Source organism: Eptesicus fuscus, chromosome 7 (genome assembly GCF_027574615.1).
Source record: "Eptesicus fuscus isolate TK198812 chromosome 7, DD_ASM_mEF_20220401, whole genome shotgun sequence".
In the NCBI taxonomy this organism is placed as follows: domain Eukaryota; kingdom Metazoa; phylum Chordata; class Mammalia; order Chiroptera; family Vespertilionidae; genus Eptesicus; species Eptesicus fuscus.
The window spans coordinates 8,486,541-8,558,629 of NC_072479.1; the positions used below are offsets into that span (position 1 = coordinate 8,486,541).

General features: G+C 43.4%; 1 protein-coding gene across 4 annotated transcripts; it reads left to right on the forward strand.

The window, feature by feature from the left end:
* Positions 1–27,928: 27,928 nt before the first annotated feature.
* On the forward strand, positions 27,929–32,714 carry HMGB1 (high mobility group box 1). 4 transcript variants are annotated; one of them, XM_008159456.3, is made up of 5 exons: positions 27,929–28,077; positions 29,901–30,064; positions 30,242–30,387; positions 30,875–31,049; positions 32,082–32,714. In XM_008159456.3, exons 2-5 carry the CDS (start codon positions 29,915–29,917, stop codon positions 32,256–32,258), a joined length of 648 nt encoding a protein of 215 aa, XP_008157678.1. In that variant the 5' UTR covers positions 27,929–28,077; positions 29,901–29,914; the 3' UTR covers positions 32,259–32,714. The 4 variants fall into 4 exon arrangements, with proteins under 4 accessions (XP_008157678.1, XP_054574702.1, XP_054574703.1 ...); XM_054718727.1 differs by lacking the exon at positions 27,929–28,077 and adding an exon at positions 28,099–28,161; XM_054718728.1 differs by lacking the exon at positions 27,929–28,077 and adding an exon at positions 28,217–28,330.
* The last annotated feature ends 39,375 nt before the right edge of the window (positions 32,715–72,089 follow it).

Below are 72,089 nucleotides of genomic sequence, written 5' to 3' on the forward strand. Positions count from 1 at the left end.
AAAAGAAAAAAAATAATAAAAATAAAAAAATAAAATAAAAGCCTAGTGAAGTGCACCGGGCCTCTAGTTATAGTATATAGACACACACATACAGTATGTGCATTATGTCTCAATAAATCTATTTTTAAAATACTATACTATAAGGTATTCTATGTAAGTAAACAGAAGAGTTTTGGAAGAAAATACATTAAACTGTCAACAGTGATTATTGTAAGGGGAGAACTGAGATGTATGTGGCAAGTATTCATGAGGATCACTGAGTTTTTATTCTATACTAGAGGCCCGGTGCACGAAATTTGTGCACAGGAGGAGGAGGGTCCCCTCAGCCCAGCCTGCACCCTCTTCAATCCGGGACCCTTTGGGGGATGTCCGACTGCCGGTTTAGGCCCAGGGTTTGGGCCTAAACCGGCAGTCAGACATCCCTCTCACAATCTTGGACCGCTGGCTCCTAACTGCTCACCTGCCTGCCTGCGTGATTGCCCCTCACTGCCCACCCCTGCCAGCCTGGCTGCCCCTAACTGCCCCCCTCTGCCAGCCTGGTCACTCCTAACTGCCCCCCCCTGCCGGTCTGGTCGCCCCCAGCTACACCCCCGGCCGGCTTGGTTGCCCAGGCAGCCTGTTTGGTTGTCCGTTTGGTTGTTTTGGTTGCGACAGCCGCTTAGGCTTTTATATATATACTAGAGGCCTGTTTGCATGAAGAGATTCATACAATAGGCCTTCCTTCCCTTGGCTTCCAGCACCGGTTTTCCTCTGGCACCCGGGACCCAGGCCTTCGCTCCGGCCAGAGTCTGCCTTCTTTGTCTTTGCTGCAGGCTCCGGCCAGAGTCTGCCACTTTCATCTTTGCTGCAGACTCCGGCCAGAGTCTGCCATCTTCGTCTTCGCTGCAGACTCTGGCCGGAGTCTATCTTCGTCTTCGCTGCTTCGCTGCAGATTCTGGCTGGAGTCTGCCGTCTTTGTCTTTGCTACAGACCCCAGCTGGAATCTGCAGTCTTTGTCTTCGCTGCAGCTGGAGTGCTGCTCCTGTAGATCCCTTCACCCCCTCCCCTCCTCTCATAGCAGGCGTCCTGCCCCACCCGGCCACTTCGCGCCTGGAGCAGCTGGGCGGCCGCCATCTTTGTCCTTCTGATTTGCATATGCCCTCCTGATTGGCTGGTGGGCATAGCGGAGTGATGGTCAATTTGCATGTTTCTCTTTTATTAGTGTAGATAGATGCGTCTGTAGCTGACTGCTTTACAATGAGCAAGATTGTTGTATTATTGTATATTTTTGGTCTGTTTTATTCACTACTGTAACTCTGACACCTAGTTCAGTGCCTACATATAACACAGATTCAGTAAATATTTGTTAAATGAATGGATAAATAAGTTACATTTTAAATGTAACAAAACAAATAGTGAGTACAATAAGTTGGTAAGTTTGTGTATGGCACTCTCAAACTTGCTAATTTTTCAAATCCATTTATTTCCAAAATCAATTTATGGAATAGATGATTTTCAGCAATTAGAGAACTATTCTTGGAATCTTCTGAATGGGTCTTGGCTTTAAAAATTCAGGCTCTGGAGTTGATTTTTGGCTACAAATTTGGTTACGAAAGGAGTTTCCACAGCATTTCTTTTATTCAGTTTGTTATAAGCATATAGAATAATTTATTTTTCTTACTAATATAAGAAAATGAGATGCTCTAACTGAGGAACTGTGTTAAATGGTAATCTACTTAATATTTTGTATTGCCTTAAAATTACCTGATTGAAGTCTTTTGAAAAAGTAGTGGAAGTAAGTCTATTGGTAGATTTCAATCTAGGTTAAAGTCTGTGTTTGAACTTCCCCCGCCCTAATAAGCTTGTTTTATTTATATTAACTTATTTATTTAAATTGAATTTTTAGAGAGAGAGGAAGAGAGAGAGAAACATCAATGTGAGAGAGAAGCATCAATAGGTTGTCTCTGGTATGCACCCTAACTGGGGATTGAGCCCACAACCTTGTGCCCTGACCGGGAATTGAACCCAAGACCTTCTGGTGCACAGGACAATGCTCCAACCAACTGAGCCACACCAGCCAGGGCTATATTAGTGTTTAAACATGCTTACTAATCCTGTTACAACTATTTACAATATTGGACATTACTTATCTTGCTGTTTGCTGAAATGGAAGTTACTTGTAATTTTTATTTAATGCATTCATAAATATATAAAATAATAATATCTCGATTTTAATCTCATCTTTCCTCTAAAATAGTAGTTCTTACTAGTAAACCTTTTGGCCATAAACCCCTTAAGGATTTGATGAAAGTGATGAATCGTTGCACTAGAAAAACATATACATTTGCAGATGATCCCAAACCTCGAGTAAATAACTCTTGTTCCAGATTATTAAGATACATGAAGATGTCCATAGATATGCTCACACCCATAGTTTACTAGGTGTACCAGTTAATAATGCGGATTTTTTTCAATGGATGGAGTTACACATGTGTTGATATATATGTAATTTGATATGTATGCTATTTTGTTGTATTGACAGCAAGCTTCAAAACTTCATATGTCAAATTTGCTGAAGTTGTTGATATTGTAGATATTTTAAATGTTGAATTTTGTGCCCAAAAAAAGAGCATTTGCAGGAAGTTTTAATTCATTACTTTATTTTGAAGAAAAAGTTATCGTATACTTTGGGAAGCTTATGGTGAACATGCTCCATCTCAAGATACTTGTGAACACTGGTTTACATGCTTTAAAAGTGATGATTTCAATGTGAAAGACAAAGAATGTTCAAATCAACCAAAAAAGTTTGAAGACCAACAATTACAAGGATTATTGGATGAAGAAGCGTGTCAGATTCAAAAACAACTTTCAGAAAGATTAAACGTTGCTCAGCAAACAATTTCTGATCATTTACAAGCAATGGGAAAGACTTTAAAGGAAGGAAAATGAACTGAACGAAAGACATCAACTGAACGAAAGACAAATGGAAAACTGAAAAGTCATCAGCAAAATGTTGCTTCAACGGCATGAAAGAAAGTCTTTTTTGCATCAAATTGTGACTGGTGATGAAAAGTGGATTTATTTTGAGAATCCCAAACGCACAAAATCATGGGATGATCCAGGTCAACCATCAACATCGACTGCAAGGCCAAATCGCTTCTGAAAGAAGACAATGCTCTGCATTTGGTGGGATCAGGAAGGTGTGGTGTATTATGAGCTTCTAAAACCAGGTGAAACCATTAACCCTTTGCACTTGCTTGCTTTTTTCTCGATTCCTTTATTCTAACGCTAACCGTGTCGAGTCACACTCGACATCCGAGTGCCAAAGGTTAATACTGATGGCTACCGACAACAAACAATCAATTTGAACCATGCTTTGATTGTGAAACGACCAGAATGTGCCAGAAGACACAGCAAAGTAATTTTGCTTCATGATAATGCACCATCACACACTTCAAAACCAGTTAAAGACACATTAAAAGATCTTGCCTGGGAAGTATTAACCCACCCACTGTATTCACCAGACCTTGCTCCTTCAGATTACCACTTGTTCCAATGGATGGCACACACACTTTCTGAGCAGCACTTCAAAACATACGAAGAAGTGGAAAATTGGGTCTCTGAATGGTTTGCCTCAAAACAAGAAAAATTCTATTGGGACAGTATCCACAAATTACCTGAAAGATGGGAAAATGTGTAGCTAGGGATGGAAATTACTTTGAATAAAGCACTTTTGATGTTTCTCTAGAAATTATCATGTTTTCTTTGATTACAAACCCACATTATTAGCCTGTACAACTAATACATATATCTACACTAATAAAAGAGAAATATGCAAATTAACCATACCTCTGTGACACCCATCAGCCAATCAGGAGTGAGAGAACTGCTTATCAAAGTTCGCATTGTTGATCAGTTGTTAGAATTCGACCACCATTGTTTGGACTTAATGAACAATGGCATTTTTTGGGATTGGCAACGACGAAAACATTTTGTAACTGTCTCTCAGATGACACACATCGTACTGCATGCTAGTAAGCTAGTTAAACAAGTGATGTCATTACAAATCAGCTATTCAGATAATTTAGGTAAGTAATTTATTTATTTATTTCATAAATACATAAATTTTCTTGAATTTAGCAGACAGTACTCGTATTATTTATATTTTATAGTGGCGGCAAAATGTCTAGTGCCGGCCTTGAAAGTGACACTTATGACTTACGTTACGGCAAATTCATGACCTTTTAAACAATGACAGCAATCTACTAAAAAAAAATTCACTCAAATGAGAAATATGCCAAAGAATAAAATAATACTATACATAATTTTTTATTTATTATATTTGTAAATTGTACTTATGTTGAAATTTAAAAAAATATATTACAATACTATTTTTGCGTTCTATGAAAATTTTTGTTGCTCCATACAGACCAAATTTTTAATCAAGAAACCCCCGTCCCCCCCCTCCCCCCATGCCCTGGTCAATGGTGTCCCGCTTTACCAATGTTAAAATCTGGTCACCTTACACATAAAGTCATCTTTCAAGGCACCAGGATCACTGGCCATGCTTTCCTGGCATTGGATTAGTTGTGTGAGCTTTCTTTTATCTCTAGAATCCAAGAAAAGCAAATGCTTTACAGAAAATGGATTTAACTACCCTCTGAGAATAGTGCCCATCCCACCTCATAGAGGTTCAAGAAATACTTTTTGTTACCATAAAGTTTCTCTCTCTTATTTCCTGACATTTATCTAGATATAATGACCAAAGGAAAGAAGGAAACAGGTCTAGAAGATTGTTTATTATAAACAAGAATTTTGAGAGCACTTCTGAAGACATAATAGTAGAAGAGACTAAATCTGAAAATAAATTTTAGTGGATTACAATAGAACCTCGGTTCTCAAACTTAATTCCTTCTGGAAGGCTGTTCAAGAAGCAATTTGCTGCCCTAGCCAGTTTGGCTCAGTGGATAGAGCGTTGGCCTGCGGATTGAAGGTTCCCGGGTTCGATTCTAGTCAAGGCACATGCCCTGGTTGCGGGCTCAATCCCCAATATGGGGTGTGCAGGAGGCAGCCAATCAATGATTCTCTCTCATTACTGATGTTTCTTCCTCTCTGAAATCAATTTTTTAAAAATTTAAAAAGAAATGATATACTTGAAAACCTAATCATTTTTCCGCATTAGAAATAATATAAATTGAATTAATCCATTCCAGACCCGTTCTAACCTTTCTTATATACAGTACATGTTTAGTGCACTGTTTAATCTACAAATAAACACTTTAAAAATAAAAAGGAAATAATATGTAAATGAAAATAAAAACAGAAATGAAATATATAGTAAAAAATGAAAATTTACACACACACTAGAACTTACCTTTAATGTTGAGAGCTATTGATGACTGAATACAGAGAAGAGGAATGGAGGAATGTTACTCTTTGGAAGGGGAGTCCCCTTCCATGAAAATGTCAGGAAGCTGTTCTTCTGGGCTTCTTTCTCTCTTTTCTCCACTAGAACTTGCTTCAGGCTCACTGGGCCTCTATCTCATTAAAACCTATCCAATGATGTTTGTTTTGCCTGTGTTTTAACACTTGCCTGAAGTGAAATACTGCATTGTCATTGAACAAGTTTATGGTATGGTTTGCTATTTCTTTGTCGGGGTGATAGTTCTTTTTTTAAATATATACTTTTATTGATTTCAGAGAAGGAGAGATAGAAACATCAGTAAGGAGAGAGAATCATTGATTGGCTGCCTTCTGCACATCCCACACTGGGGATGGAGCCTGCAACCCAGGCAAGTGCCCTGACTGGGGATCCAACTGTGACCTCCTGTTTCATAGGTCAAGACTCAACCACTGAGCCACACTGGCCAGGGAGGGTGATATCCTATATAATAAAAGCTTAGTATGCAAATTGTCCCCTTGACCAAGAGTTCGACCAGGGGGCGGGGCTGGTTGGGGGATTCGAGGGAGGCCCCGGCCAGCAGGCAGTGGTGGCGGCAGTGGCAGGTGGCTGGGGGAAGGGAGGGAGTACCCAGCCGGCAGCTGGCAGCCACTAGGGACCTTACCAGTGTACGAATTTCGTGCACTGGGCCTCTAGTTTCTTAATAAAACTTTGCATTTCTCCCCATTTCCCAATTAGTGAAGTAGAAATATCCTCCCTTTCCTCCTCTTCCTCTGAAGAGAGCTCCTCAGCTGCCATCTGTTGCTGCTCCCTCTGAAGGTCTTGAAGCTAGGTCCTCAGTGGTCAGCTCAGGGCTGTGGTCCTCCAACAACTCCCCCACATCATCATTGTCATCATCACCCACCTCCAAGCCCATGGACTTTCCCAGAGACACAATATCCTCCACAACAGAACAGACTCATCCTCAAAGCCCTCAAAGTCTCTTTCAGCAACAGACTCAGGCCACAATTTCTTCCAGGCTAATGGCATGGTCCTGGAAGACACTTCCCCCCATGCTTTGTCTATGAGCCTCAAGCAAGTGAGGATATTAACATGTTCCTTCCAGAACTCCTTGAGGGTTAAATTAGTTTCAGAGGTCACCTCAAAACACCTTTGAAACAGTGCCTTTGTTTCTTAAAATTAGAAATGACCTGCTGGTCCATGGGCTGGGTGAGAGGAGTTGTGTTAGATGGCAAGAACTTAACAATGATAAAGATGTACTCTATATATATACATATGTATGTATTTTATTGATTTCAGAGAGGGAAGGAGAGGGAGAGACAGAAACATCAATGATGAGCCCTAACCGGTTTGGCTCAGTGGATAGAGCGTTGGCCTGCAGACTCAAGGGTCCCAGGTTTGATTCCGGTCAAGGGCATGTACCTTGGTTGCGGGCACATACCCAGTGGGGAGTGTGCAGGAGGCAGCTGATTGATGTTTCTCTCTCATGGATGTTTCTAACTCTCTATCTCTCTCCCTTCCTCCCTATAAAAAAATAATAATAAAACAATATATTAAAAAAAAAGAAGAAAGAAAGAAAGAAAGAAAGAGAGAGAGAGAGAGAGAGAGAGAGAGAGAGAGAGAGAGAGAGAAAGAAAGAAAGAAAGAAAGAAAGAAAGAAAGAAAGAAAGAAAGAAAGAAAGAAAGAAACATCAGTGATGAGAGAAAATCATTGATCGGCTGCCCCCAGCCCGGGCATGTGCCCTTGACCGGAATAGAACCTGGGACCCTTCAGTCCGCAGGCCAACGCTTTATCTACTGAGCCAAACCAGCTAGGGTTAAAGTCGTACTCTTTCACGAACTCGGCCTCCACGCCTGGAGGGTGGGAAGAATCATTGTCCATTACAAGAAGTGCCCTGAGTGGCAATTGTTTTTCCCAGAGCTATTTCTTCACACTTGGGGCAAGCACTTCACTAATCCACTCAATAAAAAATTGCCTGGTTACCCAAGCTTTGCTATTAGCTTTCCACATCACATTCAACTTGTTTTTCGTGATGTTACTTTCTTGAAAATCATGGGTTTTCAGACTGGTAGATGAGTAAAAGCTTTGATTTAAAGTCTCTGCTCATAATCCCACACAACCATAACATCAGCCTATCATTCACTGACTTGTGTCCTGGCAATGACTTCTGTGTAATGTAGGTTCTCATTGGCATTTTCTTCTAGAAGAGGCCTGTCTCATCACAATTGAACACTTGTTGGGGAAAAAAATCACTTGGCCTGTACGTATTCTTGAAATTCTGTCATGAAATTATCACAGCTACTTTGTTAGAACTGGCAGCCTCCCATGCCTCACTACACTATGAATGCCATGTCTTTTCTAAAATTTATTGAACCACCCCCTTATAGCTTTAAGTAAATCACTTTCAGTACTAGTTCCAGGGTTGTCTTTCATCTTTGCTTTTTTACATATCATTGCCTCCAAAATGCTATCACTGGCTAACTGCTTTTCGTTTATCCAAATCAACAACAAATGTTCTACCTTTTCAATCGTCTGTGATTGTTGTTTTGTGACCATTTTTACACCCTTAGCAACATCAGCACTCTTGGTGGACTCTTTATGTATTAAAATTGTGCTAATCGTCAATTTTGCCATGTCATACTTGGTAGCCAAATCAGACACGCGAACACCATCATACTTTGCAATTGTTTTTTAAAATATATTTTTATTGATTTTAGAGAGGAAGGGAGAGGGAGATGGAAACATCAATGATGAGAGAAAATCATTGATCAGCTGCCTCCTGCACACCCCACAGTGGGGATTGAGCCCAAAATCCAGGCATGTGCCCTGACCAGGAATCAAACCATGACCTCCTGGTTCATAGGTTGACACTCAACCACTGACCCATGCCAGCTGGGCTGCAATTATTTCTTTTTTAAGCTCTATTGTTGTTCTCACAACTTTCCTTTTCACTTTGCTGCTATCATTAACCTGCTTAGGACCCCTGGTGACTTAGTTTATGCATTTAGTAATAATAAGCAGCAACAAAAGCAAAAAACACACACAAAAATATTGACAGAAAAATTTCCCGAGATGTTAGCAACACTAACATCCTCTCCTTTCAGATAGGAAGGGAGAGGGAGAGAGAGAGAGAAATATCAATGATGAGAGAGATTCACCATTGATCGGCTGCCTCCAGCATGCCCCCTACTAGGGATTGAGCCCACAACCTGGGCATGTGCCCTGACTGGGAATCAAACCATGACCTCTTGGTTCATAGGTCAATGCTCAACCACTAAGCCATGCCAGCCAGCCTCTCATCGATGTTTCTATCTCTCTATCCCTCTCTCTTCCCCTCTCTCTCAAATCAATAAAAACATATTAAAAAGAATAATAAAGTTTACCAGTAGTAGGATATACTTCTGTTTTGGACACAATTGAGTATATAAACAAAGTTTGTACAACCACCTGGTATAGTCGGTCAGGTCCAAAGGTTACACAACAATTCTATAACTCCCTAAAGACTTTGGCAAAATGTTTCCCCCCTCAGTTTTAAATCATTATTTTGTCAGTAAAATTTCATTAGAAAAAATGTTTCTTTTCTAACTGCAGGCCCAGCCATTGAGCCAATAAAGAATTTGTTTGAAAACAATTCCCAGCTCTTAGAACTACTAAGAGAATACATTTTTCCCCTTTAATTAGTATCTCAGAATTTTTTTAACCAATGCCAAATGCAATGTGAGCTCAAGTTTTTTAGTTCAGTTCTAAACTTAGAACTGTGATTTTCAAGTGGATTCTAAATTTGGCAAAAATGTCTTCTCCCTGCCATAGTAGCTGGTGTTTTCCCATTCTTAACAGTTCTTACATCTTATTTTCTAAGCAAGAGGTACTATTTTTCTGCACTTTTTAATACATTTTTCCATTTCCCTTTATGGAATACCAAATGCAACATTTTTTACACTGTAAAATAAAATAGATATGGCAGCTCTTAGAAAGATAAAGGGGGAAAATAGTAAGGGGAAAAAGCCATTTAGCTTCATTCCTACAATGAAAAAATAAATACTGTGTGTCTTAGATACTGAGTTACACAAAGTTTATATATAGGTTAGTAGAAATCACCAAGTCAGAATTCAGTTCAAATGCTTATTTTTTCTGCAGATTTCTATATAAACTCACATGAGTCCTGGTCCCTTCCTGAGGAGAACGTGTGAAAAGGTTTCTTACAGGTCACCACTTAAAGATCTGTGTCCAACAAAGCCATCTCCTGTGGTCTGCGTTTATCCCCTTCCTTGAAGATGAAAACATCAAAGCAAAGTGCTAAATGCAAAACTCAGGCCTCTGCGCAGCACAGGTGATTAGTGTTAAGAGGTTGTAGGTAGTTGGAAACAGCCACTTCCTCGTTCTGCAGGGTGTTGGAGGGAAGGACACCAAGATTGCTCCCAGAAACAGGCGCTCGCACGCCTCTCGCTCACCTGCGTTGATCTTGCCTTTCAGGTCCAAGCTCAGATTACTCAGATCTCTCACTGTCATATTCCTTATACCCCTTTTTTTTTTTCTCCCATAGAACCATCTTTTCATTAAAATGAGCCAGGGGAAAGAAGGCAAGCATGAAGAAAAGGTAATATGGGGCTTTTTTCCCTCCTGGGACAAGTTTTGGAATCTGATCCCTGTGCTGCACACCTCTATAGCAGAATACTTGTTTGAGCAGCTTCCTTTTCTTCCCATGATTGTGTTGTTTAGGTATTTACATACGTCACCGGAGCCCAGAAGGACAGAGCTCAAGCTTGCTCCCTCACACAGCATTCCCCAGCACTTCCCTCGAGATCTTGGCAAATAGGCATCCTGTTTGCTCAGGTCTTTGGTCCTTGCCCTCCTCTGCTAGGAAGGAAGAACCATCAGGCAGCTTCTAGCAGGGGGAGGTCTCAACAACAAGAGAGCAGTCTGGACGGTCTTGTTCAACAGGTTCCCCTGCTTTATTTTCTCTTGCTTCTGCAGCGCCAAAAGGGGAGGACTAGAATACTTAAGATATTTCCCTTTCCCAGTCTCCCTAGGTAGCAAGCATTTTGATTACCAGACTCGCAGCAGAAGCAGCAGTAGAACTTTCTGGGGGTGGATAGCCCTCCCATCCTCCATACCACTTCCATTGGCAGCTGTCTCCCCTCCCCCCATGCCAATGTTGGTAGGATTCCATTGATCTCAATATTCCAAGGATGCCTGGAATTGGCTTGGACATCCAACCTTGAAGGGAGTGCGGCAAAGTGAACCAGCCTATACTCTGCCATGTAGACAGTATGGGTCATTCATTCGAGTTCAGGAACTAGGTGCGCTAAGTGAGAAACTCAAATCAATTTAGATCAGCAGATCATCCAGACAGTCTCCTGCCTCTGACAGTGGCACTAAGGATGATTTTGTGAGAAAACATTGTTCCTCTCTACAATGTTGGCATCAAATTTTAGGGTTATTCCACACAACATTCTGCTTTCCTTAACAATACCTTATTCATCTGGCCTTGTATCTAGCTTCTCTATTTGGAGCTTCAATCATCTGTCACAGTGTATTTATATTGAATAATCTAAAGGAAAGAACATTGGTTAGGCTAGGAGTCAGGAGTCATGGCTTTAGTCTGTAGCTCTGCCATAAGGTGATGTATGACCTTGGGCAAGACACAGGCCTACTTCCTTCCTCTAAAACTTTGGGGTGGGGAGAAGAGTTTGGTAACTGTTTTAAAATTCCATAAATCTTCTCTAATAGTAAATAGAAAATAGCATTTAAAATACTATTGTAGGATAGTATTTTCCCCACAGTTGTCCCTAAATTACTTTGGTCACACTTTAAGGAGTAATGCAATTTCTAGGCTTGTAGGTTCACCCTATCAGTGCTTTATATGACTGAATTAACTTCATATTCCCTCTTTTTCTTGAGCTTTACTGATTGCAGATCTACTGTCCTTTATTTTCTTTATATATATACTTTTATTTACATAGTCTCTAATTGCTCTTATTTTATTATCCTTCTCTTTTAATCCCCTTCTCAGGACCCCAGCTCTGAAGAAAATAGCGTGTACTTAAGTCAGGGTTAGGGTGTTTTCTGTGCTTCCTCACCATCCCCCACAGTGTGGTGGCTTCGTGATGGCAGCAGCCCACTGCATTGCCTTTTGTCTCCAAGATGCCTTTCCTGTGATGTAAGTAGGAGTTCAGAGTCCATCATCTTATAAGTCCATTTGAAGTCTTTTCTCCCAAATACTTGACTCTTTGCCACATGAATACCTGTCTCCCACTTTTTGCATGTTCACACAACTTTGAGAGAATTTTTGGGTGTGTATCCCCCTGGCTGTTTATCACCTGGAACAAGAGTCATCTACAGAATTAAATATTACACTGTGTATTTCCACTCCCATGTCATTTTTTAAAATGTTGGAAAACAAAGACAGAACAACTTTCATGCTCATCCTGATCGCTGGGAGAGGGTAGCAGTTGGTGTGGGATGGTGAGTGAGGAGCAAGGTGAAGATCCTCTTCGAAGAATATGGAAACTCAGCATTTAGTTTTACTGTGAATTTCAGCATCAAGTTGGTGGCAGAGTCATGATTAGACTCACACCTCTTCATTACTTTCCCAATTTATCGTACTTAAGCATTTACTCATGGATTGAGTAGCTTCTATAGGCCAGGCACTCGGCTAGATGTTGAGAAAAATGGTGACTAAACACTTGAGGGGTTGCAAACTAGAACGCTACAGACTCAGGCAGTTGCAGGCCTGAGTGAGAATGCCAAGAGAGGACTCAGAATGCCGTGGGAGCATTTAGGGGAGCGCCACCCATGGTTGGGCTCAAACTGAAAGACAAGCAGGAGTTGGATAGGCGGAGGATTTTCCTGACTAAGGAAGCATATACGCTTCAGCATCTCCTAATGGTTAAAGATGGTGGGAGCTCAGAGCTTGGAGCATGGGGCTTGAGAAAGAAGCAGGGGCTGACCACGAATGGCCTAGGATGCTTTGCTAAGGAGTTTAACATTCTCTTGAAGGCAATGGGAAGTTATACAGGGATTTTTAAAGTAGGGGAATATCATGATCATATTGTTATATTTACTTCAGAAAAATCACTTGGCGTTTTTTAAGGCTAAGGACAGGCGTATTCGGTTGTTAGAAACTTAACATTGGAGTAGACCAAGCAGGAGACAGTGGCTTCAGCCAATATGGTGGCCTTTGAAATGGAGGGAAGTGTTAGATCAGAAATATAAATTAGAGAGGGAGAATCCTCAGAACTTGATGATTTGTTGATTGTAGGGAGTTGGGGAAAAGGAGGAATCAATGATGAAACTCAGGTTTCTAGGCCAAGCAGCTGAGCTTGAGAGCACCATGAGAAGCTGTAATGATGAATGCAAAGGTGAATGAAGTCCTGGTCTCAGGGCCATCATAAAGCAGTGCCAAGTTTCCAAGCCCTGGTGGACTCAGAATGATGAGGGACTAGTCTAAGAATGAAGTGGGACTTGGACAGTGTAGCTCAGTGGTCGAGCATTGACCTATGAACCAGGAGGTCACAGTTTGATTCCCAGTCAGGGCACATGCCTGGGCTTCGGGCTTGGTCCCCAGTGGGGGGGGTGCAGGAGGCAGCTGATTGGTAATTCTTTCTCATCATTGATGTTTCTATCTTTCTCCCTCTTCCTCTCTGAAATCAATTTAAATATATATATGTAAAGAGTGAAGTGAGTTTTTTGTGCCTACTTGGCCCACTTGCCTTTTGGTAAAAAGTGCTGGGGCGCTGCCCCTTGGCTATTGCTGACTGTCTTCCGTCCCATTGTGGCTTCTCCTCAATACTCAGTAAAGAGCATCAGTTTTCTTCTTTCCCACATGGATCTTAGAAGAAGGCAGTGGTTGCACCATTTTGCTACAGATGTCGTTTTGCTACCTTTGGAGGGTAGCTTTTTGTGATTGCTGGATGTGATTTTGTTGTTGTTAATCCTCTCCCGAGGATATTTTTCCATTGATTTAAAAAATGTATTTTTATTGATTTCAGGAAGGGAGAAGGAGAGATAGAAATATCAATGATGAGAATCATTGGTTGGCTGCCTCCTGCACGCCCCCTACTGGGGATCAAGCCTGCAACCCGGGCATGTGCCCTTGACCAGAATCGAACCCAGGACCCTTCAGTCTGCAGGCCGACACTCTATCCACTGAGCCAAATCAGTTAGGGCTTTCCATTGCTTTTTAAGAAGAGTGGAAGGGAGGGGGAGAGACAGAGAGGCAGAAACATTGGGATGTGAGAGAGACACATCGATTGGTTGCCTCCCACATATGCCCAGACCAGGGCAAGGAACCAGCCTGCAATGGTTGGAGCCTGCATCCCCTTGACCTGAATCAAACCCGGGACCCTTCAGTCCATAAGCCGACACTCTATCCACGGAGTCGAACTGGCCAGGGCTGTGAATATTGGTTTTTAGTGCCAAAGTAAAGACTAGAAGGAGATATCGTGCAGGGCATCATGAAAAGGACTTTGGAGCCAGGGGGACTAACTGGGTTAGTCTACACAACCTTAATTTTCTCTTCTGTAAAATAGGAAAGTAGCACCCACTCCAGGGACTTGCTTTGAGAATAGTAATGGTGCCTAGCAGATGGCAAATGCCCAGTAAATATTAGTTTCCGATTGCCCTCCCATCTCGGCCCCTCATCCATGGACAATTACAGCCTGAACAACACTGCCTTCTCACTCTGATAAAGGAAGCTCCATGTTGCCCTTACTTTTATCATCTTGCTAATAACTGAGTGTGTGTGTGTGTGTGTGTGTGTGTGTGTGTGTGTGTGTGTGTGTGTGTGTTTTAACTTCTTAGACAATGAATAGAAGGGGAGAGAAGAGAGGAAGGGAAAGGGATCTGAACTGAATTTAGGATTTTTCTAAGTAAGCGAAAGTTTTGTCTGAAAGAGCTCCTTCAGGTGTCTAAACATCAGTTCTTTCTCACCTACAAAGGAAATGTTAACCTAAGGCTTGTGACAATAATATGTGTCTATGGTAGCACATTTAAGACTTAGAATATGTTAACGGAGTTGTAATATTGGCTAATGAGTAAGACAGTAGCTTTCCTTCCTTCGGGGACTGACTTTGCTCCGCTCATCTGTCCTCGAATCTTGTAGTTCTAAGCTATGAAGTGATTGGCATCTCTCTTTAGAAAAATGCAGGTTTTCTGCCTTTAGTTCTCTCCAAATCTTTTAGCTTTTGGAGATTGACATTTAAATTCTTTCTTATAAGTCTTTCTGGGTGTACATAGCACCTAACCCTTGCAATTAAGGTTCACCAACTCCCTCAGGGACCTTTCTCAGATGTTAGACAGACTCAAGGAGCATTTCTGAGTTTCCACTTTGGCACTGGCTTCCCCTTCTCTAGCCCTCCCCTTCCCCCTTCCTGGCATCCTTTCCTTCCATTGCTCCAGTGGTTCCTCTTCTAATCTCACTTGTATTTTTTTATTTTTGCTCCACCCAAAAATCCCTTTGAAAAAGACATGAAGTTCAGTTTTAGTCACTGAAGAGTTTATAGCCACATAAAAATGTTCTTTGAGTCTTCCAATTGTCACTAATAAACAGACAGCTTTTGAAGACGAAATGCCACCCTCTGATATAGTTTCTGTCTGCAAAAAGTTTACATTTCTTTAAGAAAGGTAAAAAAAAAAAGACAGTCAAGAGACTGTGTGTGTGTGTGTGTGTGTGTGTGTGTGTGTGTGTTGATTTCAGAGAGGAAGGGAGAGGGGGAGAAAGAGATAGAAACATCAATGATGAGAGAGAATCATCATTGATCGGCTGCCTCCTGCATGCCCCCCAATGGGGATGGAGCCTGCATATGCCCTAACCAGGAATTGAACTGTGACCTCCTGGTTCATAGATTGAAGCTCAACCATTGAACCATGCTGGCTGGGCGAGACTGTCTTTTAAAAGGCAGGAAACCATAGAGATAGCCTCACAAAATCCATTTTTCTGCTTGGGATGAGATAATGAATTTCCTCAGTTACTATTTCTCCCACAAGTGTTTAAATGAGTGCCTTTTGACGTCTGGGCTTGAGAAAAGCTTGTTCCCCAAAGCCACTTGGCAAGTATAAATCCCATGAATGAGGTGCTTTAAGCTGTGTTTGTGGAGCTGGAACTATTGTTGAGAGAAAAAAGGGTAGGAGAGGGGGAGGAGGTAGAGAGGGAAAGTGATGGTACTGGGAACCACAGCAGTGAGTGGGAGTGACCGTGGGACAGGAGAGTAGGCCCTTCCGGGGCCTTTCAGGTTGGCCTGCTTCACTCCCCGTCTGAGCCCTCCTAGCCTCACACGGGAATCCACGTCCCCCACTACATCTGGAGTCCTTCCATGCCAATCCAAACTGCTCTCATCTAAAACTTAGATTGAATTCATTGAATTCAATAAGCACATGTTTTTGGTGTCAAAGTAAATATCTACACAAGGATGATAATATTTGGGGGGGGGGAGTTTATAAACTTTTGTGATATTTGGTAATATGTAGGGGAAAATATGTGTTAACCTCGAAAAGCAACTTTGTTGCCACACAAATATAGCCATTTAGAACTTGGTGTTATTGTTTTGACTTTAAAGATTTTTAATAATATACATGAATTAAAACAAATGTGTTTACAAACTTCTGAACATCACACAGTAAAAAGCAAAAAAAAAGAAAATTTGTTGAAACAGCTGATCATAAAAACATTGCCCAAAGTCATCAGGATAGGGGCCAACCCAAATAGAATTAAACCCATGAAGTTGCCAGCATGAACTGATTCTGACCAACAAAAATGATAACATGACCATATGTTTTGCGCCAACCCGCTAAAGTCAGCATTCTAGAATGTAATTAATCCATGAAGGGAAGGGAATTCTGGACATAGGGTATTAAAACTGAATATCAACAAAGTGATAGGTGTGTACAGAAAATTGAACATGACCTTCACATTCCCCTAACATTTATTGAGTACCTATGATGGGTGAGAGCTGGAGAAACAAAGATGAGTAAGACAACATAATATGTAGTATATTTAGACAGGTTATAAAATACATACTAGTATAATGCTGTTATATTTATAACACCATAAAAGCCATTAGAAAGGAACAACCAAAAGCAACAGAATTCAAAATGAAAGAAAGCTCATCAAGTTGAGAATTAATAAAGTTAGGGAAAGTTTTAAAGGACAGGTTGGATTTTAGCAGCAGGGGTGGGAGGGGTCACAGACGGGAGAGAAGGCGAGAGGACACTACAACCAAAAGTGTGACCAGAGGCTTGAAGATAGGACAGTACAAGGTCCAGTTTGACTGGAAATTAGGAAAACAGCAGGAGGGCAAGCAAGAGAGAAATTTTGCCTTATTAGGGAGGGCCCTGAAGGCTGGTAAGGATACTGTCATTAATTTGGAAGGCAATATTGTAATTAAATGGGAAGTTTTTAAGCAGTGGACTTTGTTTCATTAGGAAAAAATTAATGCCAATTTTAAAAAGTGACCTAAAATAAACAGCCAACAATCGGTTGATCATTTACAGTATTTGAAGCAATTTACATACTAGGCTCAGCTCTGTTATGAGCTACTTTAAACTCACAGCTCCCCCTTTGAAAGGGTGCTATACATTTTACAGAAGCAGATGAGGTTCAGAGAGGTTAATTCACTTTGCCCAAGATGTCGCAGCTAGCTAGTGGCAGGGCCAGGATTTTAACCCATGGATGTCTGGTTCCAAAACCTCCATTCTAAACCACCAAATAATAAATGGCACAATAGAGTTGGGGGCAATAAAAATGGGGGGGGGGGTAAAAGAAAGTGATTCAAAAGCGGTGTGACATAGATGTTATAGAATTTGATGTGAGAGAAAAGAAGGGGAGTCAGACCCCTAGAACTGGAGCCAGTGTAGGAAGTTGGCAAGGAAGGAAATTGGAAAGAGGTGTGGTTAGAGAGCAAACTGGTGAGCCAGAGACACTGGTAAGTGTTGGGGTCCAGGATAGAGCCTAAGACTGAAAGGGAAACTTGGGGTCCTTTACATAGAGACAAAGGTTAAAACTCCACCGGAAGTAGGCCACGGAGGCCCTAAGAGAGCCCAGAGGTAAAGAGATGATGATTCAGGACCCAATTATGGGGAAAGAAGGAATAGTTATTAAGGAAGACACATCAGTAGAGATGAGAGGTACAAGTTTTCAAGCAGACAGTTACTTGATTCTGATGTGTGTTATCAGGGTGGTCACCTTAGAAATGCTTTGGCAACTTTAGGGCTAGAATAAATATGCATGATCTTTATAGATGATGTATATTTCCTTGTAGGGAAGAGTTTCTAGAGTAATGAAGTCTGAATTTTTAAAAATGGTCTGAATCTTTGAGTCTTTTTATTAACTAATTTCTTCTCTTAAAATTTTTGAATTTTTATATAGAATTGTACACCTGAAACCTATATCATTTCATTAACCAGTGTCACCCCAATAAGTTCAGGTTTTTTTAAAAGTGCAAGAGAGATGTTTAGTCAAGTCCTGTAGCTACACAAACACACACAAAAAATTTAGAGTTTTTTGTTTCTAATTTTAGAAATAATATAAATTAATTGTATAAAACTGGGGAAATATTGAAGAGTATAAGGAGAAAATGATTACCTTTCACCAAAAATGAATACTATTAATATTTTTTATATTTTTATTGATTTCAGAGAGGAAGGGAGAGGGAGAGAGATAGAAACATCAATGATAAGAAAGAATCATTGATTGGCTGCCTCCTGCACACCAGCTACTGGGGATCGAGCCCACAACCTGGGCATGTGCTCTGACCGGGAATCGAACCGTGACCTCCTGGTTCATAGGTCGACGCTCAACCACTGAGTCACGCTGGCTGGGCTACTATTAATATTTTTATTTTTAATATATTTTATTGATTTTTTTTTTACAGAGATGAAGGGAGAGGGATAGAGAGCTAGAAACATCGATGAGAGAGAATCATTGACCAGCTGCCTCCTGCACACCCCCTACCAGGGATGTGCCCGCAGCCAATGTACATGCCCCCGACCGGAATCGAACCTGGGACCTTTCAGTCCGCAGACCAACGCTCTATCCATTGAGCCAAACCGGTTTCGGCTACTATTAATATTTTTAAATATATTCTTTTAATACTTTTTGGATTCACCTATACACTTTTTTTTTAATGTGACAAACATGTTTTCAGAAGGATACACTTTTTTAAAAAAAGTGTATCCTTCTGAAAACATATTTGTCACAATAAGATAGTACGAATATTACATGTCATTAAATTTATTATTCATAACAATTTAATAGTGGCATAATAGTAATCCAGTATTAGGATGGACCAAAATTTATTTAACCAAGCCCCTTTCTTTTTTTGTTTTAAATATATTTTATTGATTTCTTTTACAGAGAGGAATAGAGAGTTAGAAACATCAATCAGCAGCCTCCTGCACACTCCCTACTGAGTATATGCCCGCAACCAAGATACATGCCCTTGACCAGAATCGAACCTGGGACCCTTGAGTCCACAGGCCAGCACTCTATCCACTGAGCCAAACCGGTGAGGGCAACCAAGCCCCTTTCATTGGACATCTAGGTTGTTTCCACATTATAGATAATGCTGCAATTAATATTAAAATCTTTGTGTTTTTTACTTATTTCTGATTATTATTTTCTAAATATTTCCTAGAAGCAAAATCACTGGTCAAATACTATGACTATTTCTAAGGCAGAGTTCATTTCCGAATATAAGTATTGATTTACAATAGTGCTTATGTTAATGTACTAAATACTGCTATCTCCTTCCTACTCCCTTATTTCTCTCTTTGGAAGTCAAAAGGAAACCTAGAACAAGAATCAACAGCAACCGTTCAGGAAAAGCATACATGTTGTTGTTGTTGTTGTTTATTCTGAACAACAGGTACGGATAGGCAGTCCCCTTCTATTTAGCTCCACAAGCCATTTTGGATGCTCAGTGGGGTTTGTTTTGTTGTTGTTGTTTTAAACAAAAAGGCCTGTACCCTTGGGATATGAGGCCGACTTCCCAATGGGTCCACCTCTCCACTGGCAAATCTGAGTTGGGGAGAGCCTCACCAAGTGAGAAAGGTATTTACCAGGCCGGCTAGGATTTCTCTCCTAGGCCTCAGGATTTGCAAGCATCTTCTTTGCATTTCCTGGGTCTCTGGCCGGAATGCTGGGTTTTATCTGAGGTCTCCGTGGCAGAGCATGGCACTCTTCTTTCCCGTCTTCAGAGTCTTTCTCTGGGGCAGTTCCACAGCCTCGGCACCAGCCTTGTTGGGTGTGCTGGGGAGCTCTGGATGCTGGGCACTCTCCGACCTGCTGTCTCTTCAGTCCAATTAGCCTGCAGCACCCGCACTTGTCAATTAGGGTGGATGTCACCCCTGATGGTAAACGGGGCTTATTTACTGTAGCTCCAGTGCAGTGTTTTGCTAATGGCTGGGCCCATTGGTGGGTTTGGAAGTAAATTTATGATTTTTAAGGGGGAAAAATCAGAATCCCATCACAATAATGGTAGGTTTTGTTTCATGAAACTTTTTCCAAATTTTATATCCACAAATGTATGGATCCTATTCTAAAACCTTGAAAGCAAGGCTATAAACTTGTGTCAGGACTCCCGTGAAAATATGAGGTGTTCTTAGGGGGGAAATGTGATCAGTGTTCATTTTAATAGCAAGGCTAATAACTGGGAGGTAATGTGGCTTAGAGGAGAAAACTTTAGCTTCAGAGTCAGAACTGGATCAGTATTGTTGCTCTTTTACACTAGCTGTGTGACCTTGGAACCTCACTGATGTCTTTGAGCCTCCTTAGCATTATTTGTAAAAGAGAAGTAGTATCCTGGCCAGTAGGATCACTGTGAGAATTAAATGAAATAACATAATAAATATAAGCTAAAAAATACATAGTGCTCAGCACATAAAAGACACATGATAAATAAAGCTTATTTTCTAGTATTTGGTCTGGGCCATGAGACATCCTGTGCAGCACAGACAGATTCTCTGTTCCTCATCAAGAGTACACGCTACCTATGATGTCACCAAAATGGTTCTGTCTCTTACTCAAGGGTCCCCTCTAGCTCAGTTTCCCACTCTGTGTTCTGTGTGATGATAACACATGTTTCCTATGAAAGGAATCTCTGATGACAAAAAAATTCAGAATCACAGGTCATAGTCACAAAATACTGAGGTCCCAACTACAGGTTCCAGGCAGGTGACATCAGTGGGTCAGTCAGGTAGAATGATTAGGGAATGATGGGGACTGTAGCAAACTACAGAACACTTACCCCCTGCAAGGGAAGATTGCCACTCTGCCAAAACGTGGATCCAAGATTTTAGATTTTGATAGATCCTCCCTTCCCCCAACTGATGGACGGAGTATGATGTAAACTCCACCTGCAGCCGGACATTCCTGAACACCTTATATGGACTGTACATTGAACCACCAATCAGCACCTGCCATACACCCTAAGCCCCCAATTCCTAAATCCCTAGGCCCCTAACCATGTACCTTACATGAAACCACCAATCAGCGTGTGCTAAGTGCCCTAAGCCCCGTCCCCTCCTTTCCTCCCCTTAAAAGGCACTCTCACCCCGGCTCTCTCTCTCTCTCTCTCTCTTCTCTTCTCTTCCCTTTCCCCCTCTGGAAGGCGGCCAGCAGGGTGATCTCCAATAAAGCCTGTGTCCTAGTATCCCATGGTCTCCGGCCCTCTGTTTCATCTTTCAGATTTCTGATTTTTCCAAAAGAGCGAAATATCTGGATTTTTTTAATGTGAAAAAATCCAATGTTTTTTTTTTGTTGTTGTTAACCCTCACCTAAGGATATTTTTCTGTTGATTTTTAGGGAGAATGGAAGAGAGAGGGAAAGACAGAAACATCAATGCGAAAGAAATGCATCGATTGGTTGCTTCCTGCACGAGCCCTGACCAGGCCTGGGCCAGGGAGGAGCCTGCCACCAAGGTACGCACTGCCCTTGACTGGAATTGAACCCAGGACCCTTTGGTCCACAGGCCAACGCTCTATCCCCTGAGCCAAACCGGCTAGGGCTGAAAAAATCCAACTTTTTAAAACAGTGTTGGTCACATGAAACGTCTGTGTATCAGATAAAGCCAGAGGCCTGCCCGTTAGTACTGTCTGACCTAACTCTTCATGGCTCAGCTGACTTATTACAGCCAATCCAGGCTCTCAAGAAAAACCTCCCAAGATATCCTTGAAAGTGCTCTTCTAATACATTTTAAGCACAAAATATATAACTCCAATAGTAGATGAAATGTCCACCTAATGAAGAGGAAGGCCATCATTTTCAGACGGTGTTAGCATTGGGCATAGCTGGCATATTGTGTTCTGTCATCCCTTTCTGTTAGTTTGGTTAATTAAAACCACCCACAAAACATTTATTCCTTTCTTTAAAAACAGCTTTATGAGATATAATTCACATACATACAATTCAGTGATATTTGGTATATTCACAGGGTTATGCAACTATTCGTCCCCCTCAAAGAAACCCCATGCCCATTAGCAGTCACTCCCCCTCTCCCTAACCCCCAACAACTAATAAACTTTCTACTTTATAAATGTTCCTATTCTGGACATTTTGTATAAACGGAGCCATATAATATGTGGTCTTTTATGGCTGGCTTCTTTCACTTAGCACAGTGTTTTGAAGGTCCATCCACCTTGTAACATGGGCATTTGGGTTGTTTCCACTTTTTGACTATTATAAATAGTGCTGCTATGAACAGTCACATACATGTTTTTGTGTGGACATGTTTTTGTTTCTCTTGGGTACATCCCTAGCAATGGATTCCCTGGGTAATTCACATGGAACCCCATGTTTAACCTTTGGAGGAACTGTCAGACTGTTTTCCAAAGTGGCTGCACCATTTTACATTCCCACCAGCAGTGTCTGATGGTTCCAATTTCTCCACATCCTCACCTACACTTGCCATTATCTGTCTTTATGATTATAGCCAATCTCATAAGTGTATTGAGACATTTATTTTTAAGGTTTATGGTACTTTTGATAGGGCAGCTGAATTTGTATGTTATGTGGTTCTTGAGATACAGACCTAAAATAGTGATCTTTTCTGAATTTAGATAATCCTATATAATAAAAGCCTAATATGCAAATAGACCGAACGGCTGAACAACCAGTTGCTATGACGCACATTGACCACCAGGGGGCAGATGCTCAACGCAGGAGCTGCCCCCAGCCCGCAGGCCCCAGGCCAGCCAAGGTGGGTGCAAGGGCGCCCCCCTCCCCAATCACCCTGCCAGTCGTCCCGCAGAGGGAGGCGACCGGCGGTGGCAGCCAGGGGCAGGGCTGTCAGGCAAGGCAGCGCCAGGCCGGCAAGGCAGATGCCAGTGGGGGCCCCCTGATTGCCCCTCCGGTCACCCCACAGATCGGCCCTGATCGCCAGCCAGGCCTAGGTACCCTACCTGTGCATGAATTTCATGCACCAGGCCTCTAGTCATTTTGTAAAATCTTATGAGTTTCCCCTCTTTGTGTGTATCATTCTTTGACTAACTAAAGAACAGACATCTTATTAAGAAAAGGTATGACAAAATAAAAAAAAGAAAGAAAAAAAAAAGAAAAGGTATGATAGTTCTTCTTTATTCACTAGTGAAATGTTCCAATTCTAGAGAAATTATTGGTATACAATAGCTTCTATACTATTTTCTCTGCCTCCATCAGCAATGTTTCCCACAGCTGAAGGCCCTCATTTCCCCACCTGCTAACCACATTAGGACAGAAAACTCAGGCTCAGTCAGAAGTACTTAAGCAGCTCAGGACAGGTTTGCCTTCTCCACACAATGACAAGTAGAACACTGCCTCTCTGCCCTCCGCCTCTGGTGCCTGCCCATTTGGTTCTGTAACATTCTTGCAAGTTAGATAAATTATCATAGCCCTAAGGGTTGGGAAAACTGAGCACAGACCTTAGTAGCAACCAGAGGTCCGTGCATAGTAGCTGGGGGGGGGGGGGGGGTGTAGGCGGTGTGTGTGTGGGGGGGCTAAGTGTCCTGCCTTGTAGTCCAGAGTTCACACACCTGTGCTCTTTTCTTTTCTTGAATTCCTCTCTCCTTTATTTTCAGCACTCTAAAAAGAAAGAAAGAAAAAGAAAGAGAAAGAGAGAGAGAGAGAGAGAGAGAGAGAGAGAGAGAGAGAAAGAAAGAGAGAGAAAGAAAGAAAGAAAGAAAGAAAGAAAGAAAGAAAGAAAGAAAGAAAGAAAGAAAGAAAGAAAGAAAGAAAGGAAGAAAGAAAAGGGAGGGAGGGAGGGAGGGAGGGAGGGAGGAAGAAAGGAAGGAAAAAGGTTTTACTAGTAAGTATGGTTCTCTCATCAGACATTTTGGTTTACTCTTTCTGTTTTTTTCAGATACTGGTCCTTTTTGAGAAGGAGAAACTAGAGAATTCACATAGCTGGACTTTAGGATTCATTGTAATGAGAGGAATCAATATCCTTCAGCCAAAGACTTACAGCCCCCTGTCTGTGTTTTGTATTTTTTTATGTTAGAGTTAAATTTCAAAGGCCTTTTGGAAGCAACCTTTGGGCAGACATTCTGTCAGTTTTTTTTTTTTTTGATAAATTTGTATTTGGCTTGCTATAGTTCACTGTACCAAACAAGGAATAACCTTGGCCTAGTTGGGAACTGGTAAATTCTAAAAATGCTAGTGTTTGTCTATATTTGACCCCTCAACCCCCCAGTTCTGTCTTCCTCTTTTTAAGTTATAAGAATGAGTTGCAATTAGCATCTATCAATCTTAGTATCCTAACATTTACTTATTACTTATTATTCTATTTTCCTAACTTTTGGAGATCCAATTTTTTTTGTTTGTTTTAAATATATTTTTATGATTTCAGAGAGGAAGGGAGAGGGAGAGAGAGATAGAAACATCAATGATGAGAGAGAACCATTGATTGGCTGCCTCCTGCACGCCCCCTACTGGGGATGGAGCCTGCAACCCAGGCATGTGCCCTTGATCAGAATCGAACCAGGGACCCTTCAGTCCACAGGCTCTATCCACTGAGCCAAATTTGCCAGGGCAAGACCCAATTGTTTATCTTCAAAGATAGAAGAGGAAGATTAAAACAATAATTTTCAGTAAGTACTCTTTCAGCTATTAATTGACTTAGTCAACATATTTTATTTAGTGCCTGCTATAGGCCAGGCACCCTGCTAGATAAGATAAGGGTCCCTGCCTACAAGTGGTACAGTTCAGTAGGACAGGCAGACACATAACTGGATAATCACAACTGTGAACACAGTAATTCATATACAGAATGTTGTGGGATCACAGAAGAGAGGCACTTCACCTACCCCAGAGCGGATCAAGGTAGGCTTCAGGAAAGACATAAACTTTATTAATGAAGATCTGTGATTCATTTGCCTAAATTGGGCATGGAAGTGTTTGCGCTTTTTGAATTAGACAACTCTGTAATTTGGAATAAAACATCCACTAACGCTAAAGTAAAATATATGCCAAATTTGTAGCTAATGATTCATTTTGAAGAAGGAAAGGATCTAATATAAATAAGTGGCCATCAAGGCTGTAGGACTAGAGCTAGAAGTTGTTGGGTTTATTTAAAAGTTTCTTTCCTTTTTATGTCCCTCCCTGCCTATATCATGGAAAAACAAACATGAGAAATGTGCCTATAAGTGGAGGTTTTTATATTCTTCTTTCTGACCTGGCCTCTGTTACACTTGGGAATAAATAAAGGCACCATCATTAGATTGGTTGAAGATTAGTGCTGTTTGAGGCTAGAATTAAAAAAAAAAAAAAAAAAGCTTAATTAGTTTTGCAATCACTGCTCTCATGTAAAATTAAGTATGAGGAAAAACTCAATGTTAACTGCATTTGAGGTTTTCTAAGTCATGGATTTGAAAGGGATCTGCATAATAATTTTAAATCTTTGAAAAAAATGTTTAATCTTTACAACAACCCTATGATCACCTCTACTTTATAGTTGGGAGAATTGAAGCACAAAGAAGTTTTAAAAAACTTGCCTAACTGCTAGTAAGTAGCAGAGCTAGGATTTGAACCCAGCTCTATTTAAATCTAGTTGTCTATTATTCACCGTGACATCCTGCTGAAATAGAAATCTGTGTGGGTCCATTACCTGTGTTGTTCTGTGACTATAAACTTACCCTAGCAGGAGTAACCTATTATAGACAATTGGTAAAAGTATGTGGTTGGGCCAGTGCAAATCCAACACTGCTTCTGGAAAATATTGGTAGTGTGCTATCTTTAAATAATAGTCAAATTTTGATGTCATGGGTGTCATTTAAAGTGTCAGTCGGCGAATCTCAGAGGAAAAGGGGTTGGGGCTGGAAGAGATTAACCAAAGAATTTATATGCACATATCCATAACCCATGGTCACAGACAATAGTGTGGTAAAAGCCTGGAGAGGGGATGGGAGTGGGTTGAGAGGGTCAATGAAGGGGGGAAAGGGGACATATGTAATACTTTCAACAATAAAGACAAGTTTTAAAAAATAAAGAACAAAAAAAGTGTCACTCAGTGTCATTAATATTTTGTAATATGGGCATTGAAATGGTAAAACAGAATTGAAATATCTAGATTTAAATAAAACATGATTAGTGAAGTTCAGTAGATAAGAGTAAATATGTATGAAAATAGCAATATAAATGTTAATGTTAGATTTTACTTTCTTCACTGAGTGTGCATTATACTATTTTATATATTGTTTAATATATAAAATATATACACTTTTTCATGTGCATGTGTTGTGTATTATCTATTCATCAAGACTATAATCCCTAAGATCAATCATGTATTTTAAAAAAGGAATAAACATTAAAATCATAGGTCAGGGAAGGTTATCCAAGCTGATTCTCAAAAACCTTAATAAATTAGAGCAAATATATTAGGTTATGGAGGCTTAGAGTGGATATAAGAAATAAAAAGATCATAATAAAGTGATTAGTTTAACTTGGATGTGTTACAGCGATTTTCAACTGGTGTGTGTGCCGCAAGAATTTTTTAAAAACATGCAATACCTGACTATTTCATCAGGGGCACTGACCTCTTTTCCTTTAGATTGTCAAATTAAAAAAAAAAAAAAAGTGACAACAGCCAACACAATAGCCATCTTGTGTGAATGAATCAAAGTTATTCCTATTTTTTGTCAGATCAGCAAAAGATGTATTTTTTGTTGTACCACGGAATTTTAGTAATTAGTTTATGTGTGCCCTGAGATGAAAAAGGTTGAAACTCACTAATCTATTACATTAGGGAAAACTGGCTGGTGGATTTAAAAGTGTATAATCATAGCATTAGATAGAGGGTGAAAGGGGGGAATTCTGTTGTAACTGAAGAGGGGTGTGGTCTGCTCAGGCAAAGGAGGACTAGATAACAGTTTCTTAAAGCACTGACATGTGTGCATGGTCTTCAGAAATGGCTGATATCGCTAACACATTTTCTTTACAAACATAATAACTGCGCCTGTTACTGCCAGCCAGTTTAGTTAAGCCAGAGAAAGCACAGCCTGTGGATTTGGGCATACGAACCCTGTGCCTCCATCTAGTCCTCCAGTAACCATATCCCCACAGCTCCTGTAATCCTAGAGCAGGTACATGGATGCACTAAGTGGTGTAATGGGAGGGGGAGATAGCATCACAAGGATTCGTTTGATTATAACAGTAATCCACACCAAGTCAAATAAAATAGCCAAACAGTTAAAAACGTGGTCTCTAATGAATTTGCTAATTCTAGCAGGCCCTCGCAAACATTTCCTGCCGGAGTGCCCCATATCAAAACGAAATAGCTGTGCTTTAATTACATGGAATAATTATTCGATTTCCAGGAAGTTAAGACAGTGCTTTGTATTTAAATAAAAAGTTCTAGACACGCTGTGAAACTCGATCAAACCGACAAAAAAGGTGAAACCAAATGCCTATGCTGTGAGTCAAGATTTCAGCTGCTCAGCAAGCCTGACGTTACGGTTTACGAGCCCAGAAAAAGGGGCATTTTAAAACCGGCCGACCGGATCATGTCACTTTCTTATAGGAAAAGCCTTGCCTTTGCAGAGATCTAGTGTAATGCGACCACGTGCTGTTGAGGGGTCTCAATCTTGCTGCCTTCGCCCCTCTGCACTGGCAGGAGCCCCAGTTTTCAGGGGAGGCGACCTCAAACTGTCGCCCTCACTTTTGAGGATCTTCTAAATTTCTGGGGTATCTTATCTCAGTGGCTTTGCAAGTGAGTTTGGGGTAGGGAGGGGGGGGGAGGCCTGTGGGTGTCTGTTTTGCCTGAAGAGTTGGAGACTCCCGTGGAGAAGTCAGGCCGGTGCCGCTCCGGCGGCCGCTCCGGCGTGGAGCCGGCTCGGGTTAGACACAGGCACACACACCATAGAGCTCGCTTTCCCGTAGCAGCAGCTGCCTCTGCCTCTGCCTCTCCCGCCTCAGCCTCCTTGCCCGGCATCCACACACATTCAGATTTGCGCGCTGTTTCAATCCTTGATGACGTGTCCCCGGAGACAGCCAATAGCCGACGGGCTCTGGTCAGGACAATGGGAGGGAGCGGACCAATGACCGGGCCCCGTGAGTTGGCGGTAGCCAATAGGAGGCGCTCTGGCTGGAGAGTAATGTTACAGAGCGGAGAGAGTGAGGAGGCTGCGTCTGGCTCCCGCTCTCACAGCCATTGCAGTACATTGAGCTCCATAGAGACAGCGCCGGGGCAAGTGCGAGCCGGCCGGGCACTGGGTGACTGTGTGCTCGCTGAGGGTGAGTCCGGGCAGCGCTGCGGCGGGAAGGGCGCCTCCGGCAGCGCCCGACTCGCGCGGCGGCGGGATCCGGCGGCCGGGAGCGGTGGGTCGGGATCCACACAAAGGCGGATGAGGGGGGACGGGGGGGAACTGCGCACGGAGCGAGCCCGGGGCGCCGAGCCCTGCCCCGCGCCGGACCCCGGCAGCCGAGCGCCGTAGCCCCGCGCCCGTGCCGCCCGCCGCCGGCGCCCGCGCTGACTGGCGCAAAATAGGTATTTTTATTGAAAACATTTTTAACGTGTTTTCAGCCCCCGAGCCGAGCGTTCGGGCGGCCGCCGTGCGCTGGGGTCGGCGGGGCCGCCGCGGGAAGGCAGGCGGCGGCGCCTCCCTGGGCTGCATCGGCCGCCGCAGAGCCGGGCGCGGACGGGCAGCGCGGTGGGCCCGGCGGCCTGCGCCCGGGCGGCGGCGCGGCGGGGGGAGCGGCGCCCTGCGCCCGCTGGAACATGGCTGACTCGCCCGGCGCTGCCGGCGGGGAGAAAACAAGGCGGCGGGCGGGCGGGGGAGCGGGGCGCGCAGTTCCGAGGCAACTTTTTTTCCTCTCTCCGCTCCCGGCCCCGTGTCCGCCGTGCGGGGGTGGCGGCGCGCGGGCCGCGGAGGGAGACGGGCGCGGCGCGGAGCGGGGGGGGGGGGGGGGGGGGGGGGGGGAGGGGAGGGAGGGTCCGGCGCGCGCCCCCCGCCCCTCCCCCCGGCCGCAATGGCCGAGCGTGCGCCGGAGCGCGCCGCCACCCCGCCCGCCCGCGCTCCACTCACACACACTCACTCTCTCACACACACACACACACACACACACAAAGGGAAGGAGCCATGTTCGCGCTCGCCCTCGCGGCGGCGCAGGCGGGGAAGACGCGCAGCGGCCATTCCGTGCGCGCCGGGCCGGCGGCCGCGGGCGGAGCCAGCCCCCATTTCGAGCGGGGCTGCTCCCTCGCGAGCCCGACAAAATGGGGGCGGCGGGCGCACGTGGCGGGCCCGGGCCTGCGCCGCCGCCCCCGGGCTCCTGGGGGCAAATGGCGGGAAGGTGTGTGGAGCCCCGAGGCTGGGAGTCCGCTTCGCGTGGCGCCTCAACTTTGACGGACAAAACACACTCCAGTGGGGGCGGGGGCAGGCGGAGCGGGAGTGGCTTTTGTCCCTCATCCGTGTTTACTCGGAAACTTCGGGCCGGACGTGCTAGGTCAGAACCGAGAGACGTCTCGGGCCGAGTGGATGGGAACGAGCTGCCTCGCGGTGCGGTGCGGCCGCACACATGCTGCCGCCAGCCCAGCCCGGTCCCGGCGTGGCGGCGCCCGCCCGCCCTCCTCCCCGCAAAGTTCCTGCCGAGCGAGTGTCTCTCCGGGAATCCCGAAACTTTAGTGTGCGGGCCCTTCCTGCCAAGGGCCTACTTCCTGCTCGCTTAGGTTCTTACCTGCTCACTCCTTAGGGCGCTCAAGTCCCCAAATCCACACGTTAGTTTTCTGACACCTTGTTGATTTTTAAATGATTTTATACATTTAAAAACAATTAAATGACCGTTGAGGTATTCATTCCGAACAAATGAGTAACAAATCCTGTGAGTACACCGTTGTGTCTCCACTTTCTGAGATCACACCAAAGGACCGTTTTCTGCTTGGCATTGCCTCTTCCAGGAGTTGCATGTCACTACCGTTTTTTGGTTTGGTATTACGGGAGGCTGATGTCACTCCTGTGCTAAATAACCAGTCCCTTGGTTGTCATACACACTCCAAGAAGTTCAAGTGCTCCGAAATGTCAGTTTCATTACTAACATCAAGCATTCTTTTCTTTTTTAAGGAAAGTAATTAAACATGGGCAAAGGCGATCCTAAGAAGCCGAGAGGCAAAATGTCATCGTATGCTTTCTTTGTGCAAACCTGCCGGGAGGAACACAAGAAGAAGCACCCAGATGCTTCAGTCAACTTCTCAGAGTTTTCTAAGAAGTGCTCAGAGAGGTGGAAGGTAAGGGGGCCTAAAACACACACAAAGGAGGGGAGCCTCTGTCCATTTGCATACTGAGTGGTAATGTTAGAACAGGCAATAACGAAGGACACTCACTGGTTTTATTCATTTTAATACTTCTGAGGATAATTTATTAAAATTTCATCAACTGAAAGTTTACCAATAATTCTTTTATAGACCATGTCTGCTAAGGAGAAAGGGAAATTTGAAGACATGGCAAAGGCGGACAAGGCTCGTTATGAGAGAGAAATGAAAACTTATATTCCTCCTAAAGGGGAAACAAAAAAGAAATTCAAGGATCCCAATGCACCCAAGAGGCCTCCGTAAGTATCTTGCCATTTTTCTTTCTAGAAGTGTTTTGCAGTAAAATCACAAATTCAGCAAGCCACCTTGTGAGTTTGGAGTGTATAAGCAAAGTTGCTTAGCTAATCGTGGCTCACATTGGTATATTTAAGTGTTGTAAGTAAAATTCCTGTGGGATGGAAGTTTGGCCAGAGCGTTTGAACTTGGTATTTGCTTTCTTCCCCCAGTATATTTTGTAAGTGTCATTTTGAGTCTTTTCTTGAGAAATATCTGAAATACTTAATTTGTAGAATGTCTTTTTGGAGCTCTAACATTAATATTAATAGTGTCTGTTCAACTGGTAGTGTCGTGTTAAAAAATTGTAAATCAAGCTTTGGTTATGAAGGATAATTAGCATATTATATTTGTACCCTATCCAATGCATGCTAGAAATTAGAAGCAGTTTTTTATATGGCAGTACACTACACATTTGATAGTAAACTTCTAAAATGAAATTTCTCTTTGTAGTTCGGCCTTTTTCTTGTTTTGTTCTGAGTATCGCCCAAAAATCAAAGGAGAGCATCCTGGCCTATCCATTGGTGACGTTGCAAAGAAGCTGGGAGAGATGTGGAATAACACTGCTGCGGATGACAAGCAGCCTTATGAAAAGAAGGCTGCTAAGCTGAAGGAGAAATATGAAAAGGTAAGGAGTATAGATGTGCTTGGTGTAATTAGGTAATCTTGGCACCCCACCTTAATTTCTTAGGGGTTTCTAAAAATGTGAGGTATAATGCGGTTTTTTGTTAGTATAACAGCATGTTTAGTATATTCACTGGATATGATCCTAAGTCCTTTTCCATCTTTTAAATTAGTAGAATATGAAATTATACTGGAAATGTGTTGGGGTTTTTTGTTTGTTTTTACTTTATATTATTTGCATTGGGCAAAGGCCGTGCATTTAAGCTGGGTTTGTTATTCCCCAATATCTCCAAATATATTGAAGTTTTGGTAGTTACCTTGAGTCAGATGTTTAGTTATTTTAAATGGTCTAGGTACACAATATAAAAGTAGGCTGAACAAAAATAATATAGATTGTCTTCTTCATAAACATGCCCTGAAACATATTCTCTGCCTTAGATAACCTCAAAATACTCAATTTTAAGTTAAAAAGTTAATGTCTGTGTAATAAATTGATATGAAGGGAAGTCTATAGCCCCTGTACTTTGAATTGAAATATTAAAGTTAAATTTTATCTTATTATTTGGGGGGGGAAAGTATTCTTTTCTAGATGTTTCTTAATCTTAATTGCATGCTTGCTTCCTTGATAAATTACCTTTTATTTTTTTTAAGACAAAATTTCTTACTATGTATGGATTAGGATCTGACAATATAAACCCGTAGAATGCTTTTTTGCATTCAGAAGGTGGCAGTGTCTACCCTTTAATCAAAGTCTACATTCTAGTTTCAATAAAGGAATGTTAGTATGTGCATGATTTCACTTCAGTGAGGCATAACATGGCAAATATTAGACCATGAATTATAATCACCTCATTTTTATATGCATTTTTTAAAGTCTTCGTTGTTTGTGCAGGTAGAGTGAGCCTTCAGATGTGTGGTATTTTAGCATAAGTGGGATCTTGGGGTTTTTTAAATCAGGTTTTCCCTTATTGCTTTTATTTCTCCCCTTAAACTGTTTTGTCTTTCCTACCGATTCCTCCTGCTCTTATCTTGGAAGGATATTGCTGCCTACCGAGCTAAAGGAAAGCCTGATGCTGCCAAAAAGGGAGTTGTCAAGGCTGAAAAAAGCAAGAAAAAGAAGGAAGAGGAAGAAGACGAGGAGGATGATGAGGAGGAAGAGGAGGAGGAAGATGAAGAAGAAGATGATGAAGAAGAAGATGATGATGATGAATAAGTTGATTCTAGCGCAGTTTTTTTTCTTGTCTATAAAGCATTTAACCCCCCTGTACACAACTCACTCCTTTTAAAGAAAAAAATTGAAATGTAAGGCTGTGTAAGATTTGTTTTTAAACTGTACAGTGTCTTTTTTTGTATAGTTAACACACTACCGAATGTGTCTTTAGATAGCCCTGTCCTGGTGGTATTTTCAATAGCCACTAACCTTGCCTGGTACAGTATGGGGGTTGTAAATTGGCATGGAAATTTAAAGCAGGTTCTTGTTGGTGCACAGCACAAATTAGTTATATATGGGGATGGTAGTTTTTTCATCTTCAGTTGTCTCTGATGCAGCTTATACAAAATAATTGTTGTTCTGTTAACTGAATACCACTCTGTAATTGCAAAAAAAAGTTGCAGCTGTTTTGTTGACATTCTGAATGCTTCTAAGTAAATACAATTTTTTTTATTAGTATTGTTGTCCTTTTCATAGGTCTGACATTTTTCTTCTTGAGGGGAAGCTAGTCTTGCTTTTGCCCATTTTGGATCATATAATTACAGTGTTTATCTTTTCATATAGTTAGCTGATAAAAAGCTTTTGTCTACACACCCTGCATAATTGTGGTGAGGGTAATGAGAATTGAATTGAGACAGTTTTCATCCATAAACTCAAAGTCTTGGTCAGTTGATAATTTTCACATAGCTCAGTTACATTTACAAAGTGAAAAGTAACTGCTCTACTCACGGCATGGGATTATTAGAATCAAAACATTTGAAAGTCTGTCCTTGAAGGACTAATAGAAAAGTATGTTCTAATCTTTACATGAGGACTTGGACATTTTTTTTAACTTCCATTACCATGTAATGGCAGTTATGTTTGCAGTTCCCACATTAAAGAAGGCCTGAGAATGTATCCCCAAAAGCGTGAGCTTAAAATACAAGACTGCGGTATGAAGTTTTTTGTTGACATTAGTCCTGGCAAAGGCTCTGAAGAAAAAAAAAAAGTGCTGACTGTAAGTGTCTTTTATTTATCTAAATATGGATTGCTTAGGAAACTTGAGACTCCATTAAAGGTATTTTTAATTAATTGGGCCAACTTTTAAAATTGTATACCACATTTAAGATCGAGTATATTTTCCAAATTATAGTTTGCCCCTTTATAAAATCAAATAGACATGAGGGAAATAAACTTTGTATCACAGATTGGATTGTCCAATTTTTTTGAATTTGATTTTTATAAGACTCAAAACTCGTTAGGGTCATGTTTATCCGCTTAGCTGTTTAGGAAACAATTTGGCAGTTTTGTGGTTTTTGACATTCTCTTATGGTGCCAGTGTTTTAAAATAGCGTTCTTGTAATTTTACACGCTTTTGTGATGGAGTGCTGTTTTGTTATATAATTTCGACTTGGATATTTTCATTTGCATTTGTTTATGTAATTTCAGGAGGACTACTGAACATCTGAGTCCTGGATGATACTAATAAACTAATAATTGCAGAGGTTTTAAATATTAGTTAAATGGCTTTCACTTGAGATTTTACATACATATTTTAATCTTGTTTCCGATAACTTAGCAACACTACGGACTGGCAGAATTTTTCTTTAAAAATATTTGATGCTTATAAATAGGTTAATGGGCTGATGAAAAACCAGGTTTTTGTCACATTCTAAGTGGTCTCAGAGGATACTAAATATATAAATGAGGAAAAACTAATTTTACTTTCAGAATGTTGGGCTAAACAAGATAGTTTTTAAAAGCAAGGATAGTGATAAATGTAAGCCAAATGAGAACCTCAAATAGAAAGGTTGCCGTTATGTTCAAATCCCATCAAAAAATTTTAGAAGGAACAAGTCAGTGTCCTCTGATTTATATTCCATGGCTATAGAATCACAATTTCAAGGTCATTTGTCAGCAAGTCTGATCCCTTTAAAAGCGAATACATCCTCAAGGAAACTAATTTTAGTGGGTGTGTGAAGAAAACTAAGATGTTGAGAATCTGAAAAAAGTTTTTGGGCTAACTGGCCTCAACAGGGAAAAATGGATAAAAGTCCTCTTCAAACTAGAAATCGTTAGTTTCAACAGTAACCCCTGGAACTTGGACGTCCAAAACTCAAGTAAGTGAAGGTGGGAGACAATTTAGACGATTTGGTGTTAAACTGCAAACAATTCTTTTAAAGTTAAGGTATAGGAACTTAATGTTTAGAAATGGTTTTAGCACCATGGAGTATAAAGATATCAGGAAAAGATTAAACTATAAATTTTAGTATTAGATTTTCTGCATTTTAAAAATCAGTACACTAATTGGAAATTTAACCTAATACCCAGTTTCCTAACTTACCTGTATAAAGATTGAGAATTATTGCTGGGTTGTAATCTGATGATCTCCCAGCAAGGTGCTGATTGGCCATATCAATTTTTTAAGAGTGAAATTAGAAAAATCTTTTCTGAATTCTATGTATCATGGATAAGAATTAAAAAGTGTGCAATGAGTAGCGATTAGACAAATATTTCCCTCACTGCCTAAGGGAATTATATATATTGCTCATATGTTAGCGTAGTATATAGCTATATAGGAAACTACAAAAAAGATTTTTAAATGAAAATTGTAGCCAATTTCTTTGGCATCACATAATCTTTGATGAAGGCTTAAATCTAGTGGTAAAACACCTGAAAGGGCCTGAAGTAGCTCATTTTCAGTATCAGCCAGGTACTCTTCACATATGATGGTATCACTGCAAATTTGCAGAAAATAAATCTTGGAATTAACTTGCCCAAGTGCGAACCATTGGCTGTTTTATTAAGGACTGTGGTAAGTTATTTAAAATGTGTGTGTTTTGTTTTTTTGTTTTTTTAATATTTGTGCTCTGTCATTTTCAAATGGCTCTTGAAATTGTTTTAAAACTACATCAAAGCCAGAAAACAATTTGGATATCTATGGAACAAAAGATACAAGCTGGTTTTCTTGTCCTCTTCGAAGCAAAGATGTGAACAGCAGTGCTAACCCTGCCATAACTTGGGAAATTCCCTGGGTCTGAGCCAAGTTGCTCTCTGGAGTAATAAGGCAAAGTATTACACTAGGACTGCTACAATTTAATGATACACCATGTCACAGAAAAACCACACAACGCGCAGTGACAAGCATAACACCACACTCCAGGATATATAACGCCCATTTTCCAGTGGGTTTTAATCTGAAGTGTGTCTACCAGGAGGAATGTAATCACGTGCCTTTAGGCATGTCCATTGGTTAGATCCTATATAGTTGAATATATTGATCAACTAAAAAGAGGTAAGTGGTAATATAAGGGAGTTGAGATCCTTGTAAATCAGTGATGGGCAACCTTTTGAGCTTGGTGTGTCAAACTTCGCCAAAAATCTGAGCATAACTCGGGTAGTGTGTCACTTTGAGGGAAAAAACATTATTTCGCAAATGTTTCATCCTCTGCATGTGGCCGCCTCAGCGGCTGCGTGTCATCAGAAATGGCTACGCGTGTCATAGCTTCGCCATCACTGTTGTAAATTATGAGGTACTTATTTTTAGGCACACGATTCAGACATAAGTGACTTTCCATAGTATGATGCCCTATATCGATCATACCTTTACTGATGGTTATTCACATTTCCTATTTTTTTGCTATTTCTAACTGCTGCAGTGAAATGTGCATTTCTCTTGGCACATGTAGGTCTTTAGAAACCTCAGAGTAGAATTGCTTAGTCAAAAAACTTGTATTTACAACTTTGTCAGATACTGACAAGTTGCCCCCCCAAAAGCTATACTTACTGTGAAATATATTAACAATGCTTTTTATGATCAAGATTTTTACTGGTTATTCTTTGGCTCCAACTATCCATTTTTAAAAAATGTGAAATTAAAATACGGAAATGTCATTTGCTCAGAACCACCTGAACACGAGAAGACAGAATCAGAACTTGAAAGACCCTTGAATTGGCAATTGATTTAGCTATTGAACAAATTATTTCTCTAAAAAGTGACTGCAATAACTAAATAAGTAATCTATTGTGTGAAAATGAACTTCCTGGAGCATCACATAGTTTTATCTGGGGAGGGCTTTTTCTAGCAGAGACCATCAATCTTGATAGAAGCTGCAAACAACAGGTTTGGAAAAGCAGTGAGTTTGGCTACAAATTGTAGTTGAGGACTGTGTGGGCCAGATCCTAGGCACTAGGTGATGGGTTACTTGGAAAAATGGAATGGATACTGAGGACCTGCCTTAAGTAGGATAAAGTGGACCCCTGTTTCACCTCCTGGCTGGAGACAGTACTTTAGGTATGGGACACACGATAATGCATTTATAAACTTCGTTCCTTAGAGTTACATAGAATCTGTAATTACAGGCTTCACCATATTTTCATTCCTTGGATTTTAATTACAGATCATCTAATAAAATGTCCAAGTAAGAGAATGAAAGGTCCTAAAACACAATGAGAACCTGTTGGGTGACAGTACTCCTACAGAAAAGCAGGAAGGTCAGGCATCAATTCCTCACGTGCCAGAGTGTTGCCTAGAAGGTGTGCAGAGAGCTTGGAGGCTACTCCCCAAAGACATGGCAGCTCCCGCCCCAACCTGAATTTTAGGAAAGATCAGGTCTTGCTGCACATCTGGAGTTGGCCTGCCTGGGACTTGGGTGTGGTGACTGGGCTATGCACACAAAGGCTGCGAAGCAGGGAGGCTGACCCAGAACCTCGTTACAAAAGGAACAAGCGCTGCTCCTGCTTTGGGGGCCAGTGCAGGCTCAGTACATTAGAGGCAAAGGGCTCTGCCAGTCCAGCCCGTGGTTAAACAGAGTAGAGGACAGAGGCCTACAGACTCAGAAGTTTGCTTAAGGGTCAAAAGCAGCATCAAAACAATTTAGCAATGTTAGGCTCACAGGCACAAAAAAGTGTGAGTTCTTTTTAAGGATGATAGGGGCGGGAAGGCTTCCTCCCAGCCCCTTACTTTCATTCCTGGGTTCTGGTGCCATGACTACAGTTGAAATTCGAGCAGGGCAGCACGCTGCCATCACTGATTTCTCTCCAGCTTTCCTCCTATTAACTTGGACTCAGGACACTTCCAGACAAAACAAGACAAAAATACTGCCAATCGTGCAGATTCTAAAGAGCTGCAAAGCACCAGAGATCTGTGCTGCTTACATGTCCTTAGAATAGCTGTGTGAACCTCCAGAGGTGCAAGGAAGGATTGTGATCCATTACATGCTACAATAACTTTTGAAAAACTACCCTTATTCTGAATGAAATTTGCACTTATTGAAAGAAAAAGTAAGAAAATAAAAATTTACAATTCTAGTCAGAAGACTTAAAATACTATGTGCCCTTCAGTTTTATATATATACTGTATATCATCCTATATAATAAAAGCCTAATATGCAAATCGACCAAACAGTGAAACGACCAGCTGAACGACCAGTCGCTATGATGCGCACTGACCACCAGGGGGCAGACACTCAATGCAGGAGCTGTACCCAGCCCGCAGACCCCAGGCCAGCCAAGGTGGGTGCGAGCACCCCCCCCACCCCCCGCCGATTGCCCCGCTGGTCACCCTGCAGAGGGAGGTGAGCAGCAGCAGCAGTGGCGGGGAGTGGGGCTGGCAAGCGGGCGGCGCCAGGCCAGCCAAGGCAGGTGCCAGCAGGGGCCCACCAGTCGCCCCACAGATTGACCCTGATCACTGGCCAGGCCTAGGGACCCTACCCGTGCACGATTTTTGTGCACTGGGCCTCTAGTAAATATATAAAATATCTATTTAATTAATTTAATTTAAAACAGGTGAAATTCACATAAAATTAACCATTGTAAAGTGACAATTCAGTGGCATTTAGTATATTTACAGTGTTGTGCAACCACCACCTCTATCTTTCAAACATTTTCATCACCTCAAAGGCAATCCCATACTCATTAATTACCCCTCCCCCTTAGCCCTTGGCAAGAACCAATCTGCATCACTGCTGTGGATTTACCTATTCCGGATATTTCACATAAATGGAATCATACACTATGTAGTCCTTTGTGACTGGCTTCTTTCACTTAGCATCTTTTTTTCAAGATTCATCTACATTGTACTATGTGTCAGTACTTCATTCCATTTTGTGGCTGAATAATATTCATATATACTAGTATATATGTGTGTGTGTGTGTGTGTGTGTGTGTGTGTGTCACAATTCATTTATCCACTCATCCATTGATGGACACTTGGCCTGTTGCCCCTTTTTAGCTACTAGTGCTGCTATGAACACCCACATACACATATTTATTTGCATCACTATTGTCAATTCTTTGGAGTGTATACCTAGGAATAGAATTACTAGATCATACAGAACAACCACCAAAATCTTTCACAGCAGCTGCACCATTTTATATTCCCACTAGGGGCCCAGTGCACGAATTCATGCACCTTGAAAGGAACTGTGGGCCACGAGGCTGCGGTAGGCACAGGGGCAGGTCTCAGCCCACCCTCCGTGCCCCCACCCGGTCCCTCCTGCCGTGTCCCCCGGTCCCCTGTCTGCCGGCAGCCCTAATCCTGCTGCCGCGGCTCCCACACACTGAAGGCGCTGGCCCTGCTTGCAGCCGTTGAAGGCGCAGAGCGATTGAGGCCAGCGCTGTCAGTGGCTGCGAGTGATGGCTGCCGGCCCCGATCTCCCCTCAGGAGCAGGGGGAGATGGAGAAGCCTGAGGGGTGACTGGGGCCAGCAGCCACTGCTCACACCCACCGATGACACCAAGCAATTGGGGCCAGTGCTGGGCGCTAGCAATGGGTGCAAGTGGCGGCTCTGGCACTGGCAGTGGGTGCAAGCAGGGCTGGTGCCGGCAGCAGGTGTGACCACCGGCGGGACCACGGTGCACAGGAACAAAGTATTTTCAGTAACCACCAGAGGTTCACCCCAATTACAGCGACCAGCGCCCCACCTTGGTCTGGCACCCCTGCTCACCTGCTCCACCATCCCGCCACGGCCAACACCCACCATGTTCTGCGCACTCCCCCTGATGGTCAGTGTACATCATAGCAACCGGTTGTTCAGTTGTTCTGTTGTTCCGGCTGTTCCGCCCTTCAGTCGATTTGCACATTAGCCTTTTATTATATAGGATAGCAATGTATAAATGTTCCAATTTCTCCACAACCTCATCAACACTTCCTATTTTCATTTAAAAAAATAATAGCCATCACAGTAGATATGAAGTACATATCATTGTTGTTTTGATTTACATTTCCCTAAGGCCTAGTGAGTTTGAACATCTTTTTGTGTGCTTATTGGCCATTTGTGTATCTTTGGAGAACTGTCTAAAACAAGTCATTTGCCCATTTTTAAATTAGGTTGTGTTTTGGTTGAATACATATTTGTTTTGCAAAAATGGCAATATATTTATAAACATTCTAATTATAAACTACTTTTTATGCTTAACAGTCTTTCTTAAACAAAAGTTTTTGTCATCATATATTCTTACTGGAGCCCCAGTGCACGAAATTCGTGCACGAGGGGGTGGTGTCCCTCAGCCCGGTCTGCACCCTCTCACAATCCAGGACCCCTCGGGTAGGGTCCCTAGGCCTGGCTGGTGATCAGGGCCTATCGGGGCTTTCCTTCCCCCTGCTGCTGGCAGCTGGCCCTACCCCTGCTACTGCCACTGCTTGCCATCTGTGCGGCGCTGCCCCCTACCCCCACCCCTGCCATCAGTTGCCTCCCTCTGCGGGTGACAGGTGTGGGGTATGATCGATCACTTGGCTGGCCTGGGCCTCCCTCTGTGGGGTGATCGCTGGCCAGCCCTGCCCACCCACTGCATTGCCACCGGCCGGGTAGCCTGGGCCTCCCTCTTTGGGGTGATCGTGGAGCCTTCCCCCCCCCACCACCACCCCCATCGATCACCCTGCCAGCCAGTGGCCTGGACCTCCCTCTGTGGGGCAATCATGGGGCGATGGCTGGGCCCCCTGACTAATTGCATCACACCCGCCTTGGCTGGCCTGGCGCCAGTGTGTGTCATAGCATGGTCATCAGGAAGGTTGTCCGTTCTGCTGTTCAGTCATTTGGTTGATTTGCATATTATGCTTTTATTATTATAGATTATTATAGATTCTGCGCTATATCATTTTCAATGCTTGCATGGTATTCCATTAAATGAGTGTAAAATGCCATCTCACATTATTAGACATTTACATAGGTTCTGATTTTTTTACTATTATGATATGAATAAAGCTAAGAAAGATGACTATCCTTTTCTTCTACCCATACCCTTGTGCCCATGATTGTTTTATTAGGCTATAAGTAAAAAGGAATGTAAATATATATTTCCTTTAAGTGAAATTGCTGAATCAAAGGATGAGCCAAGTTTGGTTTTCCCACACTGCCTTCAGAAAGTTTTCATCCAAATGTTATACTTTGTCTAGAAGGCTATTCAGGCAATTTTACCTATAAAAGATACAGAGTAGGTTCATGGTTTCTAAGATTTGATGACAGTTTAAGACTATAGAAGTGGGGAAACTGTGAAAGGGGTAAACCTTCAGAAGCAAGCAGATGAAAAGCATGAAAAACCTGGAGAGCAATTGAATTGAAATGTCCATTCATTCCTTTTTATCCTTTTGTTATTTAACTACTTTTCAGGTTGAAGATTAAAAGAGCTTTTACATTCAATTAATTGCTCAGAACTTCAAAAGAGAATGTGTAGATCAATTGGAATGGGTGGAAAAGCTTAGAAAAATTTGCAAAAGCATAACAGCTTTCTTGCTTTTTTTTATTGTATCACTATTCTTAATAATTATATAATTTTCAAATATATTAATTAGTTGTTTGTGTCAGAATTTTTTTCTTAAAATAAGGTTAGCTATATTTTTACATATAATTTAAGACTCAGACATAGATAAACAGTTCTGCAAAGTACATGCTTTATTTAATGGTGGCCAACAAGTCAACATGAAATTGGATTAATTATAAAAAGTTATCTTCTAGTCAATCCCATCGGAATCTATTTCATCCATTGATGAGCTTGGATTTTACTCTATATAGATCAAAACTGAAAAGCAGTGTAAATTTCATGTTTCTTTTAAGAACCTAAATTTTAGAGGTCAACACTGCAAAACGTATGTGTTGAGCTCAGATAATTATAATGGACCATTAGAAATAATATTGATTTAATTTTTAAAAATTAGAGAGATGTGTTACTGTATAACATTCTATCGATTATATATAACTAGAGGCCTGGTGCATGAAATTCGTGCATGGGGGTGGGGGGGTGTCCCTCAGCCCAGCTTGCACCCTCTCCAATCTGGGATCCCTCTCACAATCCAGGACTGCTGGCTCCCAACTGCTCACCTGCCTGCCTTCCTGATTGCCCCTAACCACTTTTGCCTACCAGTCTGATCACCCCCTAATCACTGCCCTGCCAGCCTGATTGATGTCTAACTGCTCCCCTGCCAGCCTGTTTGCCCCCAACTTCCCTCCTCTGCCAACCTGGTCACCCCTAACTGCCCTCCCCTGCAGGCTTGATTGCCCCCAACTGCCCTCCCTTGCAGGCCTGGTCCCTCCCAAATGCCCTCCCCTGCTGGCCATCTTGTGGTGGCCATCTTGTGTCCACATGGGGGCAGGATCTTTGACCACATGGGGGCATCTATCTTGATCTTGTGTGTTGGAGTGATGGTCAATCTGCATATTACTCTTTTATTAGATAGGATAGAGGCCTGGTGCATGGGTGGGGGCCAGCTGGTTTGCCCTGAAGGGTGTCCCAGATCAGGGTGGGGGTTCCCTTGGGGCGTAGGGTGGCCTGGGTGAGGGGCCTGTGGTGGTTTTCAGGCCAGCCATGCCCCCCAGCGACCCAAGCGGAGGCCCTGGTATCTGGGATATATTTATCTTCTACAATTGAAACTTTGTAGCCTAGAGCAAAGCCAAGCCTCCTGCTTGCTCCATGGCTGCCGCCATTTCTGTTTGGATTTGTTTACCTTTTATAATTGAAACTTTGTAGCCTTAAGCAGAGGACTGGGCTGGCCAGGGCAGGTTGAAAGCTTGGCTTCCTAGCCTGCTCTCTCTAGCTCGTGGCTGCCTCCATTTTTCTTGGGATTTATCTTCTATAATTGAAACTTTGTATTCTTGAGTGGAGGCCTGGGCCCGCCAGAGTGTGTGGAAAGCTTGGCTTCCTCTATTGCTGGGGAAACCCAAGCCTCCCTCCTGCTCTCTGTGGCAGCAGCCATCTTGGTTGGGGTTAATTTGCATACTCACACTGATTGGCTGGTGGGCGTGGCTTGTGGGCATGGCGGAATGATTGTTAATTTGCATATTACTTTTTTATTAGGTAGGATAGGTATCTATTATATAGATTTATATCTATTATAAATATAATACTTGAAGTTTTTAAAAAAACTAAATGTTAACGTCTTGAGGGTTTTTAAAGAAGTGTGGTTAAGCCCTAGCTGGTTTGACTCAGTGGATAGAGTGTTGGCCTGCGGATTGAAGGGTCCCAGGTTTGATCCCGGTCAAGAGCATGTGCCCAGGTTGCGGGCTCAATCCCCAGTAGGGGCCATGTGGGAGGCAGCAGATCGATGATTCTCTCTCATCATTGATGTTCCTATCTCTCTTTCCCTCTTCTTTCCTCTCTGAAAGAAATAAAAAATATATTTAAAAAAGAAGAAATGCATAAGGCTAATTTTAAAAGGTGTACTTTAAAAAATTAAAAAAAAAAGAAGTGTGGTTAAAAATCAACTGACCTGACCCTAGCTGGTTTTGCTCAGTGGTTAGAGTGTTGGCCTGTGGACTGAAGGGTCCCAGGTTCGATTCTAGTCGAGGGCATGCACCTGAGTTGCTGGTTCAAACCCCAGCAGTCCGATGTGTCTCTTTCACATCGATGTTTCTCTCTGTCTCTCCCCTTCCCTTCCATTCTCTCTAAAAAAAAAAAAAAAAAATCAATGGAAAAATTATCCTTGGGTGAGGATTAACAACAACAATAAAAAAAATCAACTGACCTGGGGGGAAAAACAGATGTAGTTTGTTTTTTAATTTATTTTGCTATGTCTTAATTTTTAGGTCAAATCTAATTTTATCTCATCTTTATGACCAAGCGGCCTTAGTAGGCTGTTGCTATAATGTTTAAAACCTCACTAAACATTGTAAAAACATTTCCAGTTTGTTTCATTATAAATCTCTTTTCTAAAATGGGAAAATTAAGAAGCCACTGGCTCAAACAGAAATTAACATACAAACTTATCTTTAGTAGCGCTCATGCCTCCACCATCAGATAGGATGAAAGGATGAAAAAAAGAATGAATGAATGAATAAATGCTCATGTCACAGTTTAATATGGGACTTGACTTCTCTGTAGACCAAAAGGAAAGCGTGTGAGGAATACATGGAGTTTGTGATATTATATGAGTTTGGGAAGTTCTAGTTTTGCTTTGGGAAGTGAATGGACAATGCTGAGGCCAGGGATGATGGCCAGAATGGTCAGCAGGGTAACAGGCCCTCGGCTCCAGCAAGAGTTCCCATATAATCAGGGATGAAGAACCTGTTTTAGAGAAGATTTTTACAACTGTTAACATTTCCTTGATTGGCGGGGCCTGAATGCCCAATCAAAGCATCTTCTTTGAAATGGAGCAGCCCCTTTGGAATCACATGCCAGGGAAGGGGAATCTGGAGGCTTTTTTTTTCTTTTTTTCTAGAAATAGGCAATCTGCTGCAGGTGTGGTGTGTGGTGATTTCACTGCAGTAGACTTCCAAGGAGTAGCTTCTGCTAATTTTCAGAAACACTAAGGAATTCCTGAAACTTATTATTCCTCTCAAGAGCTCAGGAATGTGGATCCCCTTACATTTCTGGTCTCTTTAATTCCAGGGAAGAAGTCAGGTAAGTAATGGACATTGTCAGATGACAGTCATCTTCTTATCACCTACTCTGCATTCTTTCCCAGGACCCAATTTTAGCTAAAAACATAAAATAACACTCATCTGTTAACACTTCTGAGAGTTAAGAGGAGAAAGTCTGAGGAATATTTTTAAAGAATAAACTAGCCAAATATACTTACGATCAAGCTGAGCAAACTCACGGGTGAAATCTAAATTTACACCCAGAATGAAGAAGTCCTTCAATGTTTTATAAAAGGAGCTTTAAAAAATTTTTATTCATCAAAATGTGATTGCTACGAGTACATGATACTGTACCACTCAATGTATATAGGTATTCCCTCATTACCTTAAACTGGCTAGCATGACTTCTAACGTATAAGAATGATCAAAACAGGGAAAATACTCAAATGTCTTTCCTTTGAGAGTCCAAGGTATGAAAGGACCCCTCAAGTAACAAATGTGTACCCTGATCTATAAATTCTGTGATGAGGCCAACCCCAACCTCTCCTTTTCTCTTGGGTAGTATTTGCTCTCCTGACCCCAGATCCTCTCAACCCCAAATCTCCAGTGAAACAGGGCGCCTGCAGCCACTGAGGGAACTGGTCAGAACCTCAGCCACTCTATGGTCTATGCACATCCCACAGCTCTCTCCAATGGGGCTGTGGCAGGCCCCCCCCTGACATTATCATCTAGTGTCCAAAAAGCTGTAGGCAGTAGTACTGGATTCCCAGTCCCCTATCTCCAGGCACATTATCTTTTTTTAAAAAAATGTTTTCCTTTATTGATTAAGGTATTACATACTAGTATGTGTCCTTATCCTTAAGCCAAGTTGTTTGGCACAAGATTTCTATTTTTCACTTTCTTTTAAGAAAGGGAGGGAGTCAAAACACAATTCAAATGATATGATTGTTTGCAAGTCCATTCAAATGATGTGGTAACATTTTTCTGGTAGGGCTGCCAGTCCCAGAAGGGCTGGGACTGCTCCTGCTGGGACAGCTGGATCACCTGTGTAGCTGCTCATAAATAAGGGCTTCAGGAATGAATTAATTTTCTACTCCTCAGCAAACTACAAATTCTTACATATTGGTTCCAATATTGAATAGGATACAAGTCATTTCTAGAAATTTAGGTTGAAATTTAGGAAAGATTTCTAGAAATTTTTGCCAGCATTACCTGGGGTAATGCTAGCTAAAAAATGGGGACATCCTATCTAATAAAGAGGGTATATGCTAATTGACCCTCATACCATCACAAAGATGGTGGTGCCCACAGCCAATAAGGAGGGAATATGCTAATTGACTGCCCTGCCCTCAAAGATGGCGGTGCCCAGTCCCCTCAGCCCTGCCTGGGCTCAGCCACTCCACGCGCCTGCCTCTGGAGTCCCCCAGTCCCCTCAGCCCCCCAGCCACCCAGGGCTGGCCTGAGGCGCAGGTAACCAGGGCCGGCTGAGGCTTGTGCTGCCGGCAGTGGCAGCAGCAGAGGTGTGATGGGATGTCGCCTTCCCCTGATCGCTGGGTCGCCTCCCGCCCCTGAGAGCTCCCAGACTGTGAGAGGGGGCAGGCCGGGCTGAGGGACCCCCCCCCTCCAGTGCATGAATTTTCATGCACCGGGCCTCTAGTTTCATTATAATTATAGTGAAATAAGTTATGGACTCTGAGATCTTTGGAAGAATGGACACTAATATGTCCAGTGAATATCATTATTTTTCATAATGTCACCAGATGTGCATATCATTATCAGAAATAATTGTCACTTTTGACAAGCGTTTTCTTTTCAGCTGATTTTCTTCTTGAGTATAAAATATTCAAGTTTAGAGAACATTTGTTTTTAGAGTTAAGACTCCTTCCGTTCCATTAATACATACAGGTAATTTCATTAATGTTATTAAATCTTCTTTTATGGGCTCAATTCTCATTAATTACAACAGACTACATTGGATCTGTCACTAAGTCAAATCTGTTGAATTGAACTGAGTCTTTTTCAAATGTATTTTAACCAAGTTTTAGATAAAAATCCTCCTCCAAATGATTGTACTTAAGACTATGCTGTTGTGACTTTCTAGTTACCCTGTAATTTAACCTTCTTTAAATGACATGAGGTTATTACATCACATAGTGACAAGTGGCATACATCAGATGGAGAAACTGTAAAGACCACTAACGTATTTTAAGTCAGATCCTACACTGTGGGTTGGAAAATATATAAACCCAGGGAAAGTAAATTTCATGACCCCAAATACATCCGGTTTCTCTCTACAGGTTAAGTGGATGTCAAGTTGAGAAATCCAATGAGTAGGCAGCCTGCTCGTTTGGGATTTGTTTGCTCACTTGCAAATGAGCGAAGCACCACGCTTGGCATTGGAGACCCAGAGCCAAACAGCACAGACCAAGCGTACCTCACGACATTTCCACAAGCTTATCGTTTCATGGAGAAGACCATGAACAAGTCAAGAGGCAGTCAGGAAAGGCCTATCTGAGGAGATAACAGGAAGTTCATTCATTTTCAAGCATCCTCAGTACTTCCACCTGCTTGCTCTGTTTTAGTTGGCTGGGACAAGTGGTGGCCAGCTAAAGCTTAGGAGCCCCCTGGGGCAGCCCTAGCAGAAGTTCCTCAGGACACTCTCCATGACCCAGGAAGGCCCAGACTGTTCCCCAGTCACCCCCTGCTAGCGACGCGTGTCTTATTCACACCCTCCAAGGAGAGGCCTCTGTATCCAGCTCTCAGGATGTGGAGAGCTGCAAATAGCACCGACAGCTGCAGCTGGAGGGGGCTGCCCAGGAAGCGTGCCAGCTGCTGCCACCGCGGGAGCCAGGCAGGTCATGGGCCTCCTCGAGCCCTTGTGAGCAGCCTAGCAGAACCCTTGGTAACTTAAACAACCCACCGGTGCAAATCCTGGCTTTGGTTTTCTTACTTGTGCAGACGTGACGATGGAAGGCAGGAGAACTTGTGCCCTGCAGTGTTTTCTACATATCTTAGAGCAGCCTCAGAGCTTGCTTAGCACCGATTATCTCTTTTGTACGAGGTGAAGGGGGGACAAGACTCTCTGAGCAGAGAATCAGGACTCAAATCCAGCCCTCTGCGTTCCTGGTGCACAGCCTTTCTCTCAGCATTTGTTTAGTCCCTTTATTTCCTTAAAATATTTTCCTCCTGAGTTTCCTGCTAATTCCAAGACTCACATTCTCCTCAGCCACATTTTTACACTTGAGAATATGAGTATTATTTATAGAGCACCATGGAAAATTAGTCTTTAAGGAAGAAAGTCTAGAAGGAGATTAAAACCCAGCCACACACAAAACAAGGTTGGGGTAAGCCAAGCATAGCCCCAGTCAGTCCTCCCCAAGGAAGGGAAACAGCACGTTCGGGTCCAGGGGCTCACCCTTCTCAAGCTTGGTGTCTTCATGTGGGTGTGCAGCTCTGCCTGAAGACATGAGCAGCACTGAGCCGGGGGCAGATGCATGACCCCTTGTCTGCCCTTCCACAAGGACATGGATTGGCTTCCTCCGGGGGCCCTGCCTGGTGCTGGAGGGAAGTTCTAGTCCTTTTCAAGGCCCGTGTGGCCTGGCAGGGTGGCTGTAGGTCCAGGCTCAAATGGGCAATTGTCTGGCGGGGTGCGATTGTGAGTGATACCTCAGAAGGCGGAAAATTGTTGTCCTGAGGTAAGTGTGCTGGACAAAAAACACGACTGCTGGGACTGGCCCAAGTCTGCTGACAGTCGGCCTTGATCCCGAGGGAGCGTCTCAGGGCAGGTTTAGCTTCTCTCTTGGCTTTTATGTGTGAAGGAGAGACAACACACAATCCACAGAGTACACAGCACCATAATCGTCACAGGTAACTGCTGCAAATGACTGTGACTTCATATCATATTTTCATCTTTCTATCTTCTTTTTTTTATTTTGTGTTTCACTATGCAACCAAAAAGGCTAATGTTTATAATATAAATGTTAAGAATTTTGCTGGTATTTAACACATGTTACTTACGGGGGCTACCTAAAAAACAACAACACAACAACAAAAAACACCTTTTAAACAAACCCATACATGTTTACAGGTCAACATTGAAGATTTTAAAAAGTAAGATTTGCAGTGAATGAGAAGCACTATTATATCCGGACCCCCTTTCACCTAAATTTTGAACACACTTTAACAAATCTGTCTGTTTCCTCCAGCTGGCTGTTTTGTCTCAGGCTTTCTTTTTGCTGAGTGCTCTAATCCGGCCAGAACCTTCCCCTGAGAGAGGAGGTCTTCATGCAGAATATTAACTCCTCTGTCTAATATATCTGGAAGCTAGGCAGGGCATGAGAAATTGCTTTTGTGCGCTGTTTGGAGAAGCCTCCACATCCAGAAACAAAGAAAAGTAAAGTAAACCAGTGGCCCAAAGAGATAAGACAGTGAAGTGCAAAGACCTAAAGCAGCTCTGAATTTTAAGTCACTGGTTTCAAAAACAACTCAAGCACACAGGCTTTGTGGTCACACTACTTTGTAGCAGCTCTAACTTGCTGGTTGGTTGTCCTTGGGCAAGTATCTACTTCCTGAGCCTCAGTTTCTCCATCTGTAAAATGGGCACAATAATCGCATGTGTGAGAATTTAATAAAATAATACATGTAAAATGCTAGTACAGTGTTGGCACTTGGTTAGGTCTCAATAGTCAGCTATTACTTTTTATATAATAAGAACAAATTATATAAGAACTAGTTAGCTTACAATAATTACTATAATATTATTACCATGTCTCCTTATTTTGTCCTACAACTTAGACTTCCACCTGAATGTAAAGCAGAGTATAGCGGCTTCATTCCTAATGATCTGACCTTGATGTAAGTGGTTCCCTAGCTTGTTTGAAACCTGGCGTCACCTGGGTGTCACCCCAAAGATTCTTTCTTAAATGATCTGGGCTGTGAGCAGGGCTTTGGAAGTTTTGACAGCTCCTCAGGTGTCTAGAGGACAGCCAAGTTTGGAAACCAGCACTTTTTGGTGTTGTCCTTATCCAAAAGGCAAACAAACCTCTACAGTTTAAATTAAATCAAAGCAGTATGTATTCCAAGCTCATCATTTGACTTACTTTTCTACATTAGCCATTCAAATCAGCCAGTCAATCGGACTTATTTTTTTCACTGAATTTATGTTTTAACTGATTTGACCAATTAATTCAGTAAAGAGTTTGATTCACTGTAATCATATGGCCATAGCCTCAAGTGAATTGAATTTGTTGGGAATCAGCTCTGATTGTGTAGGTATTTGAAACCTTTTAGATGATACATTACCACAGAAGTCACATTACTTAATTTCATTCTATACATTTGCTAAACTGGATATTAAATAAAAATGCTGATCATTTTGGATTGATTTAAGCAATTCATTTAGTAAAAAAAAAAATAAAAAAAAATTGATTTCTTGAGCTCCTATAGCTGCAGCCTAAAGGAAATTGAATTTGTTGGGAACCCACTAGGATTTTAAGTGTAACGTAGATTAGAACTGACTAAAGGAGTACACATCACTTAATTCCATCCTGCACATTTGCTAACCAACTGGATGTTAAATCAAAATGCTGATTGTTGTAGTGAGATTAATGTTGTCTCATCTCTTTGATCTCTTCCCGGGGACCTTTGAAGGCATGTAGGTAGCTATTGGATTTGTACACCACTGTCTGTGTGTTATTAACCTCTTTAATTATTAATGAGTATGTTGGTTCACTTAGTGCTTTGGTCATACTGACCCATTGGATAAATCATGAGTGAGGTAGCACTCAGCCGCCATCAACTTCCTGTCAACATTTTCCATTAGAGGCATTAAGTGCTAGGTTAGAAAAGGCCCTGCAGCTCAGGAGTTCTGCATCTGGCCATGGACCCAGGCCATCACAAGCCCCTCTCACTAGCTGGGCGGAGCAAACCTTTCTGGGATGTATCTATAATCAGAATTCAACAACCACTTGTCTCCAAGTGCTTATGTTTAAAACATAAAACAGTTAACAAGTTGAAAACCAGGCAATGTTAAGTGTATGACCACTCCCCCACTGTAGAACAGTTATTTAGTAGGGTGTTTATTGGTAATGGGCAAAGAAATAACATCATTAGAAAATGGAGAGCATAAGAAAGGTATTTTCATTTTTCCCTTCTGATCGTTTATTTAAAAAGGAATTATAGCTAAAGATTAAGTAAAAACAAAAAACAAGTACATGGTGGTCAAAATGTCGGAGGGAACTAGTATTAGTCTGTGCCGTTTGGATGCTAGGCTCTTTCTGTGCACAATCTTCCTAATCCTCCCAACAACCCCTCAGGGTAGGATCAGTCCCAATTCACAGATAGGGTAACCGGTTCAGAGAGATTAAGTAAACTGCTCAAGGCTACACAGCATGAAATCACAAAAGTGGGATTTGAACGGAAGCCAGTCTATCCCAAGATCTCATGAGCTGTTTATTCACTGTTTGTCAGAGTGACCAACCATCCTGGTTTGCCAGGAACTGAGGGATCTCCTGAAAACTGAAACTCAGTTTTACGACCACCCCTGGAGAACCATGACAAGTTGGTTACTCTGCTTGATAACCAGAGGCTACTGCTCCCCTAACCAGCTAGACTCCAGGCCCTAGGTCTCCCCTTGTGGGAAGGACACTTATTTCTGAAAATAACATATCCAACCCTATCACATGTCCACTGGAAAAAGCATGTTAATGGCACTTCTAGCCAAATTACTATATCCTTAGATCACGTAGGTCAACGATCAGCACACTCTTTCTCTGAAGGGCCGTATTTAATTTTGTGGGTCATTGGGTCTCTGTCACAATTACTGTTATTGTAGTGGGAAACAACCATTGGCAACACACAAATGTCTGTGCTCCAAGAAAATTGTATTTACCCAACTGTAAGTGGGCTGAATTTGGCCCGTGGATAGTTTGCCAAACTCTGACGTAGGTTAATAAAGAATCCTTTGCATAGATAATGCATTTTTGAAAAATAATTACTTCTGAAAGTTACTTTAATTGGAATAGGGCCAGCAGGCAATGGGGAGCTGACTTGTGGACCAACCTGTTCATCAGTTGGCCATGTCAAATTTTCTATTATTTGGGGGCTTTTCTAATGCTACCCCAAATCACATAGTGTGTGGATATGCGAAGGCAGCCCTATGACATCTCCCATCACAAATTTATATCCCCTTTCTTGTCTGTGGGGAGATATCAGTCACACTCATTTATCCCTTATCTTTTCTTTTATTTCCAAACACCGTTTAAAAAGTAATTCCTATTGCACTCTACATAAACTGAAGAGATAGTCATTTGCTTTAATATAGCATTTTCTTTATTGTGTGTTGAAAAAAACCATTAGATTTTTCTATACTGAAAAGCAAACGCTCCTTTTCCACTAGAACAGCCTCTGCCATCCCAGCATTCATTCATGGGTGGCCTCCTCCACTCTCTGGGTGCTCTTTGAGCATTCACTCTTTGAGGTGAAGTGGGGAGGGGGGTACTCCAGACCCTGAGCCCCATCACAGAGATGCCCCAACGTGGAGGAGCCTCTCAAATCCTCAAATGCAAAAGGAACATGGGTGTGCCTGAGGACACACTGGGGAGGAATGCAAACGGGGGAAAGAGCAAATGGTAAGGCTTGGGCTCAGGAATAAGCCAAGCACCAGAGGGGACAATGAATAGATGAGCTCAGAAGCAGAAGAGACACTCAGCCTTTGGAGACAGCAGGGTCATAAGGAGGGCACCTGTGTTAAAGCAGGCAGAAGCCACCAGCCTCAGACCAGGAGATGGACAGTGATAAAAACAGCACTTTATGCAGGTGTCCCACTAGTGTCCAGGGTAGTTGGACCTAGAAGGCTGGGTCAGAGTGTGGCAGTCAAAACAAACAGTAAGGCACAGGGTTCAAAAGAATTCCATAGTACGCAGGAGGATGCTGGTAGCAACACTAATTTCAGAAAAACTGGGAAGAAGTGATGCTCATTTAGGAAGATGATTCCAAGTTTCAGCTGGAAACACTTCAGGTATTTTCATGCTTCTGAAATAAAGACATTCTGTGGGCGAGCTCGGGTGAGAGATCAGGGCTGCATGTATTTTATGTAGAGTTCTCTACACAGATGATAACTGAAGGCAAGGAGTTTTCAGTGTTGTTTTTTTAACTTTCATTTCCTTAATGATCTCTGCCTAAACTCTTTAATGTCTGGCTGGAGAGAAAGATTAGAACTAGTGTCTCCTCTAACTTGCTCTGGCTGCTCAAAGCACAAACCTTCAGAGGACATCCACACTGGACACCTCTCTTCTAATTCTAGCTTCCCCAAATCATGCTTTGGAGGTAACCTGTAAGTTGCCTGCGTTACCAGTGCTGGGTTCTGACAACTGGTTTTCTTTTTTTTTTTTAATTTCTTTATTGATTAAGGTATTACATATGTGTCCTTATCCCCTCATTACCTGCCCCCCCACTCATGCCCTCACCCCCCTGTTGTCTGTGTCCATTGGTTATGCTTATATGCATGCATACAAGTCCTTTGGTTGATCTCTCCTCCTTACCCCCACCCTCCTCTACCTTCCCTCTGAGGTTTGATGATCTGATCGATGTTTCTCTGTCTCTGGATCTGTTTTTGTTCATCAGTTTATGTTGTTCATATAATCCATAAATGAGTGAGATCATGTGATATTTATCTTTCTCTGACTGGCTTATTTCACTTAGCATAATGCTCTCCAGTTCATTGCTCCGTCCTGCCTGTCTTGCCCACACCACACTAGTCACTGAATTGGTGGTTGGTAAGCTTGCACTTGACTTAGAACTGAATCAAACCACTTATGACCCTAAACAAGAATCATTTAAAGAAAGTATTACAACATTTAGGAACACATAAACACATACTTAGATAAATATTTAGAGGATGCATCATAAGCGATGCACTATTTTGGTTTGATAATAAAACCGGAATCAGCTATTCACCTGAAAAATGTCGTAATTATTTACCAATTTAACCTGCTGACTTCAATTTGTCAACCTTATCCTTGTCAGAAATGCATTAATATTGAAGATTATAGTGACCTCTAGTAGAGGAAAATATACTAATAAATAATTTAGTTTCTTTATGCTTCAGTTGCTTACCTGAATTACTTATGAAATGGCAACAAACACCGGTGCTATTGGGAAGTTGACATTATTACACATTTATTTAACAACAGGGTCATTAAAAAAGAGAGAGAGAAGGGACACTGGCAGTGAGAAACTCATTGTTGTATTAAATACAGATTCTGTATATAGAGAGGCTCTGTGTTTGATTTGGCTGAAGGATATTCAAAAGCCACTAAGCAAGAAAATGACTTTTATTGTAGCCAAAGTCAACAATTTTTATTTCTGTTTCCCAGAGGCAAGCATATGAGTCGAACACAGTACATTTCATATTTGTACATTTGGGGAAAACATGTAGAATTAGAATCATCATACTATAATGCACATACCTTATGTTCCGGAATGTTTCCTCACTGCTTTGGGAATGCTGCATGAGCAAAGAATATAAAAATTAGCGATCCTATGATGACCCAGTACAGAGCTAGTGTGGGTTCTGGGATGGTCCACACAGAAAGCCACGCCTGACGTCTCAGTTGTGTGAAAATTTATTCTATAGCCTGACTCTAGAACCTTTGATGCAAAGGTCATAGTCACTTACTAAATAGAACCTCGCTGCCAGGGAAATTTTCCCAGAGCCTTACTGAGATTATCATCCTGATCTCACTAGAGATGGAGTGTCTGTCACTCTCCATAAATGCCAAGGAAGAGGAGAGTGTTTTGAGGTAGAATTCCTACCCCCAGACATATACATGATGAAATGGACACATTTCCAAGGAGGATTTTACCAAAAGTTCAGGCAAATTGAGAATCCTTTTTATGAAATACTGTTTCTCTACACTCAGACAGTTGTGCCTGCCAGACAACATGTTCGCAATGAACTTTGTAAACCTCCACATTTTAAGAAATCAATTGTAGATGTTAAGAATGGAAATATTCCCCCACCTGGTGAAAGAAATAGACTTACAAGTCCAGGAAGCGCACAGAACCCCAAACAAGAGGAATCCAAAGAGGACCACACCAAGACACATCATAATTAAAATGCCAAGGGCAAAAGACAAAGAGAGAATCTTGAAAGCAGCAAGAGAAAAACAGTTAGTTACCTACAAGGGAGTACCCATACGACTGTCAGCTGATTTCTCAACAGAAACTATGCAGGCCAGATGGGAGTGGCAAAAATATTCAAAGTGATGAACAGCAAGAACCTACAACCAAGATTACTCTACCCAGCAAAGCTATCATTCAGAATTGAAGGTCAGACGAAGAGCTTCACAGACAAGAAAAAGCTAAAGGAGTTCATCACCACCAAACCAGGATTACATGAAATGCTGAAGGGTATTCTTTAAGAAGAGGAAGAAGAAAAAAAAAGGTAAAGGTAAAAATTATGAACAACAAAAAGACATCAAATACATACCTACCAACAAGTGAATCTAAAAATCAAGTGAATAAAAAATTTGAAGAACAGAATGGACTGGTGAATATAATAGAATCAGGGACATAGAAAGGGAGGCAACAGACAATTCTCAGGGGGTCTGAGGGGAAGGGGGTCTGAGGGGTGCAGGAAGAGATTGAACAAAAATCTTACACCTATGTATGAAGACAGTGGCGGGGGGGGGGAGGTAAGGGTATGGGGTGGGGTGGGGAATCAGGTGGAGGGGAGCTATGGGGGGGGTGTGGAAGAGGAACACCTGTAATAATCTGAACAATAAAGATTTATAAAAAAAAAAAGACTGGAAATAGAAGAAATTAATGAAAAGAAGTTACTGATAATGTAAATAAAGTTTTCAACTGTGCTTGGCACATAGTATATGCTCAATAAATATAAATGGTAGCTATTATAATTTTATTATTTGGAAATATTCATATTTAATGACATGGTAGTATGTATACACATATTCATAAATATATGCACATATTTATGTATAGAATAGGTATGTATAAACAGAAAACTGTCCAACTTTTCTAATTGCCCCAAATCATCTTTGCCTGTGAGGTAATTCATTGCTATTTACTATTTACTTGTTTCCTATTAAGAGAGTTGGAAAGGAGAGCACTATCAGAAGTGTGAAATGGCCCATCTATTTTAGTTAAATTTTAACCTAGAAGCATCCCACAATTATTTGAAATCTAGCATTAAGCAACTTTGGCCATTGATGAAACACCTATCAATGAATCAAAACTGCATAACATACTGCACAGTGCCACCTTTATAACAGAATTAAAGGATGTGAGAATTAGCAGGGGCTTCCGATGGCATCTAGAGCAGGGGTCCTCAAACTTTTTAAACAGGGGGCCAGTTCACTGTCCCTCAGACCGTTGGAGGGCCGGACTATAGTTTAAAAAAAAACTATGAACAAATTCCTATGCACACTGCACATACCTTATTTGGAAGTAAAAAAACAAAACGGCAAAAACACCCGCATGTGGCCCGCGGGCCGTAGTTTGAGGACGCCTGATCTAGAGCAATGCCTTCATTTTACAAGTGAGGAAAGTGGATCAGAAAGCGGTAGGGTGACTGGGTCAGAGCGCACAGGAAGTAGCAGAGGGGTCATTCCCAGACTGTCTTTCACCCCCATATCCAGGCTCTGCCCAGTCTCATTATCTGTAATGCTTTTTCCCCTTCTAAAAAAATACCAAGTCTGTCTGATTACACTAATTGTGAAGCCTTTACACTTAGATTTACTTCGTTGGCCTCTTGTGGGTGATGACCTTGTAAGCCTCTCAAATGAAGAGAAAAGGGATTATGATTCTAACATCATTGAACTGAAGGGGCCCAACAAGTCTCCTCTTACCCTCACCTTTTCTGCTCTGCTGGTAGACATCCAAAAACATAAGGTGCCAGCAACATCACTTCCTTTTAGAATGAAAAAGGGCATACCTTTGCTTTCCAAGTATTTTTTTTTTTAATCCTTACCCGAGGATACTTTTTCTATTGATTGAGAGAGAGAGAGAGAGAGAGAGAGAGAGAGAGAGAAACATCTACGGGCTGCCTCCCGCATGTGCTCCATCAGGGCTGGCGAACCCACAACCAATGTACATGCTCTTGATGGGGAATGGGACCCTCCACCCTTTGGTCCATGAGCGGACGTTCTAACCCGTGTAAAACGGGCCAGGGCCCAAGTGTATTTTTATTTTTTAAAAATATATTTTTTTATTGATTTCAGAGAGGAAGGGAGAGGAAGAGATAGAAACATCAACGATGAGAACGAATCATTGATCAGCTGCCTCCTGCACGCCCCACACTGGGATGCAGCTCGCAAGCCCGCAACCTGGGCATGTGCCTCGATGGAGAATTGAACTGTGACCTCCAGGTTCATAGGTCGATGCTCAACCACTGAGCCACATTGGCCAGGCCCCAGATGTATTTTTAAAGGAAGTCTTTAAAATAGGTCATGGGAATCTTTCGTATATCCAGATGCAACATTTTTAGTGAGAATTGGTTATTGGTGAGTTCAAGAAATCACTTGACTCTGGTTTTCTGTTTGGAATGAGTGCTCCAATTGGGCGAATTAGCCTAAAACCCTACATGTAGGACTTAAAATGGGGTATGGGCTGCAGAACCAAAGGCCTCCTTTATGTGTGCATTTACAGCACTAAGTGCGGGCTTGGGGCATTGTAGGTGCTCAGTAAAGATTCTTGGGCAGATTAATGAAAGAAGCAGCAAGCAGAATTTCTGATTCTTCAAACTTTCCATGGGAATCGAAGAGCACTTTGATCTGGGGGCAGGCATTTGTGCTTTTTAAAGCTGTGCATCCCAAACGTGATGGTCTGTGGGCCACTCTGGTGACCAGAAAACCAACCAAGCAGCCAAACAAAAACCCAAACAGCCTTTCAAACTTTCTATCCACTTATGGCAGCCACTGCAAAGCCTATTTCCATGTCTGAAGGGGCATATTTTGAACTTTCGTGAGTGAACTGGGAGTGCACCCCTACTTCCTAGAGAAGGCTATGCTGCTCAGAGATGCCAGCCTACATCATTTGTTTACTAAGGGGCCCATTGAACAGCTGGCTTGTGGTACCTCACCTCTTTTGGGCACATCTATGGCAAAGCTTATTTGCACGTTTCTTGTCTTAGTGGGGTTGTGTGTAGTATAGTGTTTCCCATCAAGAAGAAATTAACACTTAAGTTTGCTTGATGACATTTTAGACAGTTTCCTCCTTAATCAAAGAAGGCCTTGCCCCCCTATCATTAGAATCCCAGCCAGCGCGACTTCTGATTAAATTTGCCCATTAACTGGTGGGAGATGCTTCGGTGTCACTGCTGGAAAGATGGCTCCTGAGATTACCATGTGCTTGCTGTAAAGCTGCTTTGTGCCTGTGGCCCACTAGTAGGGAAAGGCATCCCAGCACAGAGTATGTGTGTGTCATGCTGCCAAGAGACTGTGCAGGGCATGAATATGTATATTTCAAGGAAGGAGCAACAATTGAGAATGGACAAAAGACACAGCCAGGGCACCCTCCCAAAGCCCGTGATTACACCGGTGACCAAAACTTTCTTGAGGAAAGCTCAGTCCTGCTTACTTTGAGAGACTGAAATCACATCTGAAGACATGTTTTGGGGATATGAGCACGGAGGTGCCTTTATGTCAGCATCAGCAATAAAACTTCTTTGTGGTGATTACATTTTCTTTCCACAGACATCAGAAAAGAACAGTACCTGCCTCGTAGGGCTAAAAAAGATGCTCTGCTTCCTTTCTTAAAACCTTACACAGTACCCTCCACCTTTGGTTTTGAATTACAGAAAGACTGATATTTTTGTCTCTGAGCCAAGAAGACTGCATTCCATGCATCTTTCACATGGTGGCTACATTTCACAAAAGCAGTGTTTTTACCTGACTTTTTCCTGTGGCATTTAAAAGCCCTGCAGTGCACTTTGCCATCCCCAAGGTGCTACTGTGAGTTGGTAGGAAGAAAAATATTAACTTCACTTAAGCCTGAAGAGAGGTCAGCAACATGCCCAGAATCACATGGTGACTGGTGACTCAGAAGACCTGCTTGGGCAGTTTCTTAATCAGCCTGAAGACTGGCTATTTAAACAGCAGGAGCAATTCATTCATTTTGGAAGTCTCTTACATTGTATTTCTAAATGGTCAACGTTTATCCACCAAAATCGCCCCTAAGTCAAGTAAGGGGGAAATCACTCACTACCCCAAGTCAACCAAGTGAAAATAAAAATATATTCAAAAAAGTTTGTAGAGTCCTGGCTGGTGTGGCTCAGTTGGTTGAGCATCATCCAGTGCACTGAAGGGTTGCTGGTTCAATTCCCAGTCAGAACACATGCCTGGATTGTGGGCTCAATGCCCAGTTGGGGTGCATGCAGGAGGCAGCCAATTGATGTTTCTCTCTCTCTCTCTCTCTCTCTCTCTCTCTCTCTCTCTCTCTCTCTCTCTTCTCTCTCCCTCCTTCCTCTCTCTCTCTAAAATAAATAAAAACATATTTTAAAAATTAGTTTGTAGAAAAGTTCTCTCACAATAAATCTATAGTTGGTTATTATTAAGCTAAAAAAAAATCTATTTGAAAGATATCTCAAGCTTTTGAAGTCGATTTCATGGAGTAGGTCTCTGCTTTCATGACCATCCCCAACTCCGCAGGCCACTGTGAGAAAAAAGCTCGAGGATGTCAAGATCAACATCTAAGTCCACTTGACATCTTTACATTTTTCTTATGTTTGAGTGAAAGCTGACTTTCCATATCCCTGGTTGCCATTTTTTCAGTCTTTACCTCAATGCTTGTACTGTAGACAAAATGTTACAGAATTAAGGGTTATTAATCAAATCATGGCAATTATTGATTCTAAATTAAGTTTGCCCTTTTTATGTTCAGCGGTGGTTGAAATTCATATTTTCTCTGAATCAATAAAATAATCTTGTCCCTCCTTTACCCTTTGCAGGTTAAACAGTTCTAGTTCCCTTAACTATGGGATCTGTTTTTAACTCTCTCTGGCCAGCTGTCTGACTCTTCTTTGAGCCTGCTGAGTTTCCTGATAACGGTCTCTTGCATAGTTTGGAAATCTACCCGTGCCAGCCAGCCCTCATCTTCCAAACAAAAACAAAACAACTCACGTATTCCCCAGACTAATAGGAGTGGCTCACCTTCCCCAGTCAGCATGTGTCATTTATGTCATATGTATTAGTACATGTAGTCATCAGTGGGTTTCTTTGGCCACTTTATTGAACAAGTTAAATCTAGATAGTCAAAAGTTTAGTAAATTTACCTGAAAAGTCGTAGCCACCTAATATGATAATGAAATTAAAACATATCTTTCAAGAAGACATTGGCTGCGACCATGACTAGAGAAGAACTCCCTAGAATTCTTGGTAACATGGTGATTTAACGTTGCTCACTGAGATACATGGGTTTCCTCTAAATGATGATCATTGAAGAGCTGGTCCTACTGGATGTACAAAAAAGAATTTAAGAAGAAGGAAACTTTCTTTAGAAGTTGGAAGTAAAAGAAGCTAGGCTGATAATAGTCCCTGTAGATTTTAGATGTGAAAAATTAAAGACACTGGTTTCAGTTATTAAAAAGCATAAGCTTTTGTTCATCAGTTTATGTTGTTCACTAGAGGCCCGGTGCACGAAATTCGTGCACTTTTGGGGGGAGTGTCCCTCAGCCCAGCCTGCCCCCTCTCACAGTCTTAGAGCCCTCATGGGATGTCCTACTGATGGCTTAGGTGGCTTAGGGGAGTGGGGAATGGGCCTAAGCTTCAGTCTGGCCTCTCTCTGTGGGAGGTGACTGGCAGGCTGATTGGGATGGCACGGGCAATGAGTGGCCGGCCCCGCCCCCAATTGCACCATGGCCACTGGTGGCCTCCCTCTGCGGGAGGCAACCCCAGCAGGCCTATCTGGAGATGGTGCTAGGCGGCCCTGCCCCAAATCGCCCTGCGGCTGCTGCTGCCTGTGGCCTCCCTCTGTGGGAGGTGACCAGGTGGGCGATCAGGGGATGGTGCCAGCCCCTATTGCCCCACCACCACTGGTTGCCGCTACCCTCCCCACCCCATCGTATCCCCTCCCTCTGCCCGCTGGCATGTGCCTTGGCTGGCCTGGTGACACCTGCTCGCTGCCCCACCCCCCACTGACCGGTTGTTCCGCCGTTCAGTTGATTTACATATTACACTTTTATTATATAGGACTAGAGGCCTGGTGCATGAAATTTGTGCACGGAGGGGGGTTCCTCAGCCCAGCCTGCACCCTCTTTAATCTGGGACCCCTCGGGGGATGTCTGACTGCCAGTTTAGGCCCGATCCCTGTGGGACAACTGGCTCCTAATCACTCGCCTGCCTGCCTGCCTGATCGCCCCTAACCCCTCTTCCTGCCTGCCTGATCGCCCCTACCTTGCCCCTGCCAGCCTGATCACCCCTAACCTCTGTGCTTGCCTGCCTGATCACCCCTAACTGCCTCTGCCTGCCTGCCTGATTGCCCCTAACTGCTCTTCCCTGCTGGCCTGATCACCCCTAACTGCCTCTGCTGGCCTGGTCACCCCCAACTGCCCTCTCCTGCAGGCCTGATCTTGCCCACAACTGCCTTCCCCTGCCGGCCTGATCTCGCCCCCAACTGCCCTCCCCTGCTGACCTGATCACCACTAAATGCCTCTGTCTTGGCCCCTACCACCATGGCTTTGTCTGGAAGGAAGTCGGACATCTGGAAGATGGCAGGTCGACCCGGGCTATTTAACATATTACCCTTTTATTAGTATAGATTGCTTTTATTGGAGGGAGATTTATCCACCAAAATGATCTCTAGAAGGAGTGTTTTTCAAGGTGGTCCTACATTTTAACAGGCAACCCAGATGAGTGTTAGGCATTGTATTATTTGAGAGGATCTCTTTTGAAGTGTGACATTTCAGTAAAGAGACATTGGCTTATTAAAATTATGCCTCTCGCATGACCACATTCAGTATCTGATTTTCATTGTTAAAAATTGAGCACCCAATATCTCTATCAATCTATATAGACTCAAAATGTTTCCACATCTTGAAAGTCCCTATACTCACAGAGCATTGAATGACTTCGATAAGTATTTTTAAGGGATCATGCAGGAAAGCTAATTTAGGTGATAGGAATGTGTAGTAGATAGATAATATCCTAGATTAGGAGAAAAGATGGCACATTAGCCTTACATGGTGGTGGCTAAAGGCAGAAAAACAAACGTTGCAGCAAAGAAAGAGCACTAAGTCTGTCTTCTGTCCTAATTGTTTGGCTATTGCTGAACTAAGCAAGCTCCCTTACACTGTTGCTTTTTCTTGATACCTTCTCCCAATTATTAGAATCACCCATTCAACGAAGTTGCCCAAACTGGAAAACCTGGGCTAATACCATTTGCTTTGTTTGCTTTCATCCCTGTGTAATCAGCCAAATACTTCCATCAGGTTTCCTCATAAATATGTCTCTGATCCACTGCCTCTGTCTAGTCCTAGTTCCCAACATCAGTCTCTCTTTTTCTTGGGCCCCAAAACACTGCAGCTGTCTAAACTGATCCTTCCCACAGCCACCAGAATGGTTCACTTACAATGAAAGCAAGACCAGGATGCTCCCATGCTTGACATTCTTCACTTCTCCTCCTTCTGTGGAATAAAATCTAAGCTCCCTGCTACAGTATATAAGACCCTCAGTAGTCTGTCCTCTGCCTATGTCTCAGGCCGCTGTGGACCCAGGCCTGACTGCCATTGTGGACGGCCAGGACCTGGGCCTGACTTCTGCAGCACTGGCCGCCACGGACCCAGGCCTGACTTCTGCCCCAGGCCCCCCCCTGCTCCCCTGCCTGTGTCTGCTCCGGGGCTGCCCAAGCTGGTGCGGCAGTTTGGGCAGGCCACCCTGTCTGTCTCCATCTCCACTCCAGGCCTCACCTGCACGTGCAGCCTCCTCTTGCTCCTCTTGACTGGTAGAGACTATTATGGCGTCTCGGCCTAATTTGCATTATCTATATCTAGATCTAGATCTAGATCTAGATCTAGATATAGATATAGATATAGATATATATAGACTAGTGGCCCGGTGCACGAAATTAGTGCACATTAAAGAAGGGGGATTAATTAGAGGAAATATTTTAATATTGTTATTTTCCCTTTCTCTATAATAGAAGTGTCAGAGATGAAAGAAAATTAGTAAAATGTATATGAAAATCTTCCTCCTGTCAGAGTTTGGGGTGCACCATGGGACCCAGAGTCAAGTCCCCGCCCACCCACATGTGCCTCAAAACCGCGCAAGACCCAGACCCAGCTGCACCCCCACCATTGGGCTAGATCCAAACCCAGCCGGTTTCACCCTTGTCAAGCCCCGCCAGGTGGGGGGGTGCAGCCTCAGGTCCCCTGGCCCGATGCCAGGGCAGGGGGCACGGCCTGAGGTCCCCCAGCCTAGGCCAGGGTGGGGGGCACACCTTGAGGACCCCTGTCAAGCCCTGCCAGGTGAGGGGGTGCAGCCTCAGGTCCCCCGTCAAGCCCCACCGGGAGGGGGGCGCAGCCTCAGGTCCCCTGTCAAGCCCCGCTGGGCAGGGGCACGGCCTGAGGTCCCCCGGCTTGGGGCAAGGGGAGCAGCCTAAGGTCCCCCAGCCCAGCACTGGGGTGGGGGGTGCACCTTGAGGTCCCCCGTCAAGCCCCTCCGGGCAGGGGCATAGCCTCAGGTCCCCTGGCCTGGTGACGGGGCGGGGGCGTGGCCTGAGGTCCCTGTCAAGCCCCACCAGGTGGGGGGCACAGCCTGAGGTCCCCTGGCCTGGCGCCGGGGCAGGGGTGCAGCCTGAGGTCCCCCGACCTGGCGCTGGGGCGAGGGCATGTTCTGATGTCCCCCGTCAAGCCCTGCTGGGTGGGGGGCACAGCCTGAGGTTCCCTGGCCTGGTGCCAAGGGTGGGCATGGCCTGAGGACCCCATCAAGCCCTGCTGGGTGGAGGGTGTGGCCTGAGGTCCCCTGTCAAGCCCCACGGGGGCGGAGGGGGGGCACAGCCTCAGGTCCCTGCTGATTGCTTGTTAAGGCTTGTTATAGGAACCCGTCCTCAGCTGTAGGCGCAGCCATCTTGTGTTACAGAAACATCCCCCCACCCCGCTGTGGGCACTGCCATCTTTGTGGCAGAGTGATGGTCAATTTGCATATTCCCTCTTTATTATATAGGATTATAATGCACAACTGAGTGAGATCATGTGATATTTATCTTTCTCTGACTGACTTATTTCGCTTAGCACATAAACTGATGAAAAAAAAAACAGATCCAGAGACAGAGAAGCATTGATTAGATGGTCAAACCTCAGAGGGAAGGCAGGGGAGGGAAGGGGGAAGGGGAAGAGATCAACCAAAGAACTTGTATGCATGCATCCTGTCTAATTAAAGAGTAATATGCAAATTGACCATCACTCCAACACACAAGATGGCTGCCCCCATGTGATCAAAGATGGCTGCCTCCATGTGAACACAAGATGGCCACCACAAGATGGCCAGCAGGGGAGGGAAGTTGGGAGGGACCAGGCCTGCAAGGGAGGGCAGTTGTGGCCAATCAGGCCAGCAGGGGAGGGCAGTTGGGAGGGATCAGGCCTGCAAAGGAGGGCAGTTGGGGGCGATCAAGCCTGAAGGGGAGGGCAGTTAGGTGTGACCAGGCTGGCAGAGGAGGGAAGTTGTGGGTGACCAGGCCTGCAGGGAAGGGCAGTTGGGAGGGACCCAGGCCTGCAGGGAAGAGCAGTTGGGGGGGACCAGGCCTGCAGGGGAGGGCAGTTAGGGGTGACCAGGCCTTCAGGGGAGGGCAGTTAGGGGTGACCAGGCCTGCGGGGGAGGACAATTAAGGGCAATCAGGCTGGCAGGGGAGCAGTTAGCCATCAATCAGGCTGGCAGGGGAGTGGTTAGGGGGTGATCAGGCTGGCAGGCAGAATTGGTTAGGGGCAATCAGGAAGACAGGCAGGTGAGCAGTTGGCAGCCAGCAGTCCTGGATTGTGAGAGGGATATCCCAGATTGGAGAGCGTGCAGGCTGGGCTGAGGGACACCCTTCCCCCACCCCGTGCATGAATTTCATGCACCGGGCCTCTAGTATAAGCATAACCAAAGGACACAAACACTAGGGGGGTGGGGAGTGGGGGGGTAATGGGGGAATAAGGACACATATGGAATACCTTAATAAATAAAGAATAAAATAATAATAAAAAAGCATAAGCTTAAACTTTTTGATGCCTTAATTAAAGTCTTATTTTTAAAAATGTGTTCAAACACAACCGTTACTAGTTAAATTTCTAAAACAATATCATAAAAGCAGAAGAGTGATCAAATCTGCATGTATCTGAATTGCAGGAGGCATCATGTCACCAGTTACTAAAGGGAAGTACAGGAGTCCAGTGTGCTTGTTAAAGATCTTACTGGAGAGGTATTGGGGGGTGGGGTGCTTGAAAATGTCACCAAGGAGAAGAAAAATTGTGAGAATAAACAAATCATCTTTTCTGTCAAAGAACAGTTTAGACAGCCGCCATTTTGAACTGCGTGACTTGGCACCACCATGTTGGCCACATGGCTTGCAGCTCCCCTGGGGACCACCATCTTGAAATGGCAAAGGTCAACCCCTCCCTTTGAATTAGCCAATCATGAAAGACTGTGCACCTGAGCTCCATTCAAGAGCAAGGGACAGGTCACATGCGTCAGGGATTATAAGGCCGAGCAGACTGCCTGCTCGATGTGCACGTGCTTCCAGACCATGTGTGCGCACCCTTCTACATAGAAGTAAAGATGTTTGCCTTGCTGCCTGGCTTCCGAGTATGTTCTGTTTTCTTTTTTTTCTTCTTTCTTTTTTTTTTTAAATATATTTTATTGATTTTTCACAGAGAGGAAGGGAGAGGGATAGAGAGTTAGAAATACCAATGGGAGAGAAACATCGATCAGCTGTCTCCTGCACGCCCCCTACAGGGGATGTGCCTGCAACCAAGTTACATGCCCTTGACCGGAATTGAACCCGGGACCCTCCAGTCCGCAGGTCGACGCTCTATCCACTGAGCCACACCGGCCAGGGCAGTATGTTCTGTTTTCTACCTGACTTGGGGGGCTCGCCTTATTTCTAACAAAACCTAGGAACTATAATAAATGCAGCAAAAACTGGAGCTAGAGAAACTACTTTTTTTTGGTCTGTGAAATCTGTTTTTGTTTGGGTCCCTTTACCGAAGCCATGTGAGCCCCTTGCACCTCTTCTCCTGTGTCTCCATTTTGAGCCTAAGGTAAAGATACCCAAGTTATGGGGTACATTCCAGGGTTTTCAATCACTAAGTTCAGTGGGGGGAAATATCACGTAAAACAAAAGTGGATTTCTCAGTTATTACTGTGGCTTTGCATAGGCCCATGTTCAAAATTTTCACCCTTATGCCACCTCCCGTCTCAACTCCCTGAAAAAAAATAAATAAATAAAGGAATGGAGCATATAATTTCTTCTCTTTCAGGCTCTCTAAGTAATCTTGGGTTCTGGTTGAACTGTGCGTTAACATCATGAGATCCCAATTCTTATCATAGAGTAGTCAGAGCTTATGGTTTTAAAATTCCTGCTCTGATGGGTAGTTCCATCTATTAAATGTCCACTTTCAATGGTTGCCTATAAACACACTCTACAGTTAAGTTCTGATGGCAGACTTGCCCACTTGTTAAAGTGACCATCCATAGTCCAACAAATTCTACTTGCATGTTCGCCAGCTGCCTGATGCAGCTGTAAAAAAGAAGGATCTTACCATTTGAGACAGCATGGAGTAACCTGGAGAGTATCATGCTAAGTGAAATAAGCCAGTCAGAGGAAGACAAGTATCACATGATCTCACTCATATGTGGAAACTAATGAACAAAACAAACTGATGAACAAAATAGATCCAGAGACATGGAAGCGTGGAACAGACTGAGGAATCTCAGAGGGAAGGCGGGGGTGGGTGGGTGGGGGGAGGTGAGGAGTGGGGAGGTTGCAAAGGGGGATGGGAAGAGATCAGCCAAAGAACTTAAATGCATATATGCATAACGCATGGACACAGACAATAGTGTGATGAAGGCCTGGAGGGGTGTGGGTTGGAGGGGGTTAAAGGGGGAGAAAAGGGGGCATCTGTAACACTTTCAACAACAAAGATAAATTTAAAAACGAACAAACAAAACCTTATACGTCTTCTACAAAGTGTATCACAGGACAAAGTGAAATCCTTGGTGTTTGAGTTTGTTCCCCAAGACTTTCTATTAACTCAGTTCATTCTTCTCAACAGGAAGTCAAATGTACTTGAGAAATGATAAAAAGGATGCAACTGAGAGCTAAAGATGATAACAGATAGAGGTCAAATATACTCATGCAAAGAAGCATTTCACAAAAAGTTGCCTCTTTAAAGAAGAAATTAAATTATATTTATTTACCTAAATTTTCAGATGTAATCCACTTTGAAGAATATTTGGAATATTGAAATCCATTCTTATTATAAAATTGGGCTTGTATTTCTCTAGAACAAGAACTGGATCCAGAAAAATAAAAAAGCTCAATAAGAATGCAGCAAAATGTACCTTTAAAAGCATATATTTAAAGGTAAGATTATCATTTAATGATAAATTATTAAAAGTCCTCAAAATATGGAATATGAATGAAAAGTAGTCATAGTTATTTTTATATTTGGCATAACAACTAAGAAGCTTTAAAAAATATTATAACAGAACAAAACAAATGAGATAACAGTCACTTGCCTTCTATCAAACCTTTTCCCTAATATTTTGTAAGAAGAGAACATGCAAGTTGCATTTTTCAAAGTTAGTCTATTGTGGAAACTTATGGCTTTTGGAAATGAATGGCTAATCTTGGTTAAAGCCTAGAGGAGATGCAGATATTTGGTTTCAAAATGCATGTGGATAACAGGAGAGCTCTCCCACCACAAATAGAATTGCCACTGAGTAAGGGCTGTGCAGACCAGGGTTGGGAAAGAAGTCCACCTGGCAGGGAACTGAGGTAGGAGTGAGAGCAAACAAGATTGCAACAAATGTCAGGGTACAAATAATAATCCAATTCACAAGAATTCAAAATAGGTTGTTTATATGGCCTTTCTTCCCTGACTGGAATAGAAGTTCCACGTGGGCAAGGTTTTTAATTTGGTCACTGCCATACCCCTAGCTTCTGGAAGAGTGCCGGCTCAGAGAAATTATTGCTCCACAAATATCTGATGAGTGAAGGAACATAAACTAAGGAAATAAAATTCCACAGTTACTGAATGAGTACCTAAGCAGTGCTATGCCAAGTGTCCATGTGTAATGTGGAAGTAACTGTTCTACCAGACTGCAAAATGATGTAAGAATTAAATGTTAAAATGTCAAACTCCAGGGCCCCATTTAGGACTTCCTGAATAAAAATCCTGGGTGAGAAACCCAGAAACTAGCTTTTTTTTTTTTTTTTTTAAATATATTTTATTGATTTTTTACAGAGCGGAAGGGAGAGGGATAGAGAGTCAGAAACATCGATGAGAGAGAAACATCGATCAGCTGCCTCCTGCACACCCCCTACTGGGGATATGCCCGCAACCAAGGTACATGCCCTCGACCGGAATCGAACCCGGGACCCTTCAGTCCGCAGGCCGACGCTCTATCCACTGAGCCACACCGGCCAGGGCCAGAAACTAGCTTTTTAAGCAAGTATCTAGGTAGGTCTCCTGTATACCAAAGACTGGATTCTACTAAAGGAGGGTTTTGTAGGTAAGTAAATGGATCTAATAAAGAATTCTCTCAAGCACTCACATTAGTATCTAAAATCTCAAGGGCAATGGAAGCTAATATTTAGGGTGGTTATTGTGGTCCAGGTACTATTGAAGATGCTTTCATACATAACTTAATATTCAATAATCCAAGTAGGTAGTTTTTTTATTTTATTAATTTTTTTTACAGAGAAAAAGGGAGAGGGATAGAGAGTTAGAAACATCGATCAGCTGCCTCCTGCACACTCCCTACTGGGTATGTGCCCGCAACCAAGGTACATGACCTTGACCAGAATCGAACCTGGGATCCTTGAGTCCGCAGGCCGATGCTCTATCCACTGAGCCAAACCGGTTAGGGCAAGTAGGTAGTTTTATTAAATCTATTTTTAAGGAAACAAGCTCCAGGGTAGTAATTAACTTGCCTAACATTGCACAGCAAGTACCTAGGGGGAGTCCAAGCCCAAGTTTAAGTCCTGAGGCCAAGTGCTCCAGAACAGGGACATTCGTGGCACATGTTTTCAGGAAACATACATAGACTCAGTTTCTGATGGATTGAATCTGTCAAGATGAATTTATGGAAATCAAGATTTGAGGTTTTAATTACTTAGGCCTAGACCTAGAGTTTCTAAATCATCTATCACTTTACTAATCATACTATAAAGCGCCGAGCGCTGGGTGATGTGGTTTGTTTGGGGAAGAGCTAGAAAATTCAGGTGCACAGGGGTGAGGAGCAGAGGACAACAGGGGAGGTGCAGACTGTCACATCGAACACTGCTTCTGAGCTCTGGCCCACCCCAAGGTCAGGTCTTCTCGTGTTTCAAAGAGAAGTCAAAAGTCCAGTTCCCATGTGAAATACCCTGATTTTTAAATATAGAAAACTAATTCAAAAGTTTAAAAACACACCTTGAAGGCCAAACAGGTCTGGAAAACAAGGAGAGGCAGATGGGGCTCCTGCCTGCAATCTCTGGTCTGGACTGTGCAAATCCCAGCCGTTAAACTGCAGAGTAACTGTGATATTGGTGCAAATGTTATTAGTGAAAATGGTGCGGACCCGAGACACGAGTCTGCATCCTGCTTCCATGAAGACAGAGACTGGCTGTCACGACTGCTGGTTTAATCTGATAAAACGCATCAGACCGTCTTTTGATTTTCTACAGATGTATCAGATTTTTTTTATTTTTTGGTAAACTGAATTGAGCCTTTCTGTAACTGTAGGGTCGCCTCATTCGGGTTTTAGAGTGGTCTTCAGTTGGCATTGATCAATTTAAAATTTTTTATTCCCTTGCCTTTCAGGTCTTTTTTTTTTTTTTCTTTATATATTTTATTGATTTTAGAGAGGAAGGGAGAGAGAAACATCAATGATGAGAGAGAATCATTGATTGGCTGCCTCCTGCATGCCCCCCACTGGGGGTCGAGCCCGCAACCCAGGCATGTGCCCTTGACCAGAATCGAACCTGGGACCCTTCAGTCCGCAGGCCGACGCTCTATCCATTAAGCCAGACCAGCTAGGGCAACCTTTCAGGTCTTTTTAAAGGTAAATGGAGTAAACGCTCTGCGTGCAGATCTTCGTTCTCTGAAGCAGCCCATACTGCTTTAGGAGAACCGCGCTAGGACATTTCCTAACTGGGACTTCTTGCTGCTGAAGAGTTAAGCCGCTCTGTTCCTGCGCAGAACTTCTCTCTCTCGCACAAAAAGGCCTGATACACTCCGTGACGTGGTACACGTGCCAGGACTAGCCCGTGAGTTTCAGGTGTTGACATTGCACGGCCTAACCAGTTCTCCATTCTGTCAGTGCAGGCGCAGCCTTAGGGGACATTTCCCGTCCATGTCAAGGCAGAGTTAAAAAGAGCCCTCTCCGGTGGGGGAGTTATGAAATCAAACGAAGGACTTGTATGCATGCATATAAGCATAAACAATGGACGCAAAACTCTGGGGGGTGAGGGCATGTATGGGTGTGGGGTGGGGGGGGGGGTAATGGTCAGATATGTACACATATAATACCTCAATAAAAAAATAAAATAAAATAAATATAAAATAAATAAAAATATTTTTTTAAAAAAAGAGCCCTCTCCCTCTGTGCCTTTATTTTTGCCACGTGCAGGCATTTACTTCGAGTTATCAAGGGAGGCGATGTGAACCGACCACAGCAGAAATCGTAGTTGAGTCAAGTTTCTACAAAGCGACGTCCCGAGTCTGACGTTGCGGAACCGGCACAGACGCGCCGGCCTCCGGGAGGACGGACTGAGGACACGTGCCAGGACGGGCTGCCGGCGTCCCACCCGGAGCCTCCGGGAAGCGGAGCTGGTGGGTGCTCATCTCCCTTATCTTCGTGGCTGTGCTTTTTACTGTAGGTTCCCACCGTAAGACAACAGAGCAGCCAGGGAGCAGGGTTGACTTTTGAGAAGAGAAGCCTGCTCTCTCCCGGAAGCGTGCCGGAGCCGGGTCCCCGGAGCCGCGCCGCGGCCACCGGCCAGCGCCCCTCCCGCTGCGCCGGGGGGCTGGGCGGGGCCGGGCTGAAGGGAGGGCGGGCTTCGTTTCTTTCTGTTTTGTTTTTGTTTTCGGTTGTTTCAGGAAAGCTCCCGGCGGTAACCAAATCCTTCTGCCGGCTCCTGGGCTTCAGAGGAACTAAAGAACTTGAAGAATTTGCTTGTCACGCCCTTAACGTCCAAAGCTCTTCTCTGGCTGCGGGCAGGGTTCGCAGTCGCCGCCGGGAGGGAGGGCTCTGAACCCTCCCTCCCTTTTTACTAATTTCCCCCCATTTCTCCTTAACACCCCACCCCGCCTCCTTCCCTCCTCCCACTACACCCCTCCCCCAGGCTTCCACCACCTCCTCCCCTAACTTCTCCCCCACCCCCTCTTCCTTCCAACCCCCAGCCCCCGCTTCCTCCCCACACCGCCTCCACCTCCCTCCCTCCCCCCCCGCTCCCTGCCCCAGTCTCCCACCCCTTCTTCCCTCACTGAACTCCCCACCTTCCCTTCTTCTGAGGTTCCCACTGTCTCCTGTCCCACCTTCAGCACTCCCCCCTCCTTTCCCCCGTTCCTCCCCCTCCCCCGTCTCTCACTGACTCCTTCCCTTCCTCTCCACACCCACCTCTTCCTCCCTCTCTTCCAGCCCCACTGCCTCCTTTCCCTGCTTCTGCCCCTTTCCGTCTCCCACCTCCCCCCGCCCCCCGGGCTGCAGGCGGCGTCCTTCCAGGACGCTGTACCAGGATTTGGGCTGAACGTGGTTGCAAGGCCCGGGCCAAGAGTTTGCGGGCAGGCGGGGGGTCTGCCGCGCTGCCACGGGGCCTCCAGGCTCCCCTCCGGTTGGCACCCAGAATCGGGCTTTATAACTGGGCCGGTGGCGCCCCGCCCAGCGCTCTCCGGGGCACAAAAAGGGCGGGGGTGAGGGAGGGGGCGGGGAGGCAGGGGTTGGGAGGTAGGTGTGAAGATGGGGAGAACTGGACAACAGAGCACCAGGGAAGGAAGTGTGTGCTATTTCTGCTGCCAGAAATGATGGCCATTTCACATTCAGTGGATCCAACACCACAGCCAGAGAACACAGTACCTTCTTTCCCAGAGGACAGACCCAACACATAGTAGGTACCAGGTAAAAAACAGCTAACTTGTCAGGCATTGTGCTAAGAACTTTGCCAAACATTTTTAAAAATATATTTTTATGGACTTCAGAGAGATAGAAACATCAACGATGAGAGAGCATCATTGACTGGCTGCCTCCTGCATGCCCCCTACTGGGGACCAAGCCCGCAACCCTGGCATGTGCTCTTGACCAGAATTGAACCTGGGACCTTTTAGTCTGCAGGCCGACACTCTATCCACCAAACCAAACCAGCTATAGTAAACCTGGCCAGATGTGTTGCATTTCATCCCTGTAACAATCAGGAGAACCTTTTATTCTCATTTTACACACGTGGACACTGAAACATGGGTAGGCTAATGACTTAATGACTGCACACTTGATGGCAGACCTATGACTAACCTGCATCTGTGTGACTCCAAAGCCTGGGTTACAATGTCTGCGTATTTGCTGGTGATAAGATGAAAGACACCTTGTTTGGAGGATAGGCAGATCAGATTTTGTGAACTGGGAGAGCGAGAGCGAGAGCGAGAACACTACTAAGAAGGGCTCTTGGTGGCTAATAGGGCTCAAGTAGCAGCCCTAGCTGGTTTGGCTCAATGGATAGAGTGTTGGCCTGTGGATTGAAGGGTCTGGGGTTCGATTCCAGTCAAGGGCACATGCCTGGTTCTGAGAACTCGATCCCCAGTAGGGGGCGTGCAGGAGGCAGCCATCAATGATTTTCTCTCATCCTTGATGTTTCTATCCCTCCCTCTCTCTCCCTTC

Excerpts from the sequence above, each read along its gene's own strand:
- HMGB1 (XM_008159456.3), top strand. The coding sequence starts at position 29,915 with ATGGGCAAAGGCGATCCTAAGAAGCCGAGAGGCAAAATGTCATCGTAT. Across the intron at positions 30,388-30,874 it reads AATGCACCCAAGAGGCCTCC|TTCGGCCTTTTTCTTGTTTT; the intron begins GTAAGTATCTTG and ends TTCTCTTTGTAG. Across the intron at positions 31,050-32,081 it reads TGAAGGAGAAATATGAAAAG|GATATTGCTGCCTACCGAGC; the intron begins GTAAGGAGTATA and ends TTATCTTGGAAG.